The 52,927-nt window shown below is 57.6% G+C and overlaps 5 protein-coding genes across 13 annotated transcripts; 2 read left to right on the top strand and 3 right to left on the bottom strand.

The window, feature by feature from the left end:
• Positions 1-6,906: 6,906 nt before the first annotated feature.
• STXBP2 (syntaxin binding protein 2) lies at positions 6,907-16,171 on the bottom strand. 5 transcript variants are annotated; one of them, XM_064479832.1, is made up of 19 exons: positions 15,850-16,171; positions 14,054-14,103; positions 13,694-13,775; positions 13,101-13,177; positions 12,862-12,940; positions 12,669-12,772; positions 11,989-12,137; positions 11,693-11,777; positions 11,462-11,592; positions 11,256-11,363; positions 10,927-10,984; positions 10,730-10,795; positions 10,553-10,633; positions 10,020-10,158; positions 9,410-9,519; positions 8,512-8,607; positions 7,680-7,765; positions 7,406-7,563; positions 6,907-7,066 (listed from the first exon to the last, which is right to left on the bottom strand). In XM_064479832.1, the coding sequence occupies exons 1-19, from the start codon at positions 16,154-16,156 to the stop codon at positions 6,981-6,983; spliced, it is 2,052 nt and encodes a 683-aa protein (XP_064335902.1). In that variant the 5' UTR covers positions 16,157-16,171; the 3' UTR covers positions 6,907-6,980. The 5 variants fall into 5 exon arrangements, with proteins under 5 accessions (XP_064335902.1, XP_031292962.1, XP_064335905.1 ...); XM_031437102.2 differs by lacking the exon at positions 15,850-16,171 and adding an exon at positions 15,404-15,504; XM_064479835.1 differs by lacking the exon at positions 15,850-16,171 and adding an exon at positions 15,035-15,185.
• Positions 16,172-18,817: 2,646 nt separating this feature from the next.
• PCP2 (Purkinje cell protein 2) lies at positions 18,818-20,774 on the top strand. The gene is made up of 4 exons (XM_031437101.2): positions 18,818-18,865; positions 19,437-19,551; positions 19,831-19,955; positions 20,592-20,774. The coding sequence occupies exons 1-4, from the start codon at positions 18,818-18,820 to the stop codon at positions 20,709-20,711; spliced, it is 408 nt and encodes a 135-aa protein (XP_031292961.2). The 3' UTR covers positions 20,712-20,774.
• LOC105087563 (protein PET100 homolog, mitochondrial) lies at positions 20,775-22,360 on the bottom strand. Its single transcript, XM_010978245.3, has 4 exons — positions 22,251-22,360; positions 21,436-21,522; positions 21,236-21,268; positions 20,775-20,924 (listed from the first exon to the last, which is right to left on the bottom strand). Exons 1-4 carry the CDS (start codon positions 22,275-22,277, stop codon positions 20,841-20,843), a joined length of 231 nt encoding a protein of 76 aa, XP_010976547.1. The 5' UTR covers positions 22,278-22,360; the 3' UTR covers positions 20,775-20,840.
• A 131-nt stretch (positions 22,361-22,491) lies between these two features.
• On the top strand, positions 22,492-32,261 carry XAB2 (XPA binding protein 2). The gene is made up of 19 exons (XM_010978243.3): positions 22,492-22,622; positions 23,725-23,873; positions 24,154-24,277; positions 24,489-24,686; positions 25,360-25,494; positions 25,573-25,737; positions 27,848-27,992; positions 28,436-28,587; positions 28,670-28,789; positions 28,895-29,026; positions 29,120-29,251; positions 29,341-29,454; positions 30,454-30,616; positions 30,721-30,911; positions 31,121-31,243; positions 31,331-31,502; positions 31,664-31,793; positions 31,945-32,054; positions 32,138-32,261. The coding sequence occupies exons 1-19, from the start codon at positions 22,572-22,574 to the stop codon at positions 32,197-32,199; spliced, it is 2,568 nt and encodes an 855-aa protein (XP_010976545.1). The 5' UTR covers positions 22,492-22,571; the 3' UTR covers positions 32,200-32,261.
• A 1,208-nt stretch (positions 32,262-33,469) lies between these two features.
• CAMSAP3 (calmodulin regulated spectrin associated protein family member 3) lies at positions 33,470-47,846 on the bottom strand. 5 transcript variants are annotated; one of them, XM_031437099.2, is made up of 19 exons: positions 47,654-47,846; positions 42,350-42,603; positions 41,975-42,097; positions 41,792-41,887; positions 41,575-41,607; positions 40,633-40,680; positions 40,238-40,376; positions 39,514-39,653; positions 39,334-39,427; positions 39,198-39,252; positions 38,983-39,056; positions 38,597-38,666; positions 37,046-38,450; positions 35,587-35,726; positions 35,197-35,504; positions 34,780-34,876; positions 34,318-34,430; positions 34,112-34,230; positions 33,470-34,028 (listed from the first exon to the last, which is right to left on the bottom strand). In XM_031437099.2, the coding sequence occupies exons 1-19, from the start codon at positions 47,799-47,801 to the stop codon at positions 33,723-33,725; spliced, it is 3,762 nt and encodes a 1,253-aa protein (XP_031292959.2). In that variant the 5' UTR covers positions 47,802-47,846; the 3' UTR covers positions 33,470-33,722. The 5 variants fall into 5 exon arrangements, with proteins under 5 accessions (XP_031292959.2, XP_031292958.2, XP_064335900.1 ...); XM_031437098.2 differs by having other exon boundaries at positions 37,046-38,501; positions 47,654-47,845; XM_064479830.1 differs by lacking the exon at positions 40,633-40,680 and having other exon boundaries at positions 37,046-38,501; positions 47,654-47,844.
• Between the last annotated feature and the right edge of the window lie 5,081 nt (positions 47,847-52,927).

Genomic DNA, 52,927 nt, shown 5'->3' with positions numbered 1-52,927 from the left:
CTGGCGACTCCCAGTGTTAACCACTCAGAGATTTTCCTTTGTGGAGACCCACACCTGCCTCTCAGCGTTCCCCGGCTCCTTGAGCCTCTCGCTTCCTTGAAGAATATGCTTGGTCCTTCATCTGGGGGCTCTCTGGCCAGTTCTGATATGATCATGTCGACTGTTTGCTGAATGCTTAACCTTGTGTTGAGCTATTTACACATATGACCTCACTTAATCACCGCCAGCACCCGGTCAGGTAGATATGATTATTGGCTCTACTTCACAAAAGAGGATGCTGAGGTCCAGAGAGGTTAAGTGACTTGCCCTGGGGTCACACAGCCAGTTGGTGGAGGAGCTGGGATTTGAGCCCAGGCAATCTGATTCCCAGACCTGCACATTTTAGCCCTAAGAAGTGAGGGGTGGGGGCTCCCCGGATGGCCAGTCACTGTCCCAGTTTTCCTTAATTAAAAAAAAAGAGAGAGAAAGAGAACAGGGGAGAGTAAAACTCAGTGGTAGAGTGCATGCTTAGCCTGCATGAGGTCCTGGGTTTAATCCCCAATACTTCCATTAAAAAAAAAGGGGGGGAGCAACTGCTTTTTGAAAATATTCCTGCTGCTTTTCTTTTTCTTTGAAAGAAATTGACAGAAATGAAATGTCCCTATGTAGGAAGGCATTCAAAGATTACAGAAGTTTAGAAAAGTTCCCCAATATTCCTACTCACCTGGAGTAATCAAGAAATGAGGAAGGGGTTAGGAAGTAAGCTGCATACCCCCTCCCCAGCTGAGAAACAGTGAGTAAAAGAGAACGGTGTGGGGATGGATCGGAGAGTCTGGCCACAGCTTCCTGACAGCCTCCACCACGTTCCTCATTTCACAGTTGGGAAACTGACACTGGATGAGGCTGAGTCACTGCCAAAGGGGAGATTTCAGATCCAGATTTACCAGATGCCAAAGTCCTTACTTTTAACCAAGACATTTTCCCACCCATGCCATGAGGTGGGGGGTACAAGGAGTGGGTTGAGGAGGAATACAGGGCATGCAGGGCAAAGTAAGGGGCAGGCAGGAACAGTTTTGTAGAACCCCCTTTACCCAGCCCGGTTCTTAGACGAGCTGTCGCCCCAGCCCCTTCCTTCCATACCTGCCCTCCCTCCCCAGCCAGGTGCATCCAAGCAATAAAAGCAGATGCCAGTGAGTTTCAAGGATGCTGTAGTGGTGATGATGCCTGAGGAGGCTGCAACCCACTTCCAGGGATCGAGTCCCAGCTCAGCCACTTACTAGCTTCATGGCTTTGAGCAAGTGGCTAAGCACCTCTGGGCCTCAGTTTCCCCATCTGTCAAATGGGATTATTCTTAGGGATGATCTCACAGGGCCTGGGTGAAGATTAAGTGAGTGCTTTTCTCCCCCCAGCTTTTTTGAGATACAATTGACACATAACATTGTGTGAGTTTACAGTGTACAACATGACAATGTGATACATGTGTATATTGCAAAATGATTACCACATAAGGTTAGTTCACATCTCTAACACCTCCTGTAGTTACCTTTTTGTGTCTGTGTGGGGTGAGGACATTGAAGATCCACTCTCTTAGCAACTTTCAAGGACACAAAACAGTATTGTTAATGAGTCACCATGCTGAGCATTAGATCTCCAGAATTTATTCATCTTCTAACTGGAAGTTTGTCCCCTTTGATCAACATCATCCTGTTTCCTCCACACCACCACCCCCAACCCCTGGGTACCACCATTCTATTCTCTGTTTCTATGAACTTAGCTTTTTTAGATTCCGCATGTAAATCTTAAAAAGACCAAACTCATAGAAACAGAGAACAGCTGGGTGATTGCCAGGGTTGTGGGGACAGGGTCGGGGGGGGGAATGGGTGAAGGCGGTCCAAACTTCCAGTTAAACAACGAATACATTCTGGGGGTGTAACGTACAACATGATGACTCTAGTTAACCATACTGTGTATTGTGTATTTCAAAGTTGTCAGACAGTAGAATTTAAAAGTTCTCACCACACACACACACTCGGTAACTATGTGAGGGGCTGTTAGATGTGCCATCTAACCTTATTATGATGATCATTTTGCAATCTATTGTCTATGAAAATAATCAGTAAAACTGGAACAGGAATAGAAAAGAGTTTTTTTTTTTTTTGAGCCAAACTGAAAGCTATAGCCTGGGAGATGGCAAAACAAAAAAATTAAAGCAGATGCACAGTGTGTGTTTGATAAGCCTTAAACGGGCTGTTCTAGTTAGCATAAAATTCAAGCTAAACTCATGGATAAGCCAGAATGACTTCCTCACACTGCAATATGTGAACATTTATTTTATCAGTATATATGAATTAAATCACTACGTCTTAAATTTATCTCAACAAAACTGGGGGAAAAATAGATTCTGCATATAAGTGAGATCATACAGTCTTTCTCCATCTGACTTATGCCATCAAGCGAGGACTTTGTGTGAATCTATGTAGACAACAGAGAATGAGGCACATAGTGAATGTTTCATCAGTGTCCCTTTTTTAATCATTATTTTCCCAGAATTGCCTCAGCCGCTGACTGGGACTGAGACTCTGAGTGGTTTCAGAGAATTGTGGTCTCTCAAGGTGAGGGACCCCCCCAGCCAGGACTTCCTCTCTCTGTCCTGTCCCCTCAAACACCTCAGCCCTGGGGACCCCCATGGTGCTCCCCCCAACTGGAACAGAACCTTCCCGCTCGCAGGGTGGTTTCCTCACCTCACCCCCAGATGCTTTTCACAACATTCTTGGCAGCAGCTGTTGGTTAACTTGTGTTTTCAAATTTTGAGCAACTTTACCAAAAAAAAAAAAAAAAGGGGGAAGGTTGCTTTACTTCCTGACTTCTGGGTCCCCCTGGGAGGCTGGCCCTCTCTCTTCTTCACCTTTCTCCCTTCCACAGCTTTCCTTGAATCACAATGACTTCCCCTTCCTGCCCTGGGGGCCACTCAGACCCTGGCCACTCAGACCCTCCCTCAGAGGTCTCAGTACTTCTGTTCTGCCCCGGGGGATCCAGGGGCTTCACCATCCCACCACCACCCCTCCTGACCCAGCTGGCAGCTCCAGCATGCCTGGGACCCTCACATTTTTGTTTTGGTTTGTTTTGGTTTGTTTTTATTGAAGTATAGCCAGTTTACAATGTTGTGTCAATTTCTGGTGTACAGCATAATGTTTCAGTCACCTGTACACTTACATATATGCATTTTCATATTTTTTCATTGTAAGTTAATGCAAGCTACTGAATATAGTTCCCTGTGCCCTACAGAAGAAACTCATTGTTTATCTGTTTTATAGATAGTAGTTAGTATCTGCAAATCCCGAATTCCCAACTTATCCTTTCCCCTCTGGTAACCATAAGTTTGCTTTCTGTGTCTCTATGTGAGTCTGTTTCTGTTTTGCAAATAAGTTCATTTGAATCATTTTTCAGACTCCACATATAGGCGAGATATCATATGGTATTTGTCTTTCTCTTTCTAACTTACTTCACTTAGTACGATAATTTCTAGATCCATCCATGTTGCTTCAAATGGCGTTATTTTATCATTTTTATGACTGAGTAGTATTCCATTATGTACATATGTATGTGTGTGTGTATATGTATATATACCACATCTTCTTTATCCAGTCATCTGTCGATGGACATTTGGTTGTTTCCATGTCTTGGCTATTGTAATTTTTTCTGTTTTTTGTTTTTTTTTTAAAATAGAACAAGCTCAAGATCACAAACCTTTCCCTCCCATTACTTGGATGAGGTGTTTTCCTAGAAGAGCCCCTGCCCTGCACAGCACGCGCTAAGAACTATGACCCTCTGATGTGTCCCTGAACATCAGTGCTCGCCCCCACCCCCTGGGGTGCCCTCTGACCTTCCAAAGCACTGAAATTGCCCTGAGCAATCCTTTTTTTTCTCATTTTGTGGAGCCATCTCTCCTAGCACATCCTGAGAACCACCGCCTAGCCCAGGGCTGGACCGATTGAGTGTTAAAAAATCATAATTTATTATTATATGAATAATATTTTACTATAGTATATGCTAATGTTGTAGTAATATATTATTATCACTGTGGTAGCCAGTGGTTCCTGGGTGCTTCCTATAAGCTTGTAACGTGACCACGGGTGACTCTGGGCTCTGTACCCACCCGAGGCCTCCCAGATGGGCTCGTGTCCAGCTGCCTCCTGGGGATCCCCCACACCCACAAATAACACATGAGAAAAAGCATCGGGTTGTTACTTTCCGTACAAACCGACTACAGTAGTTCCTGAGGGCTAGTTCTTTCGAGAAGGACCCTAGCTAATTCCAGCGAAAGGAATGAAAACGTTGAAAATAATCCTCAAGAGGGTCCAGGTGGCAGGAGTCCATGGCTGCTAACACCTTTGTGTGGAGAGTGGTTGGGGACCAGGGGACACCTCTCCGCCCCCTACACCCCACTGCCAATCGTAGCGACGTTAACAGTATGGAGCCCCTGGGGTGATGCGTCGTCACAGGATGCAGAAAGAGGCTGGATTTTATTCTCATAGGTGGGTTTTGAGAATTCTGCTCTTTGCATGTGGAGGGCTTGGCATGGTACCTGGGACACGGCTGGGGCCCTGACACTACCGGCTGCTCTGGCCCATGGTGTGTGTGTCCGGGGGGTGGGGCGGGGGGCGGGGCTCTTGACTATTTGTAGAATCAACACTTCCTTCGGTGGGGGACTTCCCGTCATCTACGTACAAACAAGGGGTAGAGGCCGAGGTGATTTAAGCAACAGAGTTTCGTTGCCGCTGAGAACTACTGAGTAACTCGTGACCTACTTCCCGCCCCACCCCCGACCCCCGCCGTCTCTAATTAGGGTCACCCAATCTCCAGTTACAGACGCCAAAGAGCAAAGCAACCTGCCGACTGAGCCACAGCGCCTTCTGGTGCTCACAGCCCTTACCTACATAAGCGGGTCCTGGAGGAAAACCACCGCTTCCCAGGCAGCAGAGTTTAAATGTTAAACCTTAAAACCATCTCTCTCCCACTCCCCCCTCCCCAAAGCCGCATGGGGAGCCCTGCATCCAGGGCTGGTCGCACCCCTTGTACTCGACGACATTGCACGTCTTTCTGCCTGGTTAGGAGTTTCATGTAAATCTTAGAATTGCTGCATCAGAGGGTTCTTTTGCTTCTCCAAAGCCCCACCTGCAAAACGGTGTGTGGGATTTTTCTGGGAAGAGTGCCCTTAGATTTCCCTGAATTCTCAAAAGGATAGGTGACCTCAAAATCAGGCCTAAGTCTTCAGTGGGTGGGGAAGGAGGACCCTGGGGGTCCCGTGTCTGCCAGCGCCCTCCTGGTCCTGACCTTGGACTGGTCACATCACCAGAGGGGACAGGATGGAAATAAGTAGTGCTCCCCTGGGGGGCACTATACCCAACTTGCCCAGACACCAGGGCTCCCACCCCAGGCACCCATCCCAGCTGAGCCTCATCACCAACATTAGACTTGGGCCCCCACTTGCCCCTGCTCAGATCTCTTCTGTAGTTTCCCATCACCCTAGTGGGGACCAAATCCTCACTGAGGTCCCATGTGGCTCTCAGACTATCATCCCTCAAGACCCTTTCCCTTCGGCTCTATTCCACCCTCTTGCCTTTGCCTCCACTGCACCCTTCTCTCCCTTCCTGGACTCCTCTTAATTTTCATTCTCTTAAGCTTCACCTCCTCCAGGAAGCCTTCCCTGACTGCCCCAGGCTGAGTATATCACTATGTCCTCCGGGCTCCTAAAGCTCCCTGTGCCTCAGACTGCTGCCCTGGCTGTGTTTTCTGGGCTTCGTCTATCTCTCTAAGACAGATGAAGAGAGAAGGGCCTTCATCTATCTTATTCATGCTGTGGGTTCACATCTTGTTTTAGCTGAGTGTCATAGGCTGAACTGTGTCCCCAGAAAATTCATATGTTGAAGCCCCAACCCCCATGCCTCAGGATGTGGCTGTATTTGGAGATGAGACTTAAAAGATAATTAAGTTAAAATGAGGTCATTAGCGTAGACTCCAATCCAAAAAGACTAGTGTCTTTATAAGAAGAGGAGATTAGGACAAAAACACAGAGGGGAGACCACGTGAGGACACAGGGAGAAGACAGCCATCTATAAGACAAGGAGAGAAACTTAGGAGAAACCGACCCTGCCAACACCGTGGTCTTGGACTCCTAGGCTCCAGAATTGTGAGAGAATAATCTCCGCTGTTTAGGTTGCCCAGGATGTAGTACTTCGTTGTGGCAGTGCTAGCAAATTCATACCCCCAGTAAAGGCTCTGCTAAGTCCTGCGGTTAGGACTTCCGAATACCCTGAGAGAAGCGGGGAGGAGGATGAGCAGGGAGATGCTAACTCTCTGCGGTAGGAAGCAGGCATCATTGGCTGTTTGTCTGGTCTGTCCTCACACAAATGCAGACGCTGGTCCCAGGGCCTAGAGAAGACCCCTGGCCTTGTGTGGCTCCAGGCCCCATTGAAATAGTTCCTGAAGGGCTAGGGGCAGCTGGCACCCCAATTCCTCCAGTGTGGGCTTGGGGTCCCCCACCACCAGCAGAGTAGATCGGATGCCATGGGGATGCCTGTAATGAGGGATGCTTGTAAATAACACTACTAACAGTCCCATCAGGGAGGCCACGATAACTCTTGTGCCAGTGGAGGGACAGCAGCTGTCATGCTCCTGTGCCATCAGCTTTCCGGCACCATCTCCAATCTTCTCTGAGAAGTGGCTGCCATCACTGGCCTTTTGGAAAGGCCCACAAGTTGGCCAAAGCCTAGCAGCTAGTAGATCTTGGAGCCAATATTCAAATTAGAGCTTAAGACGCCCTCTGGCAGGACGATGGGGTGCGGTGGGGCCTGAGGCACAGGTAGGGAATGGGACTTATGGGAGGCTGCTTAGCATGGCTCCCTTGGGAAGAAAGCGATACGGGCCCCAGCTGGCAGAGAGGAGGGAGGAGTTTATTTATCTGAAAAGGGAGAGGGGCAGGTCAGGCAGGGGTGGGCGGGTCAGGGCAGGGAGATGTCCTCCAGCTTCTGGTCCAGCGTCTTGAGGTCATCCAGGAAGCGGGTCGGGGTGAGGATGTGCGAGGAGCCTGGCAGGAGGGCAGGGCTGGGGTAGCTGCCTCGGCACGACACCCCCCAGCTGGGGTCCTCGGGAAACCAGGCCCTGACTCTACGGGACTCAGAAGTCTCACCCCTTGGAGACACAGGGGTCCACTCCCAGGTAACCCCTTCCCTGGGAAGCTGAGCCCTGGCGCCTCGGGTGTCCGGCCACTGCCTCTCAGCCAGGGCTCCCAGACACCAGCCCTGCAGAGGTTGCATGCTCTGGGGACCCAGAAGACACAGAGCTGTTGGTCCCCCAGGGACCCACACATGGGGAGTCATGCTCCCGGCCCCGCCCCAGCCCAGGGACCCCAGTCCTGGTCACTCACCGATGAGCACCTCCCACTTGCCATCAGTGGCCCTGGTCACCTCGTAGGCAGCCCTCATCTCAGACATCGCCACACCACCCATGATGTAGACGATAAGCCGGGGCCCTGCCCTTGCCTCCACGCCCGCCTTGTTCTTGTGCCAGTGGCCGAAGCGGGCACTGGGGTGGGGGGGCAGGCAGAGGTCAGGCCAGGCAGCAGGACCCCCCCACACCCACCCACACAGGCCTCACCTCCCATGGGGCCTGGGCATGGGTGGGGGCGCCCTGCAACCCACCTGACAGCAGCCTGGGAGCTGGATGTGGGGGCAGGGTCAGACACGAAGGGCCACAGCTTTCGGTCCAGCCGATCCTCCACGGCATCCTAGGACCGAAGAGGGAGGCTGAGGAGAGGAGCCCAGGCAATGGGGCCCAGGGTCTGGAGGCCCCTCCATTGGGTGTGTTCTTGGGCCAAGATCCCAGTGGACAGCAGCCACCATCTGCATCTCCAGCCCCTGGTGACTCAGGACCCCAGGCCCCTCGACACTTAAGGACTCTGCTCCTGCTCAGCTCTGCAGGGACCCAGGAGTCTGAGCCTCCCCCCTCCTCAGGGACCCAGGAGTCCAGGCATCCCGGGTCCATGGGGATAAGGGGGCCAAGGTCACTGGCCTCCAAGCAGGCAGAGGTGCCAGGACTCCACACAGACAGCAGAAAGCCAGGAAGTTGGGTCCCTGGCCTGGTCCTTTTTACTGCTGCTGCTTTTGGCTCCCAGGATGGGCAGGGGCTGGCATGAGGAGGACAAATGGGGACCCAGGGAGCTTTCTGGGAGGGGGCAAAAGAAGAGAATAGAGAGGGACAGAGGAGGGGGCCAGCAAGTGGAGAGAAAATGAGGCTCCTCTACAAGGGAGCCCTCTGGCACCCCAATTCCTCCAGCATGGGCTTGGGATCCCCCACTCCTACGCAGAGCAGATCAGATGCCACAGGGATGCCCATAATGAAGGATTTTCCTTTAAGCCCTGGGGCTTAGGACCGTGTGCATGAAGGGAGCTGAATGCTCCCTGGACTAGGGCAGGACCTGGTGGGGGTGGGGGTGGGGGGATGTCAGGCCCCACCCCCCCCCACCAGCAGTACCTCCATCACATCCTTGATGACCGGGGTCCAGCGGGACAGCTGATAGGTGGGCTCCGAGCGCTCCCTCCGCTCTAGCCGGCTTGACGTCCCAGAGCCCTACAGATGGGAGGGACAGGACCGGCGGGGGAATTGGGGAGAAGGAGGTGGGTCATGGGGCTGGGGGCTTGTCTGTCTTGGGGAGGTTGCAGACAAAGATGGAGAAAGGGAATGGAGAATCAGAAAAAAAGATAAAAAGAGGGAGGGAGGGAGGAGGGGAGAGCTAGAAAGAGAGAGGGAAGGGAAAATTAGAGGGAGAAAGAAATACAGTGAGACAGTGAGATAGAACAACAAGAAAGATAAGGACTAAGACAAAGATGAGGACAGACGTGGGAGGACACAGAAAACAGGGGAACTGAGAGGCGGCGGACAGGGTGACAGAGTGAGGTCTGGGAGGGAGATGTAGGGGGACGGGCGAGGCAGGAACATGAGAGGCGTCCAGAGGTGGAGGCAGGGTCAGGGAGGTGGGACATGTGGACCAGAGAGGCCGAAGAGGCCAAGCAGAGATCTGAACACAGAAGGCTGCCGTGTGCATGCTGTCAGGCTGGTGACTCGGCTGTTCACCCCCCCGACTCAGACCACATGCCCCACGCTGCACCACCACCAGGACTAGGGCCTGACTACCCCTTGCCTCCATGCTTATTGTGTGACCCACAGCTGGGGACAGCCCTGGTGCCCCCTGGTCCCCAGACCCTACTCAGGGCTCTCTGTCCTCCAAGAACCACATCACCCTGTGTATCCCAGCCCTGGTAAGGTGCCCTCCACCCTCCTAGTCACTGCCCCCTGACTCAGTATCCTCTTCCCAGGCACCTCCCATCCACCTTCCGCCCGGTCTCTGGCCCCATGCCAGCTCCCAGCATACCCCGGGGTTGGTGACGGTGCCCCCCAGCTGTTCCAGGTTCCGGATGAGGCTGCTGTGCGCCTGCACGTTGGCATGCTGGATCAGCTTGGCCAGGTTCTCCTCACTCACTCCTGGAGGATGGAGATGCAGGGCTGACACAGAGGGGACGCTCACAGGGTGGCGGTTGTGGAGTAGGGGGGTACAGCGGTGGTCATGTGTGCTTCTGGGTTAAGGGGGCTGGGGTGCTGTAGGGAGATGCCAGGACCATGATGGGGGCGTCCTGCTGTTGGGACACCCTCAGGACCAGGGGACCCCCCCAAGGCTGGCACAAGGGAGATTCCTGACATTAGAACTCTGGATGGGAATCCCAGAGCGGGTGCTAGATTGAGGCGTCCTCTGGAATCAGTTGCTGGGGACAAATCTGGAGAAGTCATAGATCTGGGGGGGCCTCTTTGCCAATGGAGGCCAGTGGAAGGGGGCCCAGAGTCCATAGGGGTATCTGTGGGGGCTGGCAGGCCTGGGATGTGGGGGCATCCCAAGGACAAGGGAACTGTGGGGCTGAGAGATTCCCAGGATCACTGGAGACTCCGGTGAGTGGTGGTATACCAAGGCCCCCCTTGCCCCCACCCACCATTCCGTAGAAGGATGTAGAGCAACAGAACCCGGATCTTGTCATAGGCGGGCACCGCGGTGTCCAGCAGCACCGGCACGATCAGCTTCATGGCGTCTTTGATCTTCTCGCCCTCTGCGTCTGAGCCCATGGCCAAGTCCTGCGGGGCATGGGGGTCAGCCACTACGTGGTGAGGCGGGGCAGGGCAGGGACATCCCCAGGGGCCTTGGCAAGACCTTTGAGCTCCCCTTCATCCTAGTACCAGGTCTCTGAACGGTCTATGTACGCCCCACCTCTTCAAGGCTCCACCCACTGCAGCCCCAGCCTCCTCCCACAGGCCCCGCCCCTCACACAGACCACACCCCTCACAGGCCCCATCTCCCAAGGCTCTGCTCCAATCCCAGCCTCCTTCCCATAGGTTGCACCCCTCGCACAGGGCACATTTCTCCAAGATCCAGGCCACATCCCTGTCCCAGAGATGCCTCTCCACGTGCCCTGCCCCCACGGGCTCCGCCCCTCACCCAGGCCACACCCCTGCCCCGGGCTCACCCTACCTGCTCCACACTGCACAGCTTCTCCACGCAACCCTTGAAGTGCTTCATGCAGTCGTCGGCTAAATGCAGATGCGTAGAATACTACGGGGTAGGGGTAGGAGTTGGGGTAACAGAGACTGAGTGCAGGTGGAGACCGAGTGACAGGTGGAGAGGGGGAGGCTCCCCTCCCCCACTCACCTTGTTCAGCTCCTTCTGGTACTGCGGCATCTTTTTCAGGATGTGGGACAGGTCTTTGATGTTGGCCTGGGGACAGGGGTGGAGTGTGAAGGCAGGCCCTACCCACTAGAGGCCCCGCCCCAGGCTCGCCCCCCAGTCTGTGGGGAGAGCGGCTCTCCTCCCAAGCTGTCCAACCTGAGGCAGGCCCCGCACCCCACCTTGTCGGTGGTCATCCTCTTGCTCTCGCAGAATGTCCTCAGAAGCTCCGTGACCTTCCTGGAGGTGAAAGCGGGCAAGGGTGAGCTTGGGGGCTGATGCCAAGACTGCAGTTTGAGGGCAGAGTTGGGGTCACACAACCAGGGGACAGGAGCCCGGGGACACGGCCCATGGGCCAGCTCCCATGGGAGGGGAGTCCACCTGAGGGGTGCGGCTTGTAGAGGGGTGCTCACCCAGAGAGAAAGGCCAGGTACCGGGTCCAAAATGGGAGAGGCGGGGTGGGGACCGCGTGCGTAGGGCCCACCCCTGGGTGCCCACCACGTGCACGCACTTGGACACATCCGCGATGTGCATGTGCCGCAGCTCCACCCACAGGTCATCGTCCTCGTCCAGCAGCACGGCCTTCTCCTGGGTCTCGCTGAGCCCTGTGGCCTCATACCTGGGGAAGGTAGAGACACGAGGGTCAGGAGCACCGACCAAGGAAAACGGACCCAGGTCCGCACTGACTACGGAGGGCGAGTTCCGGGCTCCGCCCACCTGTACGTGTCCTGCTCGATGTCCAGCAGGTCATAGGCCATGGCCTGGAACGTGAGCTCATGCAGCAGTGGGGACACGGGGTCGGCCGCCCGGTCCATGATTAGTAGCTGTGAGCGAGTTTTCTCAGGGCCCTGGGGTGGTTGCGGTGGGTAAGGATGAGGATACTGACCCTGACACTGACCCTGACCCTGGCTGGGGCCTCCCCTCACCTACCCCAGAGAGCCCCCTCACCTCGCCCAGACTGGGAGTGTCTGCCTTGAAGGCGTTCAGCTTAGCTAGGACGGCGTGGGCCAGCTGGGCCGTGTCCTCTGGGCCCCTGGGGGTGGGGTGGGCAGACATGGGGGCCTCAGGGTGGGGGTTGGGGAGGGCCAGGCACAGACTAGGGGTCAACGATGGGGTTAATTAAGGGGTTAAGGGGGGGAGTCAGGGACCAGGGTGAGGACCAGGGCTGAGGTCAGAAGACAGGTTAAAGGCTGGAAGCAGGATGGGGTCAAGGTCAAGGGGCAGCATCCGGGTGGGGTCCCCACTTGCGATAGCGGATGGCTGGGTACTCTTGCAGGGTGGCACACAGTGTAGCGATCTGCTGGGCCAGCACCTCGAGCTGCCGTGCCCGCTCGCCCGCCCGGAAGGGGCAGTAGAGATTGTAGGTGCTGTGGGGGGCATCCAGGGAGAACACCTGGGAGGACACAGGTGTCAGAACTGCCCAACTCCAGCGGGCACCACCTGCCACTCCCTGGGGCTTCCTCTGGTCTCTGGAGCCGGCTTTGCCATCCAGGGGACAGGCCTGGGGCAGCCTTCAACTACTGTCTAGTGGAGGAGACGGAGCAGTACCCCAGCCCCCTCCACCTTGGGTGGAGACGACTGTGCGGCGTGCTCTATGCTGCCTCCTACAGTTTCCCAGTGGGACAGAACTCCAGGTGCCAGAGCTCATTCTGGTCTGTGTTGGCTCCTTCCCTTTTTTTTTTTTTAAGTGTGTTTTTGTTTGTTTGTTTGTTTTGGTTTGGTTTGGTTTTAGTGGAGGTACTGGGGACTGAACCCAGGACCTCGTGCATGCCAAGCATGTGCTCTACCACTGAACTACTACCCTCCCCCTCCTTTTCTTTCTGATTCGGTGTCCCCTTTACTTGTCTCAGCATCTGTTTCTGAGGGAACCTGGGACATTTGGTGATGGACTGCCACTCCTGCCCAGGACTAGGCTGGGTTGTACCTGGGCCTCGCAGGGGAGGAAGGCAAGGTGGATCTCTTTCAGCGTCTTCACCACCTTCGCCAGACGGGAGCGGCCCAGCTCACTGAACAGGGGCTCAGGGCAGGCTGGGGTATGCAAGGGAGGGGTATCAGGCCAGAGCAGCCCCCCGCAACCCCTCACGCTGACCCCCACAACCCCCGCTCTCCTCACTCACTGTCGGTGAAGAAGACATGCGCGGCTTTGTAGGTGAAGGTTGGGGTCCCCCGGAAGTCTGCGATCAGGGCCTGCACCGACTGGGTAATGCAGATACTCTCCAGGCCTGGCCCGGTACCCCCAGACCGACCATCCCTTGCCCCAGCCTCCTGGCCGCTGCCTGTTACCCAGATACCCCAGACGTGCACAAAGGCACGCATGCACACACGCATGCACACACACACCCGCTCGCATAGGCACCTTCTCCGTGGGGCTCAGCAGGTAAATGGCCTCCAGGCTGGGGATGGGTTCCCGCCGTTTGTTGATGTCCTCAACAACTAGTAGGAACAGAGGAAGGGGCACATGTGGATGGCGTTGGGGCCAGGGCACATGGGGAGTCTCAGACTCGGAGAGCTGGACACTTGGGAAGGAAGGTCGGATGCTGGTGGGGGGTGGGGGGGACACCGCACTCCCGGAGGGTCCTAAGCAGGAGGTGCACACTCAAGGGTCACACAGCTCAGAGCTACGTAGGCAGGGTTCTGCGCATTTGGGGTCCCATAGGCATACCCCCTGGGGGTCTCCCATAGAAAGTTACACATTCTAGGGGGTCGCACACTGAGTTCATTCTGGGAGTCCTACACCCAGTCCTTATACCCTGGGGTTCCACACACAGGAGCTGCACAGCTGGGGAGGATGACCCCTTAGGGAGTCCTGTGTGGGAAATATGCCGATCATGGGCTCCCAAATCAGGGCTGTCTGTGTAGGGAGCTGCGTCCTTGGGAGTTCTGGACAATTTGAGGGGATCCCACACTCAAGTCTCATCTGGGCAGCATCGGGTGGGGGTGTCCACTCACTGGTGATGCCCTCAGCCAAGATGTCTGACATCTTGCAGCAGGACGACAAGATGCGCATGCTTGGGTGGTCCATGATGAGCACCTGTGCAGACAGATGGATAGAAGGACTGGCGGACAGACAAGAGGTCGGGAGAAGCTGAAACTGCCCCTGAGGAAGGGCTGGGGCGGTGGGCAGTCCTGACAGCTTCAAGAGCAGGTTGAACGAGAGGACCCAGGACCCCTTCCCCACCCCACCGCATCCCAGACCCGCTCACCTGACCCCACCCCTGTGGACCAGTGGCCTCCTCGGGGAGCTGGAGGGAGTCCCACATTCAGGGCCCCCCACATGGGTTTGAACAAGGCGTTTTGTCTTGCCCCTACCTTCCACTCCCCATCCTTCTTGACACTCCGAATGACTCCGCTCAGAATTTCTGCAAGGAAGTGAGTAATGGGCTCAGGATGCTGGATCCCCCGGCCCCACCATGCCCCCAGACCTTCTGGGTCCTGAGCTGGATCTCCATCTTAACTCCCATTTACTCCTCCCCCTAGTCCTGTGAGGTAGCTCCTGGTGTCACCTCCAACTTATAGACAGGACACTGAGGTTCAGAGAGGAGAGATAAGTTACCTAAGCACCCTCAGCACCTAAGTGGCTGAGTTGCCTGGGGCATAAGTAGCCACAAGATAAATATGTTTTAGATAAATGAATACTTGGAAAGTCAGGACTCACATAACAGGTCTACTTGCCTCCAGAGCTGGGTTCTCCGCCTCCCTATCTGCTACTTGAGTTCTCCTGGTGGATTTCAGCCACACCCTCATTCCACCTCCATCAGTTTCCCCTAGCCTATAACGCCGGGCCCCTGGATCCCTGCTCTGAGGCATTCCTGACTGTGGTTAACCGGTCACCCAACTCCAGCCTCAGTTTCCTCATCTGTTAAAATGTAATCAGTGGTTCTCCCGTCTCCCTTTTAACCCTTGTGTGGGAGGCTCCTTTTTTTTAGTTAGGATGCTGGGGATCTGAGCCACATTCTGCCCCGCTTAGCAGAGGGAGGAGGCAGAAGGGACTGGGCAGCCCCGCCCAGCAAGTGTCCTGTCCATTGTTATCAGGACCGCCAGGGCGGAAGCAGCGGAGGCCGGAACTACTGGAGGTGGGGGAGGGGGCGACCTTCGTCCTTCCCCCAAGAACCAGGCTCGCCCGGCCTGGACGCCTGGGTCCTCAGGCTGCATGGTGCTCTTGGGGACCGGGCAAGCAGGAAGGCATCCCCAATCCTTGGACCCAGATAGGGGCCTGGACACGCCTCCTGAGCACTCTCATCACCTGGGGTCGCTCATCAGCGCACCAGCCCGGCGCCAGTCCTTACTTACCACGGGGCCCCAAGTGTCCAGCCCCTCGGACTTTGCCCGGCTTAGAGACCCGGGAGTATGGGTGTCCAGCTGTGCTCTACCCCAGCAGACACCCTAGGGAGCCCAGGAGTTCGGGTCCCGGCGCTGGCTTGCGTCACCCTTAGTCTGATCCCCTTGGATCCCCGGTGTCCAGTCTCCCAACTTTGTTCCATTCCCTCGCTGGAGATCCGGGACGTCCAGCTGGGGCCACGTCCCCGCCTGCCTCCTCGAGGGTCAGGTGCCGACGCCCAGCCCAGTCCCCAGCTCCCCGCCGCCTGGGTCCCAGAGTCTGTGCGCCACCGCCCCCCGCCCCCAGGGGCCGCAAGAGCCCGTCCCCGGGGCCGCACTCACTTTCCCCTACCACAGCCTTCAGCCCCGAGGGCGCCATCTTCCCCCAGGGGCGCCGCCGCTTCCGGGTCTGTCCCAAGGTTGGGGCGTGGCCCTGCACGTCATCCCTGTGGACCCCGCCCGGCGGGACCTGGCCCCGCCCCCTGCGCACCTGGCCCCGCCCCGCCGTCGGGTCTCGGGGAAGATGGGTTCCTCGCTGAGCCCACGGGCAGAGGCGTCCACGCAGAAGCGCAGGGAGCCGCCGGAGGGACACACCCTGACGACAAGCTCACAGGCGTGAGCTCAGACAGACTTCCCTAGCTTGTGTGCAGCGAGAACGTGGGATCATAGGACAATAATAACCCCTTAATCCTCCCCAGGCATAGTCCCAACCCGCCAGAAGTTTCTGTGTTTGAAGGGTACTGTGTGTCCACCCGGAACCGCGGGGCCGCAAACCGGGACCCACTTACCTTCTGTATCCGAGTTTAGCAGCAGCAGCGGGCTTGAGCGACATTTGATAAACAGAGGCGGAGACCTGGAGGGTTGGGTTGGCGCTAAGCCGTCACCTACTGTGTGCCAAGGACCTGTTTCAGATTCGCCGTCTTTCCTGCCAGAGACCCTGAAAGGGGGTGCAGGATAGACAATGAAACCGCGGCTCGGCCGGACCCTTGTTTGAGGCCACCTGCTGAGTAGGCCTATTGAGATTTGAAACACGAGTCTGTCCCGGGAGGTATGCTTGGCACTACCCTTCTGATACACACGTGGATTCAGTGGCATGCTCTTCCGCTTGCACGCGGGGGCGCGCGCACCCCCCCCCCAAGTCACACTCCACTGGAAATTTCAGGGCCTGCCCCTGCTGTGCGCCAGCAAAGGGCTGATACCTCTTCACATAGACCCAGACAGCAGAGCCCATACAAATGAGGTCCTGGATTTAAAGTGTGACGCACATGCGCGAATGCAGACTCCCGAACTGGTTCAGTCCTGAACTGATGCCTTTATTTGGCCGCATTTATTAAGAGTCGGCCAGATGCCACTTAATGGGACAGGCATGGAACCCAAGAGAGTGAATAAAACCAGAAAGCCTGCCAGACAGCACTTAAAGTTGAATGGAGGAGATGGGGACAGAAATTATCAATTATGCCATAAGAAAATAAACAGTAACCTGACAGCAAGTGCCGCTGGGGAAGGGGGGAGCTTTATGGGGGGTAGTACCAGAGGGGTACTCTGAGGGGTGGCCTTGAGGCTTAATCCTGAACAACACCAAGAAGCAACCATGTGGAGAGAAGCAGGGGATGAGGTCAGAGGAGCGCTTGGAGTGAGGTGAGGGTGGGGAAGGGGGGCCGGCAGGACGTGAGGTGGGAGGGGCTGCAGAGGTCAGACCTCAGTGGAACGTGGTAGGACTAACCCAGCCTAATTTACCTGGGATTGGGAAGTTCCCGGGACCCAGGACTTTCAGCGCTAATACTGAGACAGTCCAGGGCAAATCAGGATGGCTGGTCCCCGTAGGTAGGAGTTTGGGGTTTTCTTTCCTTTTTCCTACTCTTTGTTTCTGTTTCTTTCTTTCTCTCTTTCTCCCCCTCCCTCCCTCCTTTCCTCTCTTTCTCTCTCTTTCATGGCTTGATTGAGACATAATTCACATGGTGTACAACTCGCCCACTCTGAGAGAGTACAATTCAATGGCTTTTAGCATATTCACAGTTGTACATCCATCACCAGTCAATTTTAGAACATTCCCATTATCTCAAGGTGTTCAGGTTTTCTCCTGAGGACAATGGGGGCCAAGGGAGAGTTCTGAGCGGGGGAAGGAGGGGACCCCTGCAGCCCCTGGGGGCACAGATGGATTGCAGGGGCAAAGGGGGAAGCTGGGTGACCCTGAGGAAGCCAGGACCCCCTCTAGCTTCTCAGCCTGTCTCCTGGTGGTGAGAATCTGTAGGGTCTACTGCCCCTCACTGTACTCAGTGAGGGTGACCGGGGTCTACCGCTGTTATGGGCTAAAGGGTACTCTGCCCACCTGCTGGGGGAAAATGTATATTGAAGCCGTAACACCCAGTACCTTAGGAGGTGCTTTTATTTGGAAATAAGGTCATTGCAGGCACAATTAGTAAAGATGAGGTCGTACTGCAGTGGGGTGAGTCCCTAACGCAATACAAGTGGTACCCATGTCTGTGACAGCTGCATGAAGACAAGGACACGGGGGAACGTCTGTGATGACAGAGGTAGAGACTGAAGTCCTACCACTGCAAGCCAAGGAACACCAAGGTCTGCCCGCAACCACTAGAACCCGGGGAGAGGCAAGGAGAGCTCCTCTCCTCCAGGTTGTAGGAGCACAACCCCGCCGACACCTTGATCCCAGACTTCTGGCTTCCAGGACTGTATGACAATAAATGTATGTTGCTTTAAGCGACCCAGTTTGTGATGCTTTGTTAAGGCAGCTCAGGAAACTCATTCACCCATGGAGGAGCGTGGCATCAGAGTCTTGGGGCCATGGAGAAGGTGTGAATGTGGGCTCTGGATGGAGGACGGCTGCCTGGGGAGGAGGACCAAGTTTTGCACTTGAGCAGGGGTGGTGATGGTGTGGCCTGTTGATTCTGAGAAGAAACTCTAACTGGTTTCCAGAAAGGCATCTTAGGGAGGGATGGGGTGCAGGGGGTCCTCCCAGCAGCATCTTCTCCCGGGGCACTGTGGGGGACACCACAGCTGCTTGGGGGAGGGAGCAGGGGCTTTCCTCCTTGCCTCCTGTCCCCTCGCTGGACTGGGGTGACAGATCAGAAAAGACAGCTCAACTTGGCATTGGTGATGGAGAGACAGGAGTCCCAGAACTTCTTGTCTTGGGGCCTGGAAGGGGAGCCAGAGCCAGGGACAGTGAGTAGAGGAAGGGGTGGAAGTAGGCTAGCTGGTGGCACTGCAGGAGCCCTGCGACCCAGCTTCCTCTTCTCCCACCACCTGCAGATGGTAACTGTGTTTCCAGCAGATACGGATGGGCAAGACGGGAGGTGGCAGCAGGAACACCCTACACTGTTTCCCAATGGTGGGCTGCAGAGCTCACCTGAGCTGCCCTACTGACCTGTCCTCTCCCTGCCCTGCCCAGCCAACCCAAGCTCCCCGCTGTGGGGACACTGCTCTGGTGGACCGCTGCACCCCACTTGAAAGTCCTTACAGCCCAGTGAGTCCTGTTGGGCCAGCAAGGTCCAAACCCAGGTCACCCTGCCTCCTACCTCAACGGCCGCCCCGGCATCACGCTGCAAAAACAATTATCTGGATCATCTTTATGGGGCTTAAGCTTGGGTGGGAGCAGATGGGGCATGAGCTGCGGATTTGGGGTTGGGTATCTGCTCCCCCCGCCCACACCCCAGTCTCCTAAAAAGCCTTCTCTGTCACGGGGCCGGGGCAGAGGCCAGCAGAGACAGGGACGGGGCCCAGGGGAGGGGAGCACGGACCATGATGGACCAGGAAGAGGAGGATGGGGGCTCGGCTGCCTGCGACAAGGTAAGCAGGCCCTGCCCCCACACCGCCTCCAACTCAAGGGCCCATGAATGACACGACTAATTAGTCTGTATGGCACCTAATTAGCAAGGGGGTCTCCTGGGACCCCTGACCCAATTGCTGCTCAAGATGGTGCAGGTGGTGGGAGGGTCCGGGGGTCTATAACCCAAACCCAGGGCAAGGGTCAGGGTTCTCAGCGCCGACCCGGTGAGGTGGGGGATGCTGGGATTCGGGAGCGGCCTCTGGAACGTTCCCCTGGCTCGCATCCCAGCCCCCAGGCCACCAGGCAGTCAGGCCCTAATCTAGGACGGCAGGATGCTGGCCCGGGCACCTCTCCCTTGAGGCAGCATCACGTGAAGTGGCCCTGCTGGAAGGGTCCCTGGGCTGGGGTTGGGAAGGAGACTTGTCTCATTCAGAGCAGCTCTGCAGAGCAGCACATTGGAGGGGACCATGGTGAGCGCCACGGAGGAAGGCAGGGCAGGCCCGGGGTCAGGTGGCAGCCGGCTGGTGAGGAGGGGAGTGGAGGGGTCTCCCAGCTGACGGGCCAGCTGGACTGAGTCTGTCTGTCCCCCAGGCAGGCTCCCCGGACCAGGAGGGCTTCTTCAACTTGCTGAGCCACGTGCAGGGCGGCCGGATGGAGGAGCAGCGCTGCTCACTGCAGGCGGGGCCGGGCCCAACCTCCGAGAGTGGTGAGACTGGGCAGGGGGTGTAGGGCAGCGGGTGTGATGTCTGAGGGGTGTGAATGGGCACGAGGCAAGGGGCTACCTGGGGGACCTATGGGTGAGAGTCAGAAAGTGAGCAGGTAAGTGAAGAGAGATGCCTGTGGGTCTGGGAGCCTGGGGGTTAGCGGGAGAGACAAGCATGCTTCCTGGAGGATGTGAGTTGGGGTGGAGGGGTGGGTTGGGGGCTTCAGCCCGGCTGTGTCCCCTGGAGCCTGAGTTCACCCCTGTGGCCTCTGCTCCATGCAGAGAGTGGCCCTGCCCCCGAGATGGATAGTCTCATGGACATGCTGGCCAGTACCCAGGGCCGCCGCATGGATGACCAGCGTGTGACAGTCAGTGCCCTGCCTGGCTTCCAGCCTTTGGGCCCCAAGGTAAGTGATGGTCTGTGGGGGCTGTAGAGAGACCAGACAGGCTGAGCCCTCTCACCCTGCCTCCCACCCCCGGGCAGGAGTGCGTGGGGCCCCACCCCAACCTCTGTTCATCACATGTTCCTGGGAGCTGTGCCTGGAAGAAGCGCCCGCCCTGGGCCCCTGCTGGTCACAAGGCCGATCCAATACCCCAGCTCAGAGGGAGGACGAAGGCCCAGACAGGGCTGAGATGGGACCAAGGTCATGCAGGGGGCATGTAGAAGTCAAAGCCATGGTGGGAACCCAATGGTCCTGCCCCCAAGTCTGAGAGCTTCAAGGAGGCCAGAGAGAATAGACACTCCCCCTTCCTGGGAAGACTCCCCTAGGGTGGAGGGACACATCTGTCACCACTGTGTCTATGTCACACGTACTCAACCACAGCTTGGGTTCTGACCAAGATCCCAGTGAGATCCCCAAGACCCACCAGCTTCCACCCAAATGCCACCCCAAATATTGAGTAACTACGAGACACAGAAGCTCAGGGATGGTGAGGGAAGATGGGGCAGGGCAGGGCGTGGGTGGCCACCTGCACCCTCCTTCCAATGTTTATGTCCCCTCTGACCAGTCCCTCCCTCTGCCTGACCCCGTCTTCATCCACAGGATGGAGCGCAGAAACGAGCCGGGACCCTCAGCCCCCAACCCCTCCTCACCCCTCAGGACCCGACTGCTCTCAGCTTCCGTCGGAACAGCAGCCCCCAGCCCCAGACACAAGCCCCCTGAGGGCCTGAGGCATCCTGGGCCCCACGTGGCCCCCGAAAGCAGACAATAAAACACTTCCACGAGTGACAAAAGAATTGTGTGTGTGTAATTTTATGGGTGGAAGGGCTAGGACTCAGGCACTTGGAGGTCTCAGGAGCTCTGCTGGGCAGCACGAAGGAGCTTCTCCTCTCGCTGTTTCCGTATTCTCTCTTTGAATTCTTCTAGCTCTTGGCGCTGGGGAAGTGGGCGGGGTGGGAAGGAAGGAGGGGCATACACACCTCAGGGCCTGGACCTCTTTCCCACCACTCTACCCCCTAACCCCCAAGACCATGGCTTGAGCTCAGTGTCTACACTGTGCCAATTACAACCATTGTTCAAGTGAGAACAGCTTCAATCTTCAGGAAAAGGGTAATAAGAAATTCATGTGTCCCTCCACTGTCAGTTCTCTGTCCATGACTGAGGCTAAAATTTTCATTTGAGTCCACCATGGCCACAAGGTCCCAGGGCCCTGCATCCTCTGGTGGGAGGAAGACAATGTGGCTTACCTGGTCCTCCTTCTCAGGTGGCCACAGCTCCCTCTGTAGGGACAAAGTCACAGCTGGAGCCACAAGCTAGAAGCCTCCAGAGCCCTACACCCAGGGCAGGGTTAACCCATGGGAGGCAGACACTGGTCCCCAGCAAGTTGGTGCCCCATTCCCTCCCCAACCCCCTGGAATGAACCCATGACCACTCTCCCTGTGCCCACCTTGCGCTGTATGACATAGTGCTCAAACCACTCTGCCTGATTGGCAATCCAAAACATAGCCACAGGGAAGGTGAGGTAGACGGTCATCTGGAAGGGCAGGGGCAAGATGAGCAAAGCCAGGAATTACTCCCCCTCTCACCCTGTGCAGAGGTTGCTCAAAGCCTGGAAGAGCATCCTCTGGCAGAGACCAGGGGTGCCTCCCCAGAACCCCTGCCAAGAACCCCACCAAGGGTACAGAAGCCACACACCTTAAAGTCTAGCCCCCATAATCCAAAAGCTCTTATTGCTAAAAGCCACCCCCTCCCCAAGTCTGGAAGGCTTCCTCTCAAAGAAGGACACACACACACACACACACACACACGCACACTCACCAGCCCCAGGCGCACAAGAGCTCATACTACAATAAAGGTATCTCTTTGAAACCTCATTATCCCACCCTCCAGTCAGATCCTGGAGCAACCCCAGATCCAGAAGGCCTCATTCTTCAGTCTACTGTCCTAAGCCTAGGAGTCTGCCTATCAAAGAGACGCACACACACTGTAAGTCCAAGAGCTCCCCCAGGGTCTGAAGGCTTCCTCCTTAGAGCCCCCTTCCCAGATCACCCCTCTCGGAGGGCTTTCCTCACATCAGCCTTCTCAGAGCCCCGAACCCAACCCCCCCCCCCCCCGAGTTTCCAACCATAAAAGTTCCCTTTCAAATCTCAGGAGCTTTCGTCCCAGAACGCCCTCTCTCCGAGGCCCCACTTTTCAGAGCCTCCTCCTCCTCCTCCAGAAAAACCCGGCGCCAGCCGTCCAACCACTCGGGTGCTCACTGACCCGAAACACCTCCAGCTTCACCCCCATCTTGCTCCTCCGAGGCTTCAACGCCGCTTCCGCCCAAAGCCAACCAAGCAGCAACACAGCAGCTCATTGGGAGTCCGAGGGCTCCACTACTGAACCTGATTGGTCCGAGGAGCTACAGAGTAACGTCATCATCGGGCGCTTCTCTGCCTCCGGTATCTGGCAAAAGTCAACAACGCAGGCCGCGCAGTCGGGAAGGGTTCAGCCAATAGGAAATGAGTCTAGCTTGAGAAGGCGGGCCTTCAGCCTAGACGTCATTATCACGCGACTCCTGCCCGTACCTGGAGAGCCAGGAAAATGGTGGTGATAGCGCGACAGTCAAGGCCCGAGCGGCCGGACCTTGTCTTCGTGAGTCCGCGGCGGCGTTGAGGGTGGCCCGCGTCGGGGCATCGGGGCCTGGGTGCCTTGAGGGGATGGAGCCTGGTCTCCCGGGGGATCTAGGCCAAAGCTGCGTTGGCATGAGAGCAGCGGGACCCTTACGGGCCAGAGACGCGAACTAAGCTGGTCAAGAGCAAAGGTCTGGTGTCGGAGCTTAGGTGGCCTGAGTAAAGAGCTGCTGTCGACGTTAAGGGCTTGGCGTCCTGGGCCTGGGGCGGAGATGGGAACGCGAAGGGAGTAGGAGGGAAAGGAGACACACGTATCTAAATCTTGAGAGGACTGGTGTTTGAAGTAAAGGCCTGGTGACCAGTGTAGGGCTCTGGTTTCAGTGGTAAAGTCTTGGTGTGTTAGGTAACGGTCTCGGTCTGGTCCTGAGCGTTATAGTTTCCGGGATAAAGGCTTCGTATCCGGGCGAGGGGAACCCTGGAGTCAGAAGTAGAGACCTGGTGATGTGGAGCTGATCAGGCGATGGCCAGTGGAATCCTGAAAAGTCAAAGACTTGGTGTTTGGATTAGAGACCTGACATCTTTACTAGATTCTTGGCGTCTAGAGTTAAAGGCTGAGCCTTTTGTTCACACCTTTCCTTCTGAGATAAGGGTCTAGCTTCTGAGTCCTGCGGCAGAGTTGAGCTAGACTCTGGCTAGTGGGAGCCGGAAGTCCCAGAGGTCTGGTGTCTGGGAAGAGGCACGTTGTGAGGAAGAAAGGCTTGGTGTCTAGGGCAGAGGCCTGGCGTCGGACCAGGGTGTTAGTGTCTAAAAAGTGGTGGTCTAGGTCAGAAAGGTGGTAGCTTGATTCTGAGGGCCAGAATAGTGATGTTTGGGTGACAGTCCCATGTCGGCTTAGGACCCTGTGACTGAGGAGTCTGATGATCTGGGTCAGATTGTAGGCAGTAGAATTCTGAGGGGTAGAAGTCTAGACCAGAGTCCTGGTATCTGGGCGTCTGGTGACCAGGCTCCAACTGTGGGGAATGGGATCTGGGACATGGGTAGAAGTCTGGAGTTTGGAGCTGAATGGTGCCGGGCTCAGGCTCTGAGGGCAGGTCTGTCTTTTCTCCACACCCCGGCCCTGGCAGGAGGAAGAGGACCTTCCCTATGAGGAGGAAATCATGCGGAACCAGTTCTCCGTCAAATGCTGGCTCCGCTACATCGAGTTCAAACAGGGTGCCCCGAAGCCCAGGCTCAATCAGCTGTATGAACGGGCACTAAAGCTGCTGCCCTGCAGGTGGGAATGGCGACAGCTGCCCTGCCCGCTTCAGCCCCACCCCGCTTTGCCCAGTCATACCAGAACCAGCTAGTAGAAGTAGGACCCAGATGATTGCTATGTGTTACATCACCGAATATACGTCCTGTGATGAGTTCACATTTTCCCTGATGTCCCAAACCTGTCCCCCCATCACAGAGACTTGTCACCCCTCCCCAGGCCCCTTCTCCCAGCACTTGCCTCATGGGGCAGGGTTCTGGGGTCCATAAAGCTGACCATTCATTGTCCACCTGTCCCCCAGCTACAAACTCTGGTACCGATACCTGAAGGCACGCCGGGCACAGGTGAAGCATCGCTGTGTGACTGACCCCGCCTATGAAGATGTCAACAACTGCCATGAGAGGGCATTTGTATTCATGCACAAGGTGTGGGTGAGGTGTGGCTGGGCCAGGGGATGAGTGGGGAGGCAGACAGAGCAGGGGGTTGGAGTCCTGTTGCCTCTGCTCACACAAGGTTGAGCTGGACTTAGTTCCAGTGGGGCAGGGGTTCTGGGTCCCACTGCAGTGGACATCTGGTGTCTTTGTGGCCCAGCTGTGGTGCCAGCAGCTCCAACCCTGCCTCTCCCCACACCTCCAGATGCCACGGCTGTGGCTAGATTATTGCCAATTCCTGATGGACCAGGGACGCATCACGCACACCCGCCGCACTTTTGACCGTGCGCTCCGGGCATTGCCCATCACACAGCACTCTCGTATTTGGCCCCTTTACCTGCGCTTCCTGCGCTCACACCCTCTGCCGGAGACTGCTGTGCGGGGCTACCGACGCTTCCTCAAGGTAAGCCCCCGAGAGGATGAGGTGAGGCTCAGGAACTTGGGCCAGCTCCCAGGTCAAGACTTTCCAAAAACTGGCTCGTTGGGACACTAGCCCCATGAGGGATGTCCCCTAACAGACAGGATATGGGAACAAGGCTCTCTGAGACAGACAGGCTTTTGTTTGTGAGTTACTTGTTTATTCTCCAGATAGTTTGCTAACACCTGCTCCATGGTCGTCTTGGCAAAAAGCTGTGCACGATCTGACTGCGTAAACCAGAGTAAAACTGCAACATGGGAGGGCAAGGAAGAGGAGATGTAGACTAGGGGAAAGCATGACAGGTGGGGCTGAGAGTTGAGATCCAGACAATGTGAGGGTGCTGTGCAGTTTTCCCTAACTTAACAACGTTTGTTATGCATTGTGAAATCCTTTGCACAGTGCTGTTTGGGTAGGACACTTGTGATGAAATCAAGGCCTGTCCTGTGCCGGCTGGACCACAGGTGTATAAGCCAGACCAGTTGGTGCTGGGGCTGGAGCATTGGGGCCCAGGCTGGACAAGTATGGCTAAGGCTGGGTCTGCAGGGCTAGCTCTTGCCCAGGAAGTGGTGATTGGCTAATAGGAGGCCGGGAGTGGGAGGGGACACAGTGGTATGTCCCCGTGGCCCCGCTGATGGCTGTCGGGTGGGTTGGTGCCCAGCTGAGCCCCGAGAGCGCCGAGGAGTACATTGAATACCTCAAGTCGAGTGACCGGCTGGACGAGGCGGCACAGCGCCTGGCCACTGTGGTCAATGATGAGCGCTTCGTGTCCAAGGCCGGCAAGTCCAACTACCAGGTGGGCCTTGGGGTGACGGCCGGGCGGGAGGGCTCACTCCCTCGAGCTGTGGCTGACGCTCCTCCCTGCCCCCTGCAGCTGTGGCACGAGCTCTGCGACCTCATCTCCCGGAATCCAGACAAGGTGCAGTCACTCAGCGTGGACGCCATCATCCGCGGGGGCCTCACCCGCTTCACCGACCAGCTGGGCAAGCTCTGGTGCTCGCTGGCCGACTACTATATCCGCAGCGGTCACTTTGAGAAGGTACTCGGGCCCCCGGGGTTCTGCGGCTGGGGCGGGGCCTCCCTCCTTTCTGCTCGTATGCTGGACATGTGCTGCTCAGAGTTGCCTTCCTGGAGGCGGAGGGGAGACGGCCCCGCCAGCAAGCACACCCACCTTAGGTCATCTGGACCTGGGTCTCCCTGGCTGTGGCCTCAGACCCACTTTAGCTTGAGTGTCCTCATTGGCAAAAGGATGGTGTCGGTCGCTCCCTTACCTCCCAGGACTCAGGCACTGAGTGGGTGTCTGGTGTGAGGGTCACTCCTGAGGTGCTGATGTTACTGTCAGTGTCTGTGTTGGCTTGTTCTCATCATCAGGCAGTGGCGAGCAAGCTTGGGAGCTGGGGGGGCGGATTCCAGAAGTCTCTGGAAGGTTGCTGCCAGGTTGGGGGGTGGGAGGGGCGGGGAAGCGGAGGCTGTCAGGGCTGGAGCAGACTGAGAGGAAGGAGCTGTATTTGGGGCCCAGAGAGGGCGGTGAAGGACTGGGTAAGGGGGAGCCCTGCAGGCCTAGGAGGGGGCCAGCTGTGTCCCATCATGGGGAGCCCACCAGCCAGCTGTGAGCAGGACAGAGGCATGACCAGGTGTGCAGTTTACAAAGACTCTTCAGGCCAACACTTTAAGCAGAATGCACAGGCCAAGGCCGGCAGTAAGAGACTGGCCAGGGGCCTGCTGGAACCAGCTGTCAAGTGGGGACTGAGGGGCAGGGCCAGTTGGGACAGGGGTGGAGTGATGGCCCCTCTTGTTGGGGACACTCCTCATCCCTGCCAGCGCATGTCCTCTCATATGGCCTGTCCCCTTGGGATAGGGGAAGCAGTGATGGGAGAATGTTAGCTGGAGAAGGGGGTCCATCAGGGATGAGGGATACTTCGTGGCAGTAATTGAGCCCTCCAGTGTCACTAATATCAGGAAATGCAAATCAAAACTACAATGAGGTATCACCTCACACAGGTCATAGTGACCATCAGTAAAAAGTCCATAAAATGTTAAGTGCTAGAGAGGGTTGGGGGACAAGGCAGCCCTCCTACACTGCCAGTGGGAATGTCATTTGGTGCAGCCACTATGCAAAGCAGTGTAGAGTTTCCTTAAAAAATTAAAAATAGACTTACCATATGATCCAGCAATCCCACTTCTGCGCATATATCCAGAGAAACTCTTAATTCGAAAAGATACATGCACCCCAATGCTCATAGCAGCCCTATTTACAATAGCCAAGATATGGAAGCAACCTAAATGTCCATCAACAGATGACTGGATAAAGAAATTGTGTGTATATACAATGGAATACTCAGCTGTAAAAAAAGAAATAATACCATTTGTAGCAACATGGATGGACCTAGAGATTATCATACTAAGTCAGACAGAGAAAAGACAAAACCTTGTGATATCACTTATATGTGGAATCTTTAGAGAAATGATACAAATGAACTTATTTATGAAACATAAACAGATTTACAGGCATGGGAAGCAAACTTATGGTTACCAAAGGGAAAAGTGGTGGAGAAGGGATAAATCAGGAGTTTGGAATTAGCAGATACAAAGTACTGTATATAAAATAGATTAACAATAAGGTCTTACTGTTTAGCACAGGGAACTACATTCAATGTCTCGTAATAACCTATAATGAAGAAGAACGTGAAGGATATACATATATATGACTGAGTTACCACCCTGGACACCAGAAACTAACACCACATTGTGAATCAAGTATACTTCAATTAAAAAAGTAGTGAAAGTAGTCATAATTGAGCCCTCCATGGCAACCTGAGGTTAGGGTCCCTGCACGGTGGCAGGTCAGTGGGTGGCAGGCCCTTTCTGCATCTCACTCGAGTCCCACGGTGACTGCAGAAGGGGCTGTCGCTCTCAGTTTACTGATGAGCTGAGGCCCCCAGATCACTCCAGCAGGGAAGGGGCGGGTAGGGCTCCTGCCGGGGCCGTATGCTGCAGAAGCTGGGCAGGCCCCAGGGAAAGGCCCTGCAGGGCTTCCACTTTGGGTCTATTGCCAAGGACAGTGCTGCTGGATGCCCTGTGTCCATGTGGTACGCACACGTGCCTCTCCCCCGCCGGCTTTTTCCTGACTGTCCTCCCTGTCCCCTCAGGCTCGGGATGTGTATGAGGAAGCCATCCGGACGGTGATGACCGTGCGGGACTTCACCCAGGTGTTTGACAGCTATGCCCAGTTTGAGGAAAGCATGATCGCGGCGAAGATGGAGACTGCCTCGGAGCTGGGGCGGGAGGAGGAGGGTGAGCAGGAGGGTGGGCCGTAGGGGTCGGGGGAGGCCAGAGTGGCTGGCCAGGGGAGACCTGGGTCTCCGGGTCAGTTAGAGGCCATCAGGGAGGGAGCCTGAATGGACGGTGCGGGTGGGGTCCTGGCGAGTTGACACGACTGGGGACACATCTCAGGCTTGGGCTGGACCCTGGTAGGAAGCGGTGGCCCAGGCCAGAGCTTGACAAGGAAGGAAGGCTGAGGGGAATGAGGGTTGCTGGAGGGGTTTCCAGAGTAGCTGAGGCCAGGGGCAAGTGTTTGGTCAGGATAGCCCTGGGGCAACTCAGTTGGTACCTGAGGGGAGGGAGTGCCGGAATGGACAGTGGGGGACCTGGGGGCAGGAAGAGAGAGAGCAGAGAGACGGAGGAGGCTGCATGCTGAGACCCTCCCGTCTGTTCCCGGCCCTCCCTGGGGGTCCCAGATGACGTGGACCTGGAGCTGCGCCTGGCCCGCTTCGAGCAGCTCATCAGCCGGCGGCCCCTGCTCCTCAACAGCGTCCTGCTGCGTCAGAACCCACACCACGTGCACGAGTGGCACAAGCGCGTGGCCCTGCACCAGGGCCGCCCCCGGGAGGTGCGTGACGGCCCACCCCTGAGCCGCATTCCCCTCCCCAGCTAGGGCCCCAGTCCCGCCTGACCCGGCCCCTCCTGTGCAGATCATCAACACGTACACGGAGGCCGTGCAGACGGTGGACCCCTTCAAGGCCACAGGCAAGCCCCACACGCTGTGGGTCGCGTTTGCCAAGTTTTATGAGGACAACGGGCAGCTGGATGACGTGAGTGCTGGGTGTGCATGTTGCCCGTGCGTGAATGCAGTTGCCTCCTCCGCAGAGCACTTGCCGGGGGGCAGGGTCTCAGCCTGGCCTCTGCCACCCCGGCAGGCCCGCATCATCCTGGAGAAAGCCACCAAGGTGAGCTTCAAGCAGGTGGACGACCTAGCCAGCGTGTGGTGCGAGTGTGGCGAACTGGAGCTCCGGCACGAGAACTACGACCAGGCCCTGCGGCTGCTGCGGGTGAGCACAGGCCCAGGGTGGGGTGGGGTCCCCCTCGGGGTGTGCAGCTGGGGCCTGGACGCCCCAGAACACTTCCCCCTGCCGTCCCTGCAGAAGGCAACGGCGCTGCCTGCCCGCCGCGCCGAGTACTTCGATGGCTCGGAGCCCGTGCAGAACCGCGTGTACAAGTCTCTGAAGGTGTGGTCGATGCTGGCCGACCTGGAGGAGAGCCTCGGCACCTTCCAGGTGAGCCATGGGCCAGGAGGGGACCCCCGCCCGGGGTGGGGCCCCTGACTCAGCCCCAGGACATACTGTGACCCGCCCCCTCCTGGCAGTCCACCAAGGCCGTGTATGACCGCATCCTGGACCTGCGCATCGCCACGCCCCAGATCGTCATCAACTACGCCATGTTCCTGGAGGAGCACAAGTACTTTGAGGAGAGCTTCAAGGTGAGGGGGTCCCGGGAGGCACTGTCCCCTACCCGGCACCTTGGGCACTGGGTTAGTCTGCTCAGACTGCTGTGGCGAAGTATCGCCAACCGGGTAGCTTGAACAACAGAGGTGGACTTTCCCGGTCCTGGAGGCAGGAGCCTGAGCTCCCAGTGTCGGCAGGGTTGGTCTCTCCTGAGATCTCTCTCCTTGGCTTATGAAGGCCGCCTTCCCTCTCGTGGTCATCTCTGCGCATGTCTGGTGTTTCTCTGTGTGCCCAGACCTTCTCTTACAGGGATTACAGTTGTATTGGGACAGGGTTTACCCTGATGATCTCATTTTAATCTAGTTATCTCTTTAAAGACCTCATTTCCAATACAGCCTCATCCTGAGGTCCTGGGGTCAGGGCTTCAACACTAACTTGAGAGAACGCAGGTCAGCCCGTCGCAGCCACAGTCTCTCCTGTGTCTGTGGGGTGGGGGTGGGGGTGCCATGTAGATGTGTGGGGGCTGTCCCTGCCCTGCTGCTCAGGTGATGGGATGCAGGCACGTGGTGTGTTTTATGTGTGCGTCTATGTGTCCACGTGGTGAGGCCCTGCACCGCTGCCCAAGGTTTTGGTTGTATGCATTTGGGGACTGGCATCTACACGGTCCAGGTGGTCGTACACATGTGTGTGTGCTGCCCCTTTGCCTGAGTGGGTGAACCTCTCCCAGGGCACTGGGCTCCAGTGTCTGCAGATCTGAGGATCCCCCCACTTCAGTCGTAATGTCACCTACTAGTGAGCCCTAGTCCAGCTGTCTTTGGGGTCCTTGCTGCTGAAGGGGGCTGGCAGGGAGCGAACAGACCTTCGTGGCTGTACCAGGACTGCATGACCATGACTGCAGGGAGGAGCCCAACGGGAGGAGTGGACAGGCAAGGGGCTGCTTACCGAGCCTGGAGGAGATGGGCAGTCTCCGGGCAGACAGGCTGCCAGAGGGTCTCCCCCTGTGGACTCGCACACAACTCCCCCTCTCCTGGCAGGCGTATGAGCGTGGCATTTCGCTGTTCAAGTGGCCCAACGTGTCTGACATCTGGAGCACCTACCTGACCAAATTCATTGCCCGCTACGGGGGCCGAAAGCTGGAGCGGGCACGGGACCTCTTTGAACAGGCACTGGACGGCTGCCCTCCCAAATACGCAAAGAGTGAGGAGGGCCAGGCCGGCTCGGCAGAGGGCGTGGGGGGTGGGGCGAGGCGGGCCCAGCAGTGACCTCCTGCAAGCCCCCGCCTGCGTCTTGTTCCATGGCAGCACTGTACCTGCTGTACGCGCAGCTGGAGGAGGAGTGGGGCCTGGCCCGGCACGCCATGGCTGTGTACGAGCGCGCCACCAGGGCCGTGGAGCCTGCCCAGCAGTACGACATGTTCAACATCTACATCAAGCGGGCGGCCGAGATCTACGGAGTCACCCACACCCGCAGCATCTATCAGAAGGCCATTGAGGTGCCCCCTACAAGGGGTGGGACGGGGTGCTGGGGGACCCTCGGGGAGAGAAGGGGTCCTGCTGGCAGGGGATCTGAGCACGCCCTGTGCACAGCGGCTGGGGGAGCCCGTCAGCCTGGAGACCAGCTCAGTGTTCTGGGAACCACCTGAGCTCCCCCAAAGGGGTAGCCCCTCCTGCCTCACATCGTGCCCCCACCCCGATTGCCCAGGTGCTGTCGGATGAGCATGCCCGGGAGATGTGCCTGCGGTTCGCTGACATGGAGTGCAAGCTCGGGGAGATCGACCGTGCCCGGGCCATCTACAGCTTCTGCTCGCAGATCTGTGACCCCCGGGTAGGGCCGGGCCGGGCCAGGCCAGCGGTGTGGGAGGTGCCGCTGAGCCGGCTGGCTCACGCCTGTTTTCCCACCGCCCCTTGGCAGACGACAGGGGCGTTCTGGCAGACGTGGAAGGACTTCGAGGTCCGGCACGGCAACGAGGACACCATCCGGGAGATGCTGCGCATCCGCCGCAGCGTGCAGGCCACATACAACACGCAGGTCAACTTCATGGCCTCCCAGATGCTCAAGGTGTCGGGCAGCGCCACAGGCACCGGTGAGCTGCTGCGGCCCAGCAGTGGCCTCCTGGGTCTGGGTGCCTCGGGCACAGACTGGGGACACCCAGCAGCACCCAGAGCGAGGCAGGCGCATAAGGCAGTGGCCTGAGCGTGGCTGAGGACAGCCCAGCTGTGTGTCTGACCCCCATGCTTTCCCCAGTGTCCGACCTCGCCCCCGGGCAGAGTGGCATGGATGACATGAAGCTGCTGGAGCAGCGGGCCGAACAGCTGGCAGCCGAGGCCGAGCGTGACCAGCCCTCGCGGGCCCAGAGCAAGATCCTGTTTGTGAGGTGAGGGTGGGGGCCTGAGGCCTGGCAGGGCGCCAGCCTGCTCTTCTTCCTGGGTGGGTGGGGGGCAGCAGGGGAGGTGCAGGGAGGCTGTGGGGGTGCTGGGCCCAGCTGAGCAGTGTGGCTCTCTCCCCCGCCTGCCCCCCTGCCCCAGGAGCGACGCCTCCCGGGAGGAGCTGGCCGAGCTGGCGCAGCAGGCTAACCCGGAGGAGATAGAGCTGGGTGAGGACGAGGACGAGGACGAGATGGACCTGGAGCCCAACGGTAGGAGGCCAGGCAGCCAGGCAGGGTGGTGGGTGGAGGCAGGGGCGGGAGCGTGACCGTGTCCTCTTTGTCCTCTCCCCTAGAGGTGCGGCTGGAGCAGCAGAGCGTACCAGCCGCCGTGTTCGGGAGCCTGAAGGAAGACTGATTCCCACCGCCCCCCTCAGCCACCAGCCCCCCAACCCCCAATGAAGCTTGTTTGTACGTTAAGGTCTGAGCCTCCTTCCTGCTGCCCAGGTGCCTGCAGGGATCGCCTGCTCAGTGGCGCCCTGCACCCCCCCCCCATTGGCTGGTGTGGGAGGTGGGGCAGCTGAGCTCCAGGCCAGAGCGCTCGCCCCACCCTCGCCCCGCAGAGCCAGTGCTGGACTCTGAGAGGCCAGCCTCTCTGCCGTCTGAGGCCCCGAGCCTGGTGGCGGCTCCACCTCCCTCCCTGTCAGCAGGTAGAGATACTGGGCTTCCCCACCACAAACCCTTTCTCCTTGGGCGAGGGCACCCACCTCCCCTCTGGAAGAGACTGATCTGAGGGCATCGGAGGCAGGCAGGCCCCGACCCGCTCCGCAGTCTTAGCAAGGCATTTCTCTGGACCGCGGCCAGGAGCCAGATCTCAGCTGTGGGCCACGGCCAGGGTGTGGTCCTTAGTCCTAAGCTCTGGGAAGCCATTAGCAGGCTCTAAACTATTAAGGGATTTTCAGCATTCAAGGACTTAATCAGATTTGTGCCCTGACAGGCCAGGCAAGCTGCTGTGGGGACCGGCTTGTGGCAGGAGGTGACTGGGGATGTTGGGAGGCCCAGGCCGTTGGCCTGACTGGGGGGTGGTCACGGGGACGGAGAGAAGTGAGTGAGACAGAGGCCACCAGGAAGTGGAGCGTGCAGGATTGGGTGTTTGGGAGGCTGGTTCGGCTCCCAGGCTGCAGGGAGACAGGAGCTGGGCCTGGCCCAAGCTTGTGGCGTAGTTCCTACATGAGACGTCCGGCCAGGGAGGCAACCGGACCCTGAGCCATGTTGCTCAGGAGAAAAACACAGTAATCCCTGGCCCAGAGGCGGTCACCCAGCCTAGAAACGTAGGCAGGTGGCTGGAGGAGAGATCAAGTTTAGCAGTTGGCCGAGGACCAAATGCCAGGGGAGGCCAATAATAACAGCCACCTAGGAGGAAAATGAAGCCAGTGGGGGCGGGGAGGGCTGGGCAGAGGCCTCACGTGCCCAGGAGGTCAGTTAAGAGGCTTCTGGGAAGCAGCCGCGGGGCCCTGGCAGGGAAGTGCTGGACCTTGGCCAGAGCCGTGTCCAGGCCATTGAGGGGGCAGAGGAGAGGCTGGAGCAGGCTCAAAAGCTGACAGGAGACAAGAAAGTGCCAGCTAGTAGGAAAACCCTCTTAGGCAGAGATGTTGCTGGATTCCTCAGGGAGATGCCAATGGTCGAGCTCTCTTTAAATTACTTTATTCAAGAAGGTGGGGAGGACAGACAGAGGACTGAGCTGAGCCCTGAGTCCCTGAACCTCCCAGCTCAGCCCCCACAGCAGGATGGGACGGAAGTTAGGGGGTGGGGACTCCAGCCCCACCCAGACAAGGCCGGGGACAGACAGGACCCAGGAATACCGATGGACTGTCCTCTAGGCTGTCCTCCAGAAGGGCGGCGGCCGGAGCACGCGGGGCCCGGCCTGCGGACCACCCAGGGCTATTTGGGGGTGCTGCCGCCCTTCTTAGGAGTAGTGGGCTTCTTGCTCTGCCAGAGGTGTCCCTGGATGGTGAAGGCGTCCACGCTCATGGACATGGTCTTGGCGGGGATCTGGGTGAAGCGCTTGCGGTCCGAGTTGTACTTGTAGATGCCCTCGACCATGGCGGGCGTGACTGTGCGGGGGCCGTAGCCCGCCAGCCGCGACAGCTCCTCTGTCTCCCCCGACAGTGTGTAGAGGGCCCGGAACTGGCAGCTCGAGTCTCGGAAGAGGATCAGGAAGTGGTTGGCCTTGCTCTTCTCAATCTCCTGGTGGGCGGTGGGAGCGGTTAGCCAGCCCCGGGGGGCCCCCGACCTACCCGCCGGCCCCCTCGCCCCAGGCGCTGGCGCACCTCGAGGATGCGGTTCTTCTGCGGCTCGTTCACCTTGCCCGCCAGGCAGCAGTGTGACAGGGCGTTGTGGATGATGAACTTGTTGGACTTCGCGCTGGGCTCCTTATACAGCCGTGGCCCTAGGGGGCGGGGCGGTCAGCTGGGATGATAGTGGCGGGTGGGGTGTTGCAGGCAGGCCGGTGCTCGTCCCCCAAAGCCCCACCTACCTGTGTACTCGGGCACCGAGGCGGGGGAGGAGGCGTTGCTGCCGTTCTCCCACTCACGGTCACGGCTACCAGGCAGGCGGCTTGGGGACATGAGGCCGGATGGAGATGGAGCCCTGCAGGGGGAAGAGGTGGGACAGGGGTGCAGTCAATGGTGGACGAAGCCTCCTGGCCCATATGCCGTGGGACTGGGGAAGGGCAAGCCCAGAACACGGCACAGTGGGACATGTACACGTATGTTGTACATATGTGCCCCCAAGTCGACGCAGTGCCCTCTCCCGGCCCCAGGCACGCTGGACACTCGGGCAGAGAGGCCTGTTCTCGGATCCTGTCAGGTATGCGTCCTTTCATCCCTTTGGTGGCAGATACACTCATGCCATGTCACACTGCTAGGTCTGTGCGCTCCATCTCACACACACACAGGCCACCTGGAACGCAGGCGCCTGCCCACCAGGCCGAACTCACCGAGATGTGGGCCTCTTCACACCGAGGTTATTGGCCTCATTGGCCACAGTGGACAGTGACAGGGTGGACTGGGAGTAGACTTTGCTGAGCCGAGAGCCTAGGAGTGGAGGGTGTCTGGTCAGGCCCCACCCAAAGTCCCCTAACCTCTACAGATGCCCGCAGGCCTTGCCTAGCAGGTGGTGGAGGGAATGTGGGGCCAGCCCTGCCCAGGCCCCGCACCCTGTGCAGCCCCAGCCCCACTGGGGACTGGCCTCCCCCCCGCACCTGTGCGGGAGGGGTTTGCCCGGTGAGCCTCACCTCGCTGCAGCCTGCACATCCTTTTGGAAGTCTTGACCCCCATGAGCCCACATACTGGCCCCTACCCTGCACCCCTGCAGATGTGCCCCCCACCTCCCCATGTAACCATGGGGGCCTCACCCAGCAGGCCTCGGGCTGGGCTTCGAGCCAGGGCCGAGTCATCACAGCAACCGGAGCGTGGCCGGGGGGGTCTCCGTCCACCCCGGCCTGGCCCCCCGCTCCCTGCAGCCCGGGGCCGCAGCACCTTGTCGAGGTCATCCATCAGCTTCAGCTGGGCCCGGCGTTCGTACTCAAGCCGCGTGAACTCCCCCCGCCGGGGGCCCACCTCCTCCTCTGCCGAGGTGCGGGCAGCAGGGGCTGGGGTTGCTGCAGGGGCCGTCGGAGCTGCAGGGGCTGGGGGGCTGGGGGCCACCTCCTCCTGGGCCAGCCTGCAGAGCAAGGGAATTGAAGCAGTCAGATAGGTCACAGGGTCACTGGTGGCAGGGGTCCCCAGACTGGGCCTGGCCTCACCTCGCCGCCTCCTCCCTCCGCTGCTCCCTCTCGGCCTCCTGCCACTGCTTCCGCCGCCGTGCTTCCTCCGCCCGCCGCTGCTGCCGCTCCAGCAGGCTAGCTCGTTTCTGGGCCATCTCGTCTTCGGGCTTGTCTTCATCCTGGGGGCAGGCACCAAGTCCAGCTGTCCCTCCCCTGGTTTGGCTGGAGTCTGAACTGTTGACCCAGCCTGCCAGCCACTCACCTATCCTTTAGTTTTTGTAATCGATCTGAAGGCATTTGGTTAGCACTGGCTTTGTGCATAGCCCCATGCTGGGTTCTGGGCACACAAAACACTTAACCCAGTGGAGAAGATGATCACATATCACACCAACAGTGGTGAACACTAGCAAAAGCTGTGATCAGCTTACACCATGGGCAGGGACCTATCCTAGCCTAGGGACACCAAGAGAGGCTTCCTGGAGGAAGCAACCTTGGAGAATGAAGAGAAGAACTGAACAGGGTTGGGGTGAGTGGTGAGGAGAGCGTTCTGGGCAGGGGGAACAGCAAATGCAAAGGCCCTGAGGTCAGAACAAGCCTGGCGGTGTAGAACAGCAGGGAAGCCAGTGTGGCTGGGATGATAGCATAGGATGAGGTCAGAGGTGAGCTGAGCTTAAGGCCATGGGAAGGACTTTTATTCTAAGAGCCAAGAGGAGCTACAGAAGTATTTTAAGTAGAGGAAGGACAAGGTCTAATTTACATTAAAAAGTTTGGTGGAGAAGGGAATTCTGCATTTATATTTTAACAGTACTGGGGATCAAAACCAGGACTTCGTGCTTGCTAAGCATGCGCTCTACCACTGAGCTATCCCGTCTCCCCACCCCAATTTGCATTTTTTTAAAAAAAAATCTTGCTGACTATTCAGTTGGAAATGGCCAGGGATTGGTGTGGTGAGGGGTGGGCGGTGGAGACCAATCAAGGACAGGATTGCAGGTGTCCAGGTAAGAGGTGGTGGGGTGGTCGCCAAGCTAGGAGTGCCAAGAGGAGGGAGAAGAGTGATGGAACATGGGAGAGTCAGGAAGGGGGACTGGTGGGGCCATGCTGGTGGGGCGGGTCAGGGGAGGATGGTGAAGGAGAGAGCAGGAGGGAGGGGATGCCCTGGAGGACCCTAGCCCCGTTTGTCCATCTATTCACTCCTGTCCACCTGGCTGTCACTCTCCCATCTATCTGTCCACCCCTGTCCATCTGTCTACCCACCCATTCTCCCTCTGTCTATCCACCCACCCCATCTATGTGTCCATCTGGCCACACACACCTTGTCTGTCTGCCCACTCCCACCCGGCTAACCACCTGTCCACCTGTGGCTCCTCCACAAGCTCCATTTGTCCATCCATTGGAAAAGTCCTATCCAGGTGACCAGCTGTCCACACACCTCCCCCTCCCTGACCATCCACCCATCTACCCACCTGACCCCTCCCCCACCTGCTCAGGTGACTCTCACCTTGTAGAAGAATCCCAGCCCAGCTCTGGGCTCTCCCTCTGAAGATGCCTCTTCTTCTAAGGAATCCTCAGCACCAGGGGGGCTCCCGTCCCCCTCGTCCTCAGCCGTGGGCTCTTCCAGGCTGCCCAGCGGTATCTCGATGAGGCCAGGCCGGGCTGCGGGCTCCTCGGGAGGCGGCCCCTCGGTCAGGAGGATAGAGGAGCGTGTCTGCACAGGCACCTGGCTCGGCGAGAACTTGCGCAAGTGGGGGAGGCTGTCCACATCGTGGGGAGGCGTGAGCACCCTCGTCAGGGGCGCCAGCCGCAACTCCGCTGGCCGTGCGTGTTTCGGGCTACGGGGTGTTGGGCTGGGGCCAGGCCCGGGGCTGCGCCGGGTGGCTGGGGTGCGCCGGGCGGGGCTGGGGGACGCGGCTTTGGGACCCGATGTGGGACCAGGGATGACCCACGCAGCGGGAGGTGGAGCAGGCCCTGAGGCCTCGGGTGGGGCCAGGAGCCGCTGCTGCTGGTCCGTGAGCCTCTGCATGTCCCGTTGCAGTGAGCTCAGCGCTGCACTCAGCTTGCTGACTGCCCGGTTATAGTCCCCCAGCCCTTCGGGGGGCACCGGGCCCAGTTCAGGCGAGAAGGTCACTGCCTTCGGCCGTGGGGACGGCTCACCCTGGCCCTCGCCTGCCGGCCGCTCCCCACCAGGAGCCAGGCCTGGCTCAGCCTCCGCCTCCCCGCCAGCCTCCCGTGGCTGCACCTGCAGGAAAGCGTTCTTGCCCAGTCGCTGGCGGTGCTTGGCAAAGATGGCCTCAATCCGTCGCTTCTGAGCCTCTATGGCCCGGCGTTTCTCCTCCAGTCGGGCTCCAAGCTCACTCATCTCCGAGCTCAGGGCCTCTGGTGCCACTGGAGTGGCCGCCGGAGACCCTGCCTCAGCCTCGGCCTTCACCAGCTGCTTCTTGCGTTCAGCAAAGCTGGTCATCTTCACTTCAGAGTTGCTGGCTGCGGGGGACGAAGCCGCTGCTTTCGGGGAGCCCTCAGGCAGGGCTGGAGGTTTTGATACCTCCCCCGCCAGGCAGGGAGATGGCTTTGAGGGGCCCTCAGGGTGGGGCAAGTAGGCAGGTGCTTTGGTGGGCCCATCAGGCAGTGGTTTTGAGGATCCCTCGGGTGGGTAGGGGGAAGCCAGCGGCAGTTTGGAGGACCCCTCAGGGGAGTGGAGGTAGAAGCTGCCGTCAGCAGCCCCATCCGGGAGCAGCCGGGGCTCGGCACTGTGGATGATCTGCAGGGCCTCCTCAATGGTGGGCAGGTCACCAGTCTCCGGGGATGGCTGGGCAGGGGTCCGGGCTGGCACGGAGCGTGGGGGGCCCAGGCTGTCTGAGCTGACCGAGCGGAGCAGGACAGGGTCTCCCATGACAACATCCACGTCGCTGTCCAGGCCAAAGGGGGTGCTGAACGACACAGCCTGGGAAAGGGGACGGCTGGGCGGCCAGAGGGAGGGGTCAGCCCCTGGGACAAGCTGAATCCCACCCTAACCCCACCTGCTCCAACACCCGGGCCCCTGTGAGGTGCTCACCTTAGCTGACGGTTCCAGGCCTTCCCGAGTGCCTCCATGTGCGACATGGACGGGGAGGACTTCAGTGAGCCTAGGGGTGGGTGAGGAGTAGTCAGGCAGTGGTCACTATGGGGTCACTGGGGACCCTGGGTGGGGTCAGCCATGGGGTGTCAATGGGTAAGTCACTGATGTGTCATTATGTGAATGGATAGCTGGGGGCCATTTGGTGTCACTAGGGGGTTCTGTTGAGCCACTGGGGAGGTCACTGTGGGGGTCAATGAGTATCACCAAGGAGTCATTCAGGTGCCAGCGGGACCCAATGGAGGACTCATGAGAGACAGCAAGAGGTCAGCTGGGGCAGTCTTTGGGTGGGGGTCTCCAGTGACAAGCCATCCCCCTGCCCTCACCTGTGGATCCACGGAGTGGGGACTGGGGGCCGCCGGGTGACAGAAGTGGGTGGCGGAAGTTGAAGACAGGAGAACTGCCAAGAGATGAGCATCAGTCAAAGGCTCCCACCCCTCTTCTCCCGGGAGTAGAGACCAGAGCATCCCCCTGCCCTCGTCCCAGCGGGAGGAGGAGCCCGTCCCAGCCACGCAGCCTCAAACCAATCTGGGAACCATACCTGCTGCCGCTGGTGTTCTGAGGGGGAGAGGCCTCTGTGGCCCTCGGGGAGGCGGCTGCAGCACAGAGGGGAGGGTCAGGCAGGGCTTGGCCTCCCCTCCCAGCCCCCTAGCCCGGAACCTGGGGCCAGGCCTCACCATGACCATCAGGCAGATCTTTGACCTGCACAAAGTCGGGTTTCAGCACCTCAAAGCACATGAACATCTCTGCTAGCAGCACCATCAGGTTGATCTGGAGGTGGAAGGCAGGGTCAGCCAACAGGACCCCCACAGCCCTGGACCCCCGCCTTTACCCACGGGGCCCCAAGATGGCCTTACCTTGAGGGGCGGTGGGACATAAAGCAGGTCCTCAAGAGACAGTGGGCAGCCCCGAGGAAGGCGGGAGGCACAGAAATCCTGCACCAGCTGGAGGTTGTACAGGCTATCCGCCACAGACATGGGGTCCTTGAGGCACACCTCTGTAGGGACAGGATGCCTGGGTCCCCAACTCTAAGGGAAGGAGGACGGGGCCCCGGGGAAGCGAGGGCCCAGCAGCCAGCACCCATGGAGGACTGCCTAAGAGCAGGGCCTTGTGCTGGGCCCCCTTCACAAGGTGGCCACTGTGAGAGGGCTTTCCTCAAGCCTCTGCGTCTGTTCTTCCCACCGCCTGGAGCGCTAGTCTCCAAAGAACTCAACTCCAAAAGCTTTTCTTGCCCACCCAACATCCAGAACGCTCCTCTAGATGAATTTATTGTCTTTCTCGCCCAGCTAGGCCGTGAGTAGCCTGAGGTCAGGAGCATGTCTGTATTGTTCTGGCTGGACCTCTGCTGCCTAAAACAGGATCTGGCACACAGTTCGCACTCTATCAATACTTGCTGCAGGAATGAATTGTATGAAGCACAGAGAGGTTTAGACACTTGTGAAAGGTCACGCAGCTAATTAGGGGAAGAGAGGTTCAAACCCAGGTCTGCCAATTCTGGGAACTGTACTCCTAATCACTGCACTACTCCAGGGACAGAGGCCAACGCCTAGGACAGGGGCTGGCTCAGGCCCATTCACTCACCCTCGAGTCGTAAGAGCTGGGGACAGTAGCAGTGGATTGTGGCGGCCAGTGCAGCCCCACTTGCCAGGTCCTGGAGGCTGGTCACGGTCGGAAAGCAGGGGGCGCGTCGGGCCACGGCCCGGTCCTTGCGATATCGGATCTGTGGGTGGGAGTTGGGTCAGGTCAGGGGTCGGGCTGGCCTCTAGGTCAGCAGTCATGCAGGCTGGATGGGGAGGCCTAGGGTTTCCGCCACGAGGGGGCGTGAAGCCGGGGGGTCCCAGAGCCAGAGTGGGGGGCCAGCTTGGAGCAGGGGAAGGGCAGCAGCAAGAGGCAGAGGAGGTGTCTGCGAGCAGCCAGGCCAGCAGCAGGGGCTGAGGGCAGGGACTCCTGGGACCCTGGGGCGGGGGATACGTTACCATGGGGGGTTTGCTCCCCGACTCCTTCAAACAGAAGGCAATTGCGTGCTGGGGGGGGAGAGGAGCAGCTGTCAGCAGGGCAGGAGGGGTGCTGACTTGCTGGGCCCCCAAGTGCACCTCCAGGGGGAGAGAGCCCTGACCCCATCCTGAGCCCTGGCCATCCAGCTCCGACTGGGCTCTGGCCGGCTTTGGGGACCCCAGCTCCTCCCAGCCTGGAGGGACCCCACAGAGCAGCCTCTCATGCAGGGATTCCTCTCCCCCCAAAAGACCCAGGCCCCAGCTGGGGAAGGGGATGCAGAGAAAGCAGGTAGGCAAAGGAGAGGAACCCCCATCCCAGGCCCCCACGGTTGGGGGAGGAGACCCTGAAGTGAGCAAAGGCAGGGACTTCAGCCCAAAGCCTCACCCCACCTGCAGTAGGCACCCCCCTCACTGCACATCAGGGATGGACATTCCCTCCCCCCAAATCTGGGAGCTGGGAGCTGTTTTTAGGGAAGCTGGAGTCTCTGGAAGGTTCTTCTACCCTCTTTTGGGTGTGAAGGTCTTCCTCTTGGCTAGCGGGATCCCCATGTGCCCTGCCTGGTGGGCTCAAGATCCATGTGTCTGGTGGGCTGGGGGCCTCCCTTCAGAAGCAGCAGAGGTCTCCCCGCCTCAGCTCAGGCGGACAAGCTGAGGGTGTTCTGCCCTCCTGATTCACGGGAGGGGAGGGTCATCCCTGTCAGGTAACCACAGAGAAGTCTGTCCTCTTGGTTAACAGCACATTCCCCTTTTCCTGTGGTCCCCAGAGGGTTTCTCTCTGCCCCTCAGGGCTGGGGTCCCACTTCCTTTGCTCACATCTGAGGGGAGGTAGGAGAGGGAGCAGGACAGGCAGGCAGAAACAGACACACAGACAGACAGAGCGACCAGCAGGGCAGGCAGACGGGGCAGAGAGATGGCCCCACTTACAGGAACCAGCTTCCAGTACCAGCGTGTGGGGCACTGATGCCACAGAGACAGAGGGAGAGTGGCGGGAGCGGGCAGAGGGGAAAGGGTACAGAGAGAGAGAGAGACAGAGTCACCTCCAGCCCCCAGTGCAGGAATGGCCTCGAGGTGCAGCCCCACCCTGTCACCCAGCCCTCAAGGGTCTGCCCTTCTTTCTGCGCATCCATTGCCCCAGCCTCACCGAGGGCTGGGCTGGGGCCACACCATCTGCAGGGGCCGCGGGGGATGCTCTCTGGGCAGCTTCCTGCTCTGTCTTCTCCTGCAGCCGCCGGATGGTCTGCGGAGCAGGGAGAGGTCAGTGCTTCAATGTCTGGGCGATCCTGGCCTCCCCCTCTGCTGGCCTGTCTTGCCCAACCCTACCTACCGTGTCCACCCAGAAAAGAAGCTTGTGCTCCAAGCTGGCCAGGGCCAAGGGACCAGGCAGTGTCTTTGTCCACTCGAAGGCGAAGGCAACCATGAGGGCATCAATGACAGCTAGGTGGGCTCCCTGTGGGGGCAAGGGCTGAAGGGTGAGACCGGAGATGGGGCTGGAGGCTCCCCTCCGCCTCCCAAGAACCCGGAGCTGGGAGGGGCTCGCAGTGGAAGGGCCAGGCTTTGAGGTCACAAACTAGGCCTTGGGACCTGGTGGACCATGTAGGCAAGACCTGGGGTCCAGAGTACCACCTTCGGGGCAGAACCAGGCTTGGAGGGAGGGGCCAGACCTGGTGGGCGGGGCTGAATGGGCAGGGGCGGGGCCTACCATGAGGATAGGCTGGTGCTTCAGGTCGGCCTCCTGCACGGGGCGCTCAGGCAGCGCGGGCACCGTGCCCCTCCGAGCCAGCAGGGCCAGCAGCGCAGAGGGGCTGGGGGGTGTCTCGAGCTGCGGCAGCGCCTGGCGCCAGGCCCGGCAGTACAGCTCGGCCGAGAGCAGCAGCCGCGTCACCGGGGGCTTCACGTGCTCCTGCGCGTACTGGTCGGTGTAGAAGGGCTCCCACAGCTCCGAGGGCACATGCTCTGCGGGTAACGGAGGGTCAGGGCCACCGGCACAACCCTCCTCCACACACACCATCACAGGCCTCAGTTAAGGGGAGGGGAGCAGGACCGGCGAGTAGGGGAGTCTGCCTGAGGGAGGGGTGCCGGTGTTCCAGGAGGGGGGCTCTGCACCTCTAAGGTGAGCAGGTGGGAGAGCACGACACCGCGGGGAGATGGCAGGCTCCTGGACCCGGAGGGGAGGGGGCACGGAGGCCAGATGGGCAGGCCCTTGTCACCACCCCTCTCCCCTCACCTCAGGACTATAACAAAGACAATACCGCTTAATCGGTCCCCTAGGGTGCCCCACACCACTCACGGGAAGCCAGTTTGCCATACAATAGCCCTAGGAAGAAGCAGCCTGGGCACAAGCGGTACCTCGGCTTTACAGATGAGGAAACCTAGGCACTAAGAAGGAAAGTAACCTGCTTAAGGCCAAACAGCTCAACGCTGGGACTGGGATTCAAACCCAGGCCTTAAGCAGACTATACCCTCTCTCAGCCTGGACGCTGGGGTGGGATGAGCTGTGGAGTGGGGAGCTGGCTATCAGGGCATGGAATGGGGGAGGTGGACAGATTGCAGACATCTTGGGGGGGATCTGAACCTGGTGCCTGAAGGGAGCAGGGGTGGGGGGAGAGAAGCACCAGGGCTCCGTCCATGTGAGGGGAAAGACGGGGGTACAGGAGGGGCTGGGCTTAGAGGCAACCACGAAAACCCTGCCTCCTCCCTCATCTGAAATAGAGTGACAGGGCAGGAAGAGGCCTGAGGAGGCCCCATGTGGAGGGAAGGAGGGGGCGGCGGGGGCAGAGCCCCAACCAAGTAGGACCCAAGGGTGGGGAGGAGAAAGATCAGAACAAGCTGATCTGGGCAGAAGGAAGATCCGGGACATAGAGGAGGAGGTGACTGAGGCCAGTGTGGGTGAGTCGGCCTTCATGGGTTGCTGCTTTGTATACTGGGGTCTGAGTGTGCTGCTTAAAAATATTTGAACATGACGTGCCAAGCCTTTCTCAGGTGTCTGTCTTCACAGCAATGCTCCTCAGAGGCCCATGCCCTCACCTACAATGACCCGGGCATCCCTGCCTTCAGCCCCTGCCTGCCCCCTCCCACTCTTTCCCCACCCCCTAATACCACATGTGACTTTCCCACAGAACTCCCATCCCCTGAGTAGAGTTGGTCTCGCTGCCCCTCTCAGCTCAGAAAGAAGAGTTCTGCAGGTTCCCTGTCCTGCCACCCTACCCCCACCCCAACCTTCCTGATCTGCCCCTGACCTCCTAGCTCCAGCTTCCCCAAGGCCGGCTGGGGCCTTCCAACGCCCACTATCTCCCTTGGGCTCCCAGCCGAGCACCTCCTTCTTCCAGAAGCCTTCCTCCCCCTGGCGTCTCCCAGCATCCCATCGTTTTCTCTCTCCCACCACTCAAGCTGGGCCTCCACCCCATATGCCTCTTCAATGCCAGGCTCCTGACAGCACTGTCCCAGCAGCCTTGTCAATAGACAGGCCCCCTGCCACTGTGATGGCTTCCATGGCCATCTGAGCGCTGCCACCTGCTGTAGCCCAGGCAGTGTGTCCCACTGCCCTTTGTACATCACCCGTAATCCTGAGCATCTTGCCTGCTCTTTCTCTCTCTGTCCCCATCGCCCGTGAGAGATCGCCATCCTTCACTCTCCCCACTCCAGCATCCAGTCAGTCAGCTGGTTTCAACTTCTGGCATCCCCGAAGCCAAACGCTCCTCCCTCCCTCTCTCTCCAGCCCCTGGTCGTTTCCTGCTCCCATCAGCAAAATTAAACAAGTCTCTTTCCTGCAGGACTTGTCAGGGCCTTGGAGGCAACAACTTGAGCTAGAGCTACCGATAGCTAATGTTTATCAAATACTGACTTGTACGAGGATGTCTCTGCCTCGGCGCAAGTGACGACCGGGGCTGGATAATTTTGTGTTCAGTGGGACTAGGGGTACGGGGAATTGGTGGGGTGGGGTGGAGGGGGAGTGCTGCCCTGTGCGCTGTAAGATGTTTAGCAGAATCTCTGGTGTCTCCTCACTAGATGCTAAGCCCCCTCCTCCCAAGCAGTGACAACCAAAAATGTCTCCAGACACTGCCAAATGTCCCCTAAGAGGCAAACTCATCCTCAGTTGCCATTCACCGCTCTCCACTGTAAAACGTATACTGAGCACCTGCTATTGTCGGCCAGTACTGTCTGACAGAAATACGATGCGAGCCACAGACTGCTTAAAATTTTCTAGTAGCCCCATTAAAAAAAAAAGTACAAACATGTAACATTAACTTAGCAATATCTTTAACCCAGTGTGTATCCAAGATATTATCATTTCAACATGCAACCAATATAAAAACATTATTAACGAGCTATTCTACATTTTCTTTATTGTACCAAGCCTTCAGAAGCCACCGTGTATTCTACATTTACAGCTCCTCGAAGTTCAGACCAGCCATGTAGCCCGCGTGGTTACCGTACTGGGCAGCATGGCTAAAGCACAGCCAGCTCTCGTGACACCCCTACACCTCGCACACGCATTTGTCATTGGCTCCTTACGAGACGTATTCTTATCCATTGTACAGATGAGAAAACCAAGGCCCAGAGAGCTAAGATAACTGGGCCAAGATTACACAGCTAGTAAATGGTGGCGCTGGTGCCAGACGGGACCCTAGTTCCCTATGCATCACGCATAGTGCCTGAGTGCCTGGCAGTGGCCCAACACTCAACAGGCATCAGTGAAGAGTCCCAGAGTTCATGAACTCTGGAGGCATGAGGGACTGCACGTGGTGCTTCCCAAACTCACTGAAAGATGGTACCCTTTCTTATCTCTGAGCTAGAATTCTGCAGAGCGCCTCCCCCGCTGCATTCCTGCCCAGCATCCTCACACCTGTGCCCTGGGGCCACCAGGACTCCCTCCCTCCAGCCACTATTCCCCCCAGGCAACTGCACGATCTGATCTCATCTTGTCAGTCCTCAAACACCTTCTGTGGCTCCCCAGTGCCCTCGGATCCCCATCCACAGCCTGAGAGGGCCTCCTCAGTCTCCCCAGCCTCCCTCAACTCCCTGCTCTCCCGGCCACCATGAGGACCCGCACAATCTTCTCGGAGAACTCCCTGTTGGTCCACACCCCAGGTCTGTGCGTGGTCTTCTCCCCCTAGCAAACTCCTACACACCCTTCAAAGTTCAAATGCTCCCTCCTCTTAGGAGCCTTCCCTTCTCCTCCTCTCCCTGGAAGATTTCAGGGATTTCCTCCCCTGGGCCCCTGCGCTAACCGCCTCTACATCACAGACTTTGTCACTCTAAGTGCAAAGATCTGGTTTCAAGTCCCATCCCCCTCTCTCCGGAGTCCATCCCCATCCTCTCTATCCTGAGTGCCTGGCACTGGCCCAGCACTCAACAGGCATCAGTGAAGAGTCCCAGAGTTCATGAACCAAGCAGCGCTCTGCTCCCCACTTCCTTCTCTGGGTGTCCCACCTTCCTCAATCCCCCTCTGTGCAGAGAAAAATGGGTGGGGGGCAGATTGAACTTGAACCTCAGAGAGGATGTCACACAACACAGGGAGCTGGGTCAGTGAAAATAGAAGTGGGTGAGTCAGGGCACCTCCTCAGGGGACCTCACTTGTCTTTCTGCAAAATGGAATGTTAATTTCAGTTCTGTCCCCTGGCCAGGATGGATGAATGTAATTATTAATAATAAAAAAAAAAAACACCAATCACAGCAGCAGCATAGCGAGATCCACGTAGCGTGTACTGTGTTCCAGACACAGTGGGAAGAATTCTGCAGTCAGTTTCTCTCAAGAAACCTTGTGAGGAAGGTACTGGGACCCCAATCACCCCAGCACTGTCCTGGCCTTTAGTGGATGCCTCCTGGACATTTGTGAAATGGATAAATAAATGAACAAATGCCATCTTTTACAGAGGCGTAGACAGAAGCTTAGATAATTCATCCACATCCTGGTGGAGCTTGGATTCAAACCCCAAAACTCCCAAAGCTGAGTCCTCTGTGGCCTCATAACCTGGGATATGAGGGACTGGGGCAGATCTGGGTTTCTCTCCACTCATCCCCTCTCTTCCTCCTTGGGGGTAAGTGGGCCTCAGAGTGGGCTCTGCAATGGGAGGGTGCAGGGAAAGAGATTGGGAGAGACAGGCTAGGGCGGAACCAGGAGACGGACAGCTGTCACCAAGACCCACACCCAGAACAGGTTGATCTGGGAAGGCCACGGAAGGGGGGATGGGCTGTGCCCAGCTGGTGCCAAGAGCAGTGGGAAGGACCAGTGGGAAGGTAGGGCGTCCCCCCTGAAGGCCCAAACCTTAATTAACTCGTCTTCCCCATGGCCAGGCCCTGGCTCCCAGCTCTGGCATGGGGCCATGACTGAGCCTGCCCAGGGCCTGGAATATCCTAGGGACCCACCCGCATCCTGGCCTCTGGGGTGGCCCGAGTTCACACGTGTGGGCCTGGGGGAGGAACCGGGAGAAGGCCCTGCACCTGGGCCCCCATCCCTGACGATCTTGGATAAGCCATTTCCCTTCTCCTGGGCTCGCCCGCCTCCTAGGCAAAATGGGGCAATAAGTCACAGCTGCCAGCCGCTGGCCGGAGCCATGGAGGCCAAAGAGGGGGGGTTCCCGGAGTTCCCCTCGCCGCCCGCAGCGCAGGCAGGGCGGACGCGGGGTGTGTGTCAGGGGTCCTGGACGTGGGCGGGGGTCCTCGCGGGCGCGTGATGTGTGTTAAGAGGGGGAGGGCGTGCCAGGCAAGGCCCGCACCGGGAGACACCACCGGGCCCGCAGACCCTGCGTGGCTCACCTGGGGGCCGGTACGCCCGGGTCCCAGCGAGAGGCCGGGCCGGCGGCCCCACCCCCACCGCGCTCCCGCAGCCGGGCGGGCAAAGTCCAGGGCCCGGGCGGAGCAGGAAGCCCAGAGGCCCGGCGCGCAGCGGCCTGGGCCCGGGGACCCCCGGCGGCCGGCGCTATTGTTCCCACGGCCCCGGCCTCCCCGGCGTGGCGCCCCGCCCCCCGCACCTGCCGCCCCCCCCCAACCCTCGGCCCGGTACCTGCGCCCCCGAACGCGGTCCGCAGCACCCACGCCAGGCTAGCTGCAGCCTTGGCCCGCGAGAAATCGTACTGGTCCAGGGACTTGATCTCAGGCACCAGGAAGGTCCTCCGCAGCGGCCCGGGCCCGGGGGGCGCCGCCTCCACCATGGCGGCGCCGGGGCTGCGGGCGCCGGCTCCGCGCTCGCTCGGGCTGGGCTGCGCCGCGCTCGCACCCGGACCGGGCCCGCCGCCTCCGCCGCCGCCGCCGCCGCCGCCGCCGCCGCCGCCACCACCAACGCCGCCGCCGAGCCAGGTGCGGCCGCTCGCGCTCACGACGCAGCGTCGGTCCCGCCCCGGGGCGGAGCCCAGGTGCGCCCCGCCCCCGGCCCTGGCCCCCGACAGGGTCCCCTCGCCTCGCCTCTCCCCTCGCCGCAGGGTGGGGCGGGCCCAGACTGCGGTGGTGGCGGGGAAGGCTGCGGAGGCATGTGTGTGCGCGCGTGCGTGTGTGCGCGTGTGCGCGCGCGCACCGGGGAGGATGAGGGACCCTCTGCTTGCGGGCGTGTGTGCCGGCCCGAGTGTGTTTCCTTCGATATGAGTGTGAGCCGGTCATTCCCGGCCTGGAGGCAGCGTGCACGCGGGTGCACCTGTTTCTGATTGTGTCTTATGAGCGTACAAGAACGTGTGTCTGTATTCTTATCAATGCGCGCGTCTCTGGACGTGTTTGGGTGGTGAAGGAGTGTATTTGAGGGTGTCTGCGTGTGCGTATCTGTGAGAGCGTGACCGGGTGGTGTGTGTCCTTGTTTTTGATGTGTGTTGTGTGTACAAGGAGCTGTATTGTATAGGTGTCATCGTCCTGAGGTTATAGGAGTGGTGTGTGTCTAACTGTTTTGTTAGTGCATTTGTGAGTGTGCGTATTCGTGAGCATCTAAACGTACTTGTGTTTTGTATCTGGGCATGATTAATGTCGATGAAGGAGTAAGTGAGAGAAACTGGGAGTGTGTATGCAGGAGCGTGACTGCTTGTATCTATGAGTGTGGTTGAATGGCTGTTACTGGGTATATTTGCCAATGTCTGCGTGTGCGTTGGTTGTATCAACAGAATTTGTTGGGGCAGAGCTCCAACTGTGTGTAGGTGGGGTTGTACTTCTGTCCAGGTGCATTGGTATATATGAGTGTGGTTGTGTGCACATGGGTGTGAGCCATTTCGGAAGGTGTTCTGTGCATATATGTGTATTTACGTGTGAGTGTATTTGTGGGTGACTGCTTTTGAGTGAATGATATGAACCTAAAGTGGTGTGGCAGGGTGTGGAAACCACAGAAGTGGGTATGGTTGTGTAAGAACACATTTCTGGATGCACTTGTGAGAGAGCAAGCGTGCATATTTACCTGGGAACTGCATATCTGTATGAGCAAATCTCTGTGTGTGTGTGATATATCAATTCTGATTGTGTATGTGGGCAAGGAGGTGTGTGTGTGAATATATTTGTGTGTATGAGCACAGCTTTGTGTACACAACTGCAACTGTGTGGGTGTTACTGGGTATATTTGTAAATGAGCCCCAATTTATGGGTATTTGTTTAATATTTGCTTGTGTGTTCTGTGGTGATTTTGTCAAAACATCTGCTGTGTGCCTCTCAGCTGTGTGTAACTGTGAATGCACAAGTGTTTGTGTTTGTGGGTGTGTAAAGCTAGGTATTTGTGTGCATCTAGAGTGTCATATGTCAGTGAGACCTAGTGAGTGAATTCCATGTAAGGGAATATAAGTAAGTGAATTTGTGCATTGACGACTACACAAACACACACACACACACAGAACAAACAGTGTTTTCTTGATTATATAAAATCCTATGAGACATGAAAACAACATCAATGTCCACTGACAGATGACTGGATAAAAAAAATGTGCTGTATATATACACTGGAATAATACTTAGCCATAAAGAAGAATAAAATAATGCCATTTGCAACAACATGGATGTATCCAGAGATCGTCATACTAAGTGAAGTAAGCCAGAAAGAGAAAGAAAAATACTATATGACATCACTTACATGTGGAATCTAAAAAAAAATGACACAAATGAATGTATTTACAAAACAGAAACAGACTTACAGACATAAAAAACAAACTTATGGTTACCAGAGCGGGAAGTGGGTAGAAAGGGATAAATTGGGAGTTCGAGATTTGCAGATACTATTATATATAAAATAGATAACAAGTTTCTACTGTGTAGCACAGGGAACTATATTCAATATCCTATAGTAACCTATAATAAAAAAAGAAAATGAAAAGGAATATATTTGTGTACATGTATGACTGAAACATTATGGTGTACACCAGAAATTGACACAGCACTGTAAACTGACTATACCTCCATTAAAAAAAAATTCTATGAGATATGAAAGCACTACAGCATGTCAGGTTCCTGAGACCCCCCCTCCCCACCATGGTGGTCCCCGAGCTCATCCTTTGTAGAAATCCCTGGTCCCCTTAACCTGCATCGCACAGGTGTCGGAGGTGTGGGTCTCCTGGTCCAGAGCATGTGCTGGGCAGGGGGTGGGTGTGCCTTAGGGAGGGGAGCTGGGGCGTGGGCCCTCCTGTCTGGATGTGCCCGTGCAGGAGTGGGTGTGGGCGCCTGCACAAAGGGGCCAGTGTGGATGCATTTGAGCGCACGTGTGGTTGTGTGTGGTGCATGTGCCTGGGCCTCTGTCCTGGTCCCTCTGAAAGAAAAGGTCCCTTTTCCCACTGGGTTTGCATTTCACCATCTTTGGCACTGCCCGGGGATCTGGGACTCCCGGCATGAGGAGGTGTCCCAGCGGGGAAGGGCGTGGTTTCCTGGGAGCGTGGCGTGGCGGGTCCTGCCGGCACACACGTGCGTTTATTTTCCTGGGAAGTTCTCATGACCTTTGTGGACCCCAAGGACAAACATGGGTGAAGGCAGTGCCGGCCGCTTGCTGGCGCACTCGCCCGGGAAACACACTGTGACCATGCACGCTCAGGCTTCCCACCTCGGGAGGGCCTGGGGGCTTCCAGCGACGGTGGCAGCGTCAGACTTGGGCGCAATGTCCCCGCCACGGGCTCCCAGGGCCTCCCGCGGCCCAGCCCCCACACTAGGCGGACCGGAACGCCTGGCTGGGCTGGACCGCCCCTCCCACGCCTGCTGGAATCAAGGTCCTACCTACCCCTGGGGGCCTGTTCCTGCTGCCCGGCTAACTCCAGACACACTGGCTCCCCTGTGTGCACAGGGCAGCCCCCCCTGCCCCCACCAGCCCCCTCCGATCCTCCCCACGTCTTTGCCTCCCGCCTCCTCACTCATCTGGGGCCTTGCTCACATGCCTCCTAACTCATTAGATAGGCCCTGGTTATTAAGGTGGGGGTGAGGATGATTTAAAGGGTTTATAAGTCAAAGGTTCAGGACTAGGTTTGGCAGTTTGTGTGAACCACATCCCCCCCCCCAAGTCATCAGCCAAATTCTGCATACGTGTGCACTTTGGGGATCATACTAACAGGTAACAATTCTTGAGAGTGTTATGTGCCCAGCACAATCTCCTTTAATCCTCCCCAAAAACCTAGCAGCATGAGTCTTATACCCATTCTACAGATGGAAAAACAGACTGACAGCCCAGAAGTCACATGACAAAGAGAATGGAAGGAAGTTTTGAGCCCAAGTCACCTGGACCCAGGGTCCACCCTGACTGGCCTAATTTCTCTAAATATCTATGACTTGGGTGAGGCCTTAGTTGTGGGGATCTTGGAGCAGAGGAGGAAGGTTGGGGTCCCCTCTCTGTACCTCCAGCCCATAGCAAACTGTGGTGATAGGATTCAGGTATGGCCACTGTTTTTGTCCTCCTTACCCAAACAGTAGCCCATGGTGACCCTTCTGAAGTTTGGCCAGAGTAGAGGGAGATTATTATCAGATCCCCAGGGACCTCAGGGAGACATTGCTGAAATATTTCAAAATAATTTCAAAACAAAACAAAATAGTATTGTACTTGCCAAGAGCTGCCCCTGTCCTCATGACATTTGAATGTAGAGGCAATAACAAATACATCAAAGAGATCATTTCAGCAAGGGACAAAATATTGGGAACGCAATAAAACAAAGCAAGTGTGCCAGTGATAACCAGCCTGGAGGCTGCTTTATCTTGGGACAGAGAGACTTTTTTTAGGAGAGGGAGATGGGATAGAGACAGGAATGGTAAAATGGGACAGGCGAAGGAAGCGCATTCCAGGCGCGGAAAGCTGCAAAGGCCCTCGGGCAGCCACAAGCTGCCCAGAAGGTGCCCCGGGAAGATCACTGTAGCTGGGGTGTCAGTGAGGCATGTAGAGGAAGACGCTGGAAGGTCTTGGAGTGCTTCTCAAAATCTCTCCAGTGCAGACCACTTTTTTTTGTTCATAAAATGCAATAAAAGAATGAATTTCTAGGGAAATAAAATTGAAAAAGACATGCATAGTGACAGAATGAGAAGGCAATGGGGGTAGGTCATTCCTTGGTCGACAGGAGCCAACTCAAAGAGCTTCCACGGCCAAAGCTGGAGCAATCTGAGAAACTAAATTAATATAGTATCGGAGTATAACCCCAGGGATAAAATAAATACCCGTGAGTTAGCACTGATGCAAAGAAATGACCGAATACGTTAACAAATGAAGGACAGATGTGGAAGGATTCCAGATAATTTTTGCAGGCCCTCCACCCCTCGGGAAGGGTGGAGTGGCACGAGGTGAGTTCCTTCCAAAAGGAAACAGTGGAGAAACCTGACAAACCCAAGGTCGACACCAACAGTCATAACTAGGTTGCTAGCGTGTGCTCTAGAGATGATGTGATGCAAATGGCACTTTGCCTCTGTGATCTTTCTCCCCCTAAAGCCATAACCCTAGTCTAAAGATGAGGGAAATGCCAATAGAGAGAGGCATCCTCTTGTATACATGATCATACGCCTCAAAACTGTCAAGGTCATCAAAGATGAGGGACACTCAAGAAACTGTCCCAGCCGAGAGAATCCCAAAGAGACATGACAACTAAATATCATCTGGAATCCTGAGTCAGAAAAAGGTCATTAGGGGAAACTTGGAGAAATATGAACCAAAGATAGACTTTAATTAACAATAAATATGGTATCAATGTATCAATGTTGGTTTATTGATTGTAGCAAATGTCCCAGACTCTACGTGTGTGTGTGTTGGGAGAGGGAGTATAGGAAACTGTCTGTACTATTTGCTCAAGTTTTCTGTAAATTTAAAATTGTTCTAGAAAAGTCTATTAATAAAAAAAAAAAAGAATTTACAAAACACGCAAAA

Source organism: Camelus dromedarius, chromosome 27 (genome assembly GCF_036321535.1).
Source record: "Camelus dromedarius isolate mCamDro1 chromosome 27, mCamDro1.pat, whole genome shotgun sequence".
Classification (NCBI taxonomy): Eukaryota; Metazoa; Chordata; class Mammalia; order Artiodactyla; family Camelidae; genus Camelus; species Camelus dromedarius.
This window is presented reverse-complemented; position numbering and strand designations above follow the sequence as displayed.

Coding starts and splice junctions, on each gene's coding strand:
- STXBP2 (XM_064479832.1), bottom strand. CDS start 16,156: ATGCCACTGAATCCACGTGTGTATCAGAAGGGTAGTGCCAAGCATACC. Junction 11,778..11,988: donor CCAGCCATCCGCTATCGCAA/GTGGGGACCCCA, acceptor CCCCACCCCCAG/GGGCCCAGAGGACACGGCCC. Junction 10,985..11,255: donor CACATCGCGGATGTGTCCAA/GTGCGTGCACGT, acceptor TTTCACCTCCAG/GAAGGTCACGGAGCTTCTGA.
- PCP2 (XM_031437101.2), top strand. CDS start 18,818: ATGATGGACCAGGAAGAGGAGGATGGGGGCTCGGCTGCCTGCGACAAG. Junction 18,866..19,436: donor GCTCGGCTGCCTGCGACAAG/GTAAGCAGGCCC, acceptor TCTGTCCCCCAG/GCAGGCTCCCCGGACCAGGA. Junction 19,956..20,591: donor TCCAGCCTTTGGGCCCCAAG/GTAAGTGATGGT, acceptor CTTCATCCACAG/GATGGAGCGCAGAAACGAGC.
- LOC105087563 (XM_010978245.3), bottom strand. CDS start 22,277: ATGGGGGTGAAGCTGGAGGTGTTTCGG. Junction 21,523..22,250: donor TGAAGCTGGAGGTGTTTCGG/GTCAGTGAGCAC, acceptor CTGCCCTTCCAG/ATGACCGTCTACCTCACCTT. Junction 20,925..21,235: donor CACCTGAGAAGGAGGACCAG/GTAAGCCACATT, acceptor CCACTTCCCCAG/CGCCAAGAGCTAGAAGAATT.
- XAB2 (XM_010978243.3), top strand. CDS start 22,572: ATGGTGGTGATAGCGCGACAGTCAAGGCCCGAGCGGCCGGACCTTGTC. Junction 24,687..25,359: donor GCTACCGACGCTTCCTCAAG/GTAAGCCCCCGA, acceptor GTTGGTGCCCAG/CTGAGCCCCGAGAGCGCCGA. Junction 28,588..28,669: donor ACCAGGGCCGCCCCCGGGAG/GTGCGTGACGGC, acceptor CCTCCTGTGCAG/ATCATCAACACGTACACGGA.
- CAMSAP3 (XM_031437098.2), bottom strand. CDS start 47,801: ATGGTGGAGGCGGCGCCCCCCGGGCCCGGGCCGCTGCGGAGGACCTTC. Junction 39,654..40,237: donor CCAGCTCTTACGACTCGAGG/GTGAGTGAATGG, acceptor CTGTCCCTACAG/AGGTGTGCCTCAAGGACCCC. Junction 39,428..39,513: donor ATGTCCCACCGCCCCTCAAG/GTAAGGCCATCT, acceptor TTCCACCTCCAG/ATCAACCTGATGGTGCTGCT.